Genomic DNA, 72,089 nt, shown 5'->3' on the forward strand with positions numbered 1-72,089 from the left:
CGTGGAGAAGAAGATGACCAACCGTTTGGACACCCAGTCCAACCAGCTGGACCACCTGAACAACACCCTGCAGAACCTCCTCTTCCGCATCTCCCAGGAGGACTCGGAGGGCTCGGTGTACGGCGAGATCACCCTGCTGAAGGTCAACATCAACTCGGTCAACCGCACCCTGAAGGGGCTGAAGGACTCCATCAGCTACATCGCCGGCGAGGTGACCCACGCCAACTCCAGCTGGGAGCAGAGAGAGAACCAGCTCCTCAACCAGGTCCAGGGGATCACCAAAATCGTGGGGCGCCAGTCCTCCCTCCTCGGGGCCGGCGAGCGACGGCTCGCCCAGCTGAAGGGAGAGCTGGTGGCCTTGAAGAAGAGGTTGTCCGGCGAGCTCCAGGGCTGCCGCAGCACGGCCATTGAGGTCCAGAGGGAGGTGAAGGCCGTGGACAGCAGGGTGACCGAGGTCGAAGGTCAGTGCGGCAGCCTGGGCGAGCTGGCGGAGCAGCTGGAGCGAATCCGAGCCGAGCTGGAGAGACACTCCGACTCCTACCTGGCCGAGTCGGAAAAGCTAAAAGGGGAGACGAGGCGGGGCGAGGAAAACCAAAAATGAGACCAGTGGCGAGTGAGCTACGGAATGAAAGAAAAACCTGTGCGTCCAATGACTTGGTGAAGCTACGAAGACTCACACGAGGTTGTATCGTTGGCCAATACTTCCTTTCAAGACGTATTACTATCGGGCATTTGTGTTTTGTTTGTACCGTTTAACTTATATGAAGTGACTGCATTGTAAGGATTCATATTCTGCAGATATTTGTGCACAAAAAATGACAACAGAAAAACAAGGACTTGAGCTGCTGCTACGGGTTACTAAGGACAAGCACGCCCACTTCATCATATCTGTGCTCTCTCTCTGAATACTGTATATCAACTTGGTGCTATTTGTTGTTCATATTCCCTGTGTGAACATGCTCCGGAATGTTTTATATTTCCTGCTTTGGGGACTGTTTCCTGTTACTATTTGCAACATTTTTCAGGTCGAAGAGCAATTCCAAAATGAACCATTGGGGGGCAGTGACGACATGTGAAATGTAGCGGAAGAAGAAATAAAGTCCAAAACAAAGTGTTGTTGTGCCATTAAGGTGACATTTCTAGTTGCTTTTTCTACATCATTGATATGCTTTTCACGGTATGAAGGTTAAATGACGATAGAAGGATTCACCTGAGAAAACTAGGCAGGTAAAGTATATGCAGTGGCGACACATTTGAAGGTAAGTTTCAAAATTATTAGATACGTTTAATTTTATTTTAAAAAAATGTATTAAGGCGTTTGCTTTATTGTCTTCCATGATATACTTTATTAACATTTTTTTTATTATTATTTCTTTCCACGGTAAAATAAAAAATCAAAACAAAAAAAGGTAAAATACATAGCAGAAAAGCAAAATTAACTTTTTTTATACTTAATATTTACGTCCTCTCTTTAAGTCGATTTCCAGCTTCCTGATCAAGGAAGTGGCCTAAAATGGTAAAAAATAAATGTAAATGTTTACCTGAACATAAATACAATTAAAGAAACATATTTTTTGTTAATTATTTATTTATTTTTTAGACCCAAACATGTATTGCACAAAACAGGCTGCAGCATATATAAAGCTTATCAAGGTATTTTATGAAAAACAAAATAAAAATAGATGGAAATGTAAAAATGAATCAAACTTTAATAGTGCTGTTTGTCAAGGATCTAGTTTGAATCTAGTTTGCCAGCTTTTTAAAATTTTCTTTTGAATAAACATGATCGAAACAAGAAGTTTGGTGTTCGAAAGTTAGAGGCTGAAAAAAAAATCTGGTGTGTTTTTTAAATACAAAAACTATCAGACAGTAATCATTTTCTTTGCTTTTGTGTGACTTGGTAACACATCCCTAACAGCTGGTAATGGTGGTTGGGTACCACTGTAGAAAAAACAACTTAAACTGACACTTAAAGAGACAACAAGCTATTTTTTAAATGCTTAAAACAAGGCACTCAGAGAGCAGCAACATGTTGCAACCAATGTTTTTATCCAAAATTATTTTTTAATAGCAATGGCCGTCACATTTAAATCAGTTTGTTAGGACAGCAGATAGCTGTATTGTTCCGAAACAGATTAATAATAATTTTGTGAGAAATTTATGCTATCTGGTTCCTAACATTTTTAATTACTTTAACACATAAATCCACGTTTTATTTGCTGTAATATTGTGGTTTACATTGTAAATTATTATTAATGGTGATGACTTTACTCTGTAAATACACCGTTAGCGGCTTAAGAGGACTCATTTGTGACAGCTGTGGTTCATCTCTCCACATGTGCTGTAATTGTATGATAAAGTCAGGTCATTACGGGAAATGTGCTGCGGATATTACAATAGCGGGGTTGAGTCAGGGGTCAGACGAGACTCATTGATAACCGATTCAACCAGAGGAAGTGAGCCGTAAAAAAAACAGGTTGACTTAGCACCGCCGCTGCATTGTCAGCCAATCTTTGACACCACATCAGCACATAGTTTTTTAAAGACAACATGCCTCCATTTCCAGGAACATAATGAAAAGCAGAGCACAGACATAAAACAAAACTGCAAACTCGGCGAGGATGTCAGGGGTTGAAGGGCACTTGCTTTAGCATTTGATACCTCACGAGGGAAGACATGGAGGGATAAAGAAGAGGGAGTTGTGAAGCAACAAAACTAGATACACAAAATAGGATGGATTTAGGGGGGAAAAAAATGGATTCGACACAGTGGATTCAGAGGGGAAGTGAGCCGGGAGGATGAGCTTGACTCACTGTGTAGGAATTTACAAGCTGATAGACTGAGAAGTGACAAGGGCCGGGGATGACAAGAGAGCAAAGGACAGTCATCAAGATTCAAGTGTCATCTCATGAGATGTGGAAGCAGATGTTTCTAGGCCTTTTTTTCGCGTCAACAAGAACGAGTAATGCAAACCGAATGTGTGCTGAAATGCAAGAGGATGACCACTGTGGGCCTGTGACAGCAGGTGGACTCTTCCTCTGCATCAGGGGAAGACTCGACCAAAATATTATTCATTAAAACCCAATTTCACAGTCCAAAAATGAGCTAATTTTGGTGCCTGGCATAGGAATTGAGGATTTTTCATCAGGATTTAGAATCAGTTCTTCAACTTAGGTGGGTCATCTCTTCGCTCAGGGTTTCTTGGTATGTTAGACAGATGGGTAAATGTTTGCTGAGATAAAAGCCCCTGCAAGTCATTGACCCCGGAGCAGTGGGGCACAAAGAATGAACTAGTTAATAGATAATAGGTAAGTGTATTTGAACACCATTAACAAATTCAATTGACGACTAGAAGAGCTTTGAGGAAAGTACAAAAAATAAATAAATGGAACAACTGCTAGTTACTCTTAAACTTATACTAGAAGAAATGTTACTCAATCTCTTCACCCTGGATTTAAAATGGATAACCAATATTTGAATAGATTTTTACTAAGAAGTATTTTATTATCGGATATTGTATTCTTATTTTAAACCCTTATTCACGACAACCATAAGATTAAACTCAATATTTGACAATGACACAATGGGCCCCGAAATAATACAGACAGAAAATATATATGATATTTATTTATTTTTGCAGTCATTGTCTAACCTACAGGTGTCAAACTGGTCCAGAAAAGGGCCGAGACGGTGCAAGTTTTGGATCCAACCAGTCCATCACATATAGTTCAACCAATCAGGCGCCTGAAGACAGTAATCAATGACACCTGATTTGATAACTTATGTGTGCTTGACTGGCTGGAACAAAAACCTGAACCGTCTCGGCCCTTTTCTTGACCAATTTGACACGCCTGGTCTAACCCTTTTGTTATCTCCTGAAGTCCTGAAAAACAAATGGGTTTGTGGTATCCCTTGTGTTGTCTCTAGGTCAAGGTAAACGACCTTCCTGGCTTCCAGAAATACATATGCAGTGGCTGAGGTTATTCACATTGACCAAGAGAAACACAAGGAATACCACAGACATGTTTGTTTTCTTTCGGGCCTTCGTATTATAATATCTTATATTTTACGACTTATATTCTATGTTACTCTTCTCACGACATGCTGTTTATACATGAAAGGCTCACAGGAAGACACGTAGCCATGAATCTCATCCTTTAAGTAGACTCTAAATTATAGCATCGTTAATGTATCCTGGACTTTCCCCGACCCTGAAGAACAGTCCAACTTTGTTTCTAATCCAGATAACACGAAAAATCCAAGTCAGTTGGAATGTCTCCCTTTTGAGATAACGTGTACCCGGTTACGTTTTCGGTTATGACGTCTTGATTTACTGTTATTTTCACTGGGGATCTGAGACCACCTGTATCTGACCTGACCTTGAAAACAGTATGTAAGGCAACAAGAGAAAGCCCTTTGCAGAACAGAAGAGGTATCGAGGAGTCTTCTTTTCGTAGTTGTGTCCGAAGCTTCGATCGATGAGAGTATTCTTGTAATCTGCGTTTTGATCAATACGCTAATATCTCTGATCTCTTCGTCCAGGACAAATTCCTTCATTCAGACAAAGAACCTGTTCTTACAATTAGAATAGAATAGAAAATCTTTCAGCATGACCCTGAGATAACACCAGGGTTAAGCACCAGCAACGTTTCAAAAGTACCGGTTTGCCACCCTCAAGTGATAGGAATCCCTGATCAGGATCTCACATGACGTCAACATGACTCATGATACCATGATAGCAGTTTTGACACCAAGAAAATGGTGTATGACTAACAAAAGAATCAGAATGATGAACTCACGTGACATTCATGACAGGTATTTGCGGTATTTTTCAAAAACACGTGCGGAGGCACCAGAAGTTGCAGATCTGGATCATTATCTCAATGGATGGTGATGTAAGTAAAAGGACGCCGGGACTCAAGTCGGACGCACTTTAGAAGCAGAAGCAGACGCGTGTGGATGAATTAATAGCGGACGACCGTGTTTGTAGACACATGCCAGGACGACTCTCGAGATCTTAAGAGCGGCCCTCTGTGTTTGTCCGAGTGACAATGTTGTTAGCATACCAAAGGGCTCGAGTTCCACCCGGTCCATTAAGACGAGGCGACTCCGGAGCCCGGGCCTTTTGTCCCGATGCCAACGTCGCCCCTCCTACTCCCTATCACACACTGACATGTTTGTCTAGCAGCGGTCGTCGAGATTGATCTCAAGCAACGGACACAAACGTTTTACGCTATCTCTCCTCCTCAGAAGCCCCTTCTTGCTTTTTTTTTTTTTTTCCAAAAGCCTAATTAAATTATCAGCTGCCACGTCAGTTAAGTCTCTGAGCTTCTTGCCTAATGTGGTGGATGCCACAGGGCTGGAAATGCTCTGATTCAATGAATCCTAAGTGTCCTCCTATCAAAGCATCCCATTATGCTTGGTCTCCTTTTTTTCCACTCTCAGGGTGACAGGCTGGACATTTTCAACAGGCCTTCAAGTTATTTCTGGAAACAGAATGTGCGCATGCACATTAACAGGCACGCACATGGACTGAGCAGCGAGATTAGAGTAAGTGGAACGTGTTATTACTAAGTGAACCTAATCAGAGGAGTTTGGTTTCAAGACTGCTCGCATCTTTGGACCTCAGTAGATCTGGGCCAAGAGGGTCTGAATATCCTATAGACAACTATAGTGTTTTAAAACTTCATGAAGACAACACATTAACTATTAATAAACTAGCTATTTATATGTGTATTAACAATAGTTTAGTCACATATTAACCATCATAACCAACTCACACCTTGTTCATTGTGACTATAATCTACCCTTAACAGCATTAAAACTAGAAGTTCACTTTGAGCAAGACCTTATTGACTGATTATTAACAAGTAATAAAGACGTAAATCAAGATAACTTTGGTAATAAACTAAGTACTCTCTATTTACCCCTTATTATGTGTAGGTATCATTAGAGAAGTTATTTACTTTTAATAATACCATGTATTTTTTAAGGATAGAAAGACAACTATAAAAGTATCAATAGTATCCTAATTAACCCTTGTCTTATCTCAGGGTCAAGGTGACACGAAGGCCCCGAAAACAAATGTTTTTGTGGTATCTCTTGTGTTATCTCAGGGTCAAGGTGACCTGAAGGCCCCAAAAAACAAATTTGTTTGTGGTTTCCCTTGTGTTACGTCAGGGTCAAGGTGACCCGAAGGCCCCGAAAACAAACGTGTTTACCATGTCCCTTGTGTTGTCTCAGGGTCAAGGTTACCCGAAGGCCCTAAACACAAATTTGTTTGTAGTATCCCTTGTGTTATCTCAGGGTCAAGGTTACCCGAAGGCCCTAAACACAAATTTGTTTGTAGTATCCCTTGTGTTATCTCAGGGTCAAGGTGACCCGAAGGCTCCAAAAACAAATGTGTTTGTGGTATCCTTTGTTTTGTCTCAGGGTCAAGGTTACCCGAAGGCCCCAAAAACAAATGTGTTTGTGCTATCCGTTGTATTGTCTCTGGGCCAAGGTGAACGTACAAGGTGAGTAATAACATAAACACGTTTGTTTCGGGGCCCCTAAGGTTGCCTTGACCCAGAGATATCAAAAGGGTTAATCAAAAATACAAATTTCTATTTGTGAATTTGTCCCCTGTTCTAAAGTGACAGCATATTCATATTTAATTCACAAGTATTTGACAGTTATGACTTCAAAAAGTATTAACAGCATCCTAATTACCGTAAATATTCACAAATACTCATTTTTGAGTAATTATGATGCTATACTGCTTTTTTTCCTTTAATGGAGAAGGTAATTATGAAGGAATTATCTCATTGTACTAGAAAGACGTAATTAAGTAATTAAGATATTGTTTGGCGTGAACTCCTCAATGATATTGAGATCATGATATTAATGGAATATAGTCACTATGAACAAGGTGCGGGTAAGTACTTTATAATGGTTAATACATTTGCTGTTAATACACAAGTGTATAGGTAGGTTATAAATAGTTAATATGTTCCCCGTTCTATAATGTTATAGTGGTGCTCAGATTCATAACAATTAAGGACACGACACAGATTTAAACAACAGTAAAACACAAGTCAAAATAGATTATTTTATAACACGGTGAATCACAATGAACAAACAAACTCTTTTTTTTTTTTTCAGGTGTGATTTAAAAGCATTGTGTTTATTATAGTCCCTGAGGCGGCTCAAGGCTCTGGACCCAATAGTGACCAATCGAGCAGGAGGTGATGGAGGGGGTGTTTATCCGTGCGTTAATGGTGTTGTGGTATTCAAGAACATGCGTCCTTGAGATGTGAGGAAATTAGCTCCTTGGTAGAGGTATGCAGTGTCTTACTACTTTTCTGCTTAGAAAATGATTTACACACATTTCACGTAAAAAAAAAGGGTCGATTTAAGAGGAAGAGAAGTGAAGCCTACTTTCTTTAAGGATTCCAGTCACATGGCAAAACCATGTGAAGAAGTAAAGTAAGTAAACTGGAACCTGGAGGAGAGCCATGATGTCAGTAAAGTAAATTGACTCACGGGAGGGTTGAAACAAAAGCTGGATTCTGAAGCTTGTTGAGTAAATATTTCTGCATTGACCTCGGGAACGCCTTGGTATTCCTCCAGAAGACCAGGATGCTCAGGAGAGGAAAGTCTTATGCTGCACACCCACGATAAGACTGGAATGAATGGATTGCTCTATAAAGTTAAACTTAAGACCATTCAGTTTACTTTCAACAGCTGGGATGAGTTGGAGTAAAGGTCAAAGGACCAGATTGAGCCCAGCAACTCATATTCTTGCGAACCACAATATTTGGAGAATGAAATCATCGATTCACAGTATTTTTAGACAATGTTATCTATGAAGCCTTTATGAGAAAAGAAAAGTGACTCTGGTGCTATGAGGTGGAATTTATATATTTTGACACAAACCACAGAGATGCTTTGGGCCAAAATGACTCTTCAGGAATGAATATGGAGACTAAACTTTTTAAATCAATTGCGATTCGTTGCTCTGTAGTTGCTGTCGGGTCGTATTCAGTAGTAGTTCTGTTGTTAATAGGCAACTATATGTTGATTTAAGTGAGAATCATCAGTATGTGTCTGTTTGTACAAAATTCTCTTTTCAATGTAAAATTTACATTAGAAAATGTGCTTAAGCCCCGCCCACTTTTTTGTTTTGGATGAGCATTGAGGTTTGTCACAGCACGTAACCAATTCCTGAAGTCTTCACCCCCAAGGGACTCGTTGTATAAACATAGCAGGGCGTGATAACAGCTGGCTTGAGGAGGGGTGAAGCCCATAATTATGTCATAATGGACTCCGCTCTTGTAACCTCTTGTTCGCAGAGATTTCGGACTTGATAAAGTAATAACATGGTCATGATGAGGGACTTACTGCATCTTGAAGAGGAAGACTTCAACATTTGAAACATGTGAGCGAGTCAGGAGAGTTGGCGTTCGACATCAGTTGACCTTTAATCAGCACAGTCTGGTCCCAAGATGCTGATTTAATTTGTTGATTCTGATTTAATTATTTGATCAAGTTATTGTAGCTGCACAGTTTGTGTCAGGGACAATTCAGTGCTTTATTTAGAAGATCCAACGTGAGGCTCTTGCACGTGCTTCACCCAGGTGTTCCTGCCACATACGCGTTTATAGATAAGCAGAGACCTACGTAATTGAACAAATCATCAGCATGAATCACTTGTAATAGATTTTAATAGATAAAAAAGGTGAAAAAAATGCTAGCTTTGACGTCTGGTTAAATTATCTAACAGTTGGGGCATTTAAACAATGTTCCAAGAAAAAGCTCTAGCTACACCTGTATTTATGTTCTTAATAAATAAGTATTTATACGTCACAAATTCACATTTGGTGCTTTGTTTTTGTTTTTCCTTAGTCTCTGTGCTCCTTTCCATGTCCCTCACAGTTAAAATCTTACCAGAACCTATTACCAATCGACTCCAGCAGCCAATCACATCATCTTCCTTGTTCCACTACGTGGTGTCAGATACTGAACGATAGTAACATGGGCCTCTGTTATTCTTTGATATCCTCATATCGCTCTATGGTTTCTGATCTTTATTTCTAGATATTTTCTTCGTGTGTAATTCTAATTAATTCTTATCGTGTTGAGTTCCATGAATAAAGCACACTCATAGCTATGTTATTCCAGTCTATTTTCTATTTGCATGTTTAATTTTCCATTCGGTTTCAGTTCCTTCTTACTCTTTTTTCTTTTTCCTGCTGCCTGTAGTTCCTTCTTCTGTCCATTTTCTTCCTGTCCTCCACTCACCACACGCTCTTGTGAAGGACAGCAGAGCTACTTGACTTTATTTAGTACATCGTGATAGTGGTCGTTGTGTTAAGTTCCTAACGCTTAAATTGATTCCTAAAAATTGTTGAATTATAGAAAAGGTTACATCATCCAAGAACACACACAGATGCCGTCTCATTACACATTTCTTTTTTTTTTTATTATTGGTGTACTTTGACAGTTACAATGATGGTAAAAAAGAAAAATTTCCATCATACAAATTTCAATAATCAAAAGATAATATGCCAATACACAGACAGATCCACATAAGGCTGACATCAAGTTTAGACAAGTGGCTTTTAATGGCTTCAATTCAAGGAGAATGTCCCTCCTTACAATCAGAGAAGATGTCACTCAATATTCTTTTTTTAATTTATTTGAACTAATTCGCTTTCATACAAAAACAGGGGGGAAAAAAATAGTGAAGGATTTGGAGTAGATTGTGTTGCTGGTTGGGGTGCCTGTGTTTTCACTGCTTCGTGAGCATATGGTGTATTTGGCTGAGATGTCAATGTCCTAGAGCGCTTCCTGCTGGCCAACACCGTACCCCGACTCTTGTCACTATCATAGAGATATCACACGCAGAATTAAGGACAATGAACTCTCTCCACCATCTGCTGATATCAGAGAGAGGTAGGCCAATTTATAAGAGGGCCTCTTCTGTAGTTAGTCGGATTACAATGAGATGCTCTAGCTTTTTTGGAATAAAGGCTGGGAAGAGCCCTAAAAACCTTGATGTCACTGCAGTGTGTGAGCTCTAAAAAGCACTTAAATGGCACCGGTTCATTTTGCAGCCAAAACCTCTCCAAAACCTTCTTCTGGATTCTGAGTTATTTCTTTTTTTTTTTTTTAAAGACCTTATATAATTTCTAAAACACTACACACGACAATATTTACAATGATCATTTTCCTAGATATGCTCTCTTCTTCAATTTAAATATTTTCACTTGTAAAAATAAAAAATAAAAACTTGTGGAAAACAAAAAAACACTGCAATAAATTAAGGCTGCCAGTCGCGTCAGGGGACGACCCGTCATTCAAACTGGCACAAAATGGATGGAAAAGATCATGGGTTTTCGATGAGCAGCAGGGCCTGGTCTTGGTTCAGACACAAAATGAAAACGTGCATGCTTACGTCACCAACAATCCATGTTTGAATTTTTGTTCTTGCGTCGCCCTATTGTGTTCTTTTTTTTTTTTTTTTTTATAACCAAAACCGAAGCCAGGCTTGGTGGTTAAAGCTGCTTGTTTATGTTGAACAACATCGAGGCAAGAGTGATCCGAGGATCCTTTTTTATCGGGAGGCCTGATTGAGGTTAGAACCTGCCACTTTTTATTTTCTTGAAAAAAAAAAGAAGAAAAAAAATGGAATCAGTGCAACATTTTATGAGTAAATGAAGTGGAGGGCAGTCAAACCAGTTTCGGGGGTTCAGCCATTTCAATCAAACACACAAGGAAAAGCAGACCGCAAAGTCAACTGAGCACCGACATGACCGAGAGAGCAAATGGGGTCATCTGCCCGAGGCAATTTATCTTATCTTTGAGCCACAAAAAACATGGTCAATAGAACCTCTTCTTTTTTTTTTAGAGAGATATCAGGTGTATTAGATGGAATAATCAACACAGATATCATTGGATTTTCTTTTTTTCCAAGCCTTTTTTGAAGGCAACAGAGGAAAGCATTCATACACCAAGCTTAGAAATAAATCTTATCTCAGACCAATATTTCTTTCTGCTGAGCTGCCAATAACCACTTCAGTGGTCCACTTATTCCTTAGCCTTAAATTTACTTCAGTATCTTTTCTATATACATTCAAATAATCTGTTATCTGTCTTCATTTTTTTCTCTTTCGCTTTAATTATTCCATTACAGTGTAGAAAAAAGTAGCTTTGAATGTCAAGAATACATATTTTTGGATGGTGCTCAGTGACATCGAGCGTATTTTTTACAATGTAATCCTTGCTCTTCCTGTGGTCGTCACACAAAATGGCGTCCACCACCTCTTCTTGTTCCGATAGATCTGCTCTACATGTTACCTAGGGTTAAGTAAACCTCCTTCAAATACACAAAATTCAGTGCATGTCACACACATTCGGTCATACTTCACCTACTAAATCATCACATCCACTGCAAGTAAAATAAAAACCAGATATCGAATAATCCATCGAAGATTAAATAAATAAAACGAGGTCCAGCCTCGTCGCGTGTGAACAAAAACAATTAGTTAAATCACATTTCCCCAAAAGATACATCTTAAGAAATGTATACAAGGCGATTTCTGTGAAATGAAGTGATGAGGGTCGACAGTGAGGAGAATATTATGGTCTATATATCTATCTTTACAGTACAGGGATGTCGGGATAATAAACACTGTCATATCTTACGGGACAATTACCAGTGGTGACTACCCTTGTCGGAACAGTGTTAGCAAGAATGTAACCTTACTGGCCGGGATACACATTTTTCTCATTACATTTTCACACAACAGTAGACACTCTTAGCAAAAAAAAACAAAAAACAAAACTGCTGTATCGTCACAATCCAGACAGTGATCGAGGCTGAAATCGGTAACGGGAAATGTTTGACTTTGAAATCCTGATTGAATTACATTGATTAAATGGATCCACAATTTTAATTGATTGGATATTTATTCTGTGTGGGGTTTGTATGGTCTCCCAATGTTGCGTGGTTTTACTCCGGGCACTCCTGTTTCCTCCCACAGTCCAAAAACATACAGAGGTTGATTGAGAACTTGGGGAAATCGTCCGTAGGTATGATTGTGTGTGTGAATATTTGTCTGTCTTTGTGTGCCCTGTGACAGACTGACGTCCTGTCCAGGGTGTCCCCCGCCTCTCGCTCAATGAAACTGGGATAGGCTCCAGTCTCCAGGGATAAAGCGGTAGAAAATGAATAAATATGGATATTTACGAACAAAATAAGCACAATACCAAGAATTATATAATTTACATAACAAGTAATCATCTGCAGATATCATAAATTAATTAAATCTATTTAAATATTTTTTCTATTATTTTACTCAGGGGTCCTCAACTTTTTTTTGCACCTGAACCAAGCTTAATTTCTTCATAATTTTTACATATTCTCAGATTTAAAAAAGCAAAAAGGAAAACTATGACTGACAAGAGAATAATAGGTGCATGAAATACATACAATACTTAGGAGCTAGTTTCTCAGCAACAATTTGGTCTCATATAGAATTTTTGTTTTATTAATTTTCACTAGTTTACCAGTTGTTGTTTTTTAGTTATCTTGACGTGAACAAGCATCTTGATGTGTCAAAGCACAGGTAAATGTCACTTTTGTGGACAAAACAAATCTTTTAGACAATTATAATCAATAAAATACAAATAATAAAAAAAATTAAAAAAACATTTTTAATTCTGTTCTTTAACAATAGAAGTCACTATGTATTGCTGTGTTTTCTGTTGATGTATTTTAGGTTATCTGGTTGATGTTCCATGTCAAATTCGAGCAGCTTTCATTCTAAGCATAGATAAATAATGTTCAAGCATGTTTGCAAAGAGGGTGGACAACTTACGGTATCTTAGACAAGTTTGGTATTGTGTACCTTTAAAATGGAAAAGAATGTGGCTGATGTTGATTCAGTTGCAACTAAAAAAAATCCCTTGTTAAAAGGTTTCAATTTCAATATGTGTCAACCATCTGCCGTCATCGTTACAGCCTCGCATAAACCACTTGAAGGTGTGAAAACATCCACCGTTGTACAGTTTCTAAGTAACCTCTCAGAAACCTTGACAGCAGGATGCATCAATGCATTTGCATAGCGCTCCTTCACTTTCACTCGGGGACAGACACACGGGTTCCTGCGATAGGCTGTGCGTTTGTTTAGGCAAACGAGTCGAGTGTGAAGTTTGCATACGCAGTCACTCCATCTCTGCAGTCCAGGATGGAAACGCTAGCACCTGTGCTATTGCATCTGTGTTGTGAGGAGGTTTTTGTTCTGGAATTGTCGTCTAACATTTCAGCTTATTGCCAACAAGGCGAGCGCACTCTCGCGAAAAAAAAACGAAACAAAAAAAAACATCACAAAAATCTACGTCCACGTTGCAACACAAAGTTTGTAAGACAACACACTCTGAAACATCAGATGATTCAAAACACTCGATCTCATGTAGGTATTTTCATCTCTTACGATTTGGCATACCTTCTGCAGGACCAGCTGCAGGTGTTTGTTTGTAACTTATGTGTCTGCATGCAGAGAGTTTTCACACGTGTTTACTGCATTTGTGAAGAGAAATGAAAGCATTAGTAGCCACGTCAGACCGTGTAAGTCAAACACCTCGTCGCAAGCGTGCATGGGTGGCGAGTGTGTGCGATTCCAGTGTTTGTTTTTTTCTGGCCTATTTTCATAAGCAAGCACAAAGATGGAGGGGTGATCTAATAACGAATGATGAATGCTGAAGGCCAAAATGGTGAAAAAGGCATGTGGAGACTAAAGACTATTTTAAGCCCAGACAAAAAAAAAGTAATGGACTGTGGCACAAACAAGTACAGATCCCTACCTTTTTTTTGTGATTTATCAAACACACTGTTGTTGAGTCTCCATTCTTGCACACACACACAGAAACAAAAGGGGATTCATTGTTGTAAGCAGTGCTGCAACTGGTGAGATATGGCTGATGTCCCAGAGGACTCTTGATTCCCAGATGATTTTGGCAGTCTATCTGTACCTAGGTCAGTAGTCGGCCACAGGTGCGAGCATTCTGCTCAGGCTGACTGTGATGTTGGTGTAGAGGGACTTCCGGGATATGACGGGTGAGTAGTTTAAGTTGTTAAGACCGTCCACTTTCTGTCTCTCCTTTGAGTGGCGTAAAAGACTATACCTGTGGAAGGAAACAAGTTTAGTGAGAGGCCTTTACAAGAACATACATGATGGATTCATTGGGAATTATTTTCACCCCCCGAGCGCTTTTGCAAAAGCGTAACCCAAACATAAACTAGTTTCACCAGCCGTGGTGTCTACAGTGTACAGAAAACCAGTGCTTTCCAGTGATATATGGTATATAGTTGTTGGAAAATAAAATTGATTAGTTAAAAAGGTATGTTTTTGTTTTTTTTAAGCTTTAGTGGAAAGACCAGCAGGCTGCTCAGTCCTACACTAAAGAAAATACATGTACAAAATGTAAATGATATATTCGCGAAAACATTGAATAATAAAACCAAGGAACAAAAGTTTGTTACTTTTAAATAAGTAGATCAGTTTTAAGTTTCCTTTTCTCGCCCCAGTATGGTTATTTGGTTATTTATAGGTTTTCTTTTATAGCTTGAGTGGAAAGACCAGCAGACTGCTCACTCCTGACATGAAACTCAAGAAAATACAGAAATGTAACTTACATATTAGCGAAAACATTGAATAATAAATCATTTTAAATAAGCATAAAAGTTTTAGGTTTGCATTTATCGGCCGAGTTTGGTTATTCATGTCATTTAAGGGTTCTTTGCATGATTAAAGTTGAAAATGTACAGTATTCGTTTTATTTAGACACACAAAAAGAGAGCAAGATCTTTTAAATGTAATTGTAATATATATAGATACATATATAGTTGTTGATTGTTTATTAAATAGAAAGCTATTAAAAAATATATATTTTATTTTCGTTAGAAGGTAAGGTTTTCTTTTTTTAGCTTGAGTGGAAAGACCAGCAGGCTGCTCAGTCTTACCACACCAATAAAGAAAATACAGAAATGTAAGCTATATATTAGTGAAAAAATTGAATAATAAAATCCAGGAATGAAAGTTTGTAACTTTTAAATAAGAAGAATAGTTTTAAGTTTGCTTTTATCGCCCCAGTTTGGTTATTCATGGAATTCAAGAGTTTGTAGCACGATTTAAAGTTCAAAATGTGTTCCTTTAAAAATATTTAAATGTTGAGTGTTTATTCAGCTAGAAAGTTATCCAAAAGTGATTTTATTTTAATTAGAAGGTCATGTTTTCTTTTAAGCTTGAAAAAAAACAAAACATACATTTTATTATATATATCTTATAAATTTGCAAAAATAATTGAATAATAAAATCAAAGAATCAAAGTTGATTACTTAAAAAAAAAGTTTGCTTTCATCGCCTCGTTTGGGATGTTATGTCGTTTAGAATGATTAAAGTTGAAAATGCCTACATTTGTTGTCATGTGTTTTTGTATTTAAACATTCAAAAACACAATAATAGCAATGTATATATTGCTGGTTAATTTATAACGTATCGCTGGTTTAAATAAACATAAAACCAAACAGATAACCTATAGACAAATATATTTATAAAAAGGTAAAACCAAGATGAATTTTTTGAAATTTAAATAAATGAAAAAACTAAAATAGAAAAGATGTGAATGTTCTTTCCAATCATGTGAAGAAAGCGTTTCCTCATCTATACTTAGTAATAGTAAAGTCACATGCCACTGATGGTTTTGACGGTGAGTAAGGTGTCAACGCCCGGCAGCACACACTTCGGGGTCAACGACTTCTAAAGGCTTCAATCACAACTAGCAAATAAACTAAATGAAACCGAATAGAAAGAGGAATTCAGGTTATTAAGTAACTTATAAACATGTGACACTTTTTTTTTTTTACTAACAGGAAAGAGCATGACAGGAATTGGGCCCTGAAGCATAGAAGCAAATCACATGCAAAGTCTTTGAAAGAGCTAAAATTCACTCGAAGTCACTGGACTGCCTTTTTCATGTGACTGGCTTACATCACATGAGACCAAGACTCATTGAAACACGAGTGTGTGTTTGCACCGTGACACTGACCTCCCCAGGAACTGGACTTCTCCACGATGGTGGTGTGGAATCGACATGTACCGACCCTGGTCTCCTCGTGGTCTGCTTACTGTGTAATTGGCATACCGCACCCTAAAATAATATTGATACTTGTCAGCCTACAAGCCAGCATAGCAAACAGGAGAGGACGTCACTGGAAACATTATTTCTTTTGTTAAAGATCAAACTATGCCATTACGGAGTAACATGATACAACCTGGAAAAGAAAATCACATGTGAAATACAAACAAATGGGATCATGGAGGGATGGATAATAGATGAGCTTGCACAGCTGTCTTTACCTATAGATACTAAGGGTGTTTAACAGGTGACTAACAAGAGAGCTAAATGTGTGTTCTGCTCACCTATTCCAGAGGTCATCGTCCTCTCCTCCCCATCCCCAGAACGCATTAGGAAAGCCATTAATCTTTTTGAACTGTCTCACTGTCAGACCACTGACACCACCAAAGAACTCATTATACGGAAGCCTGTGGGAGCAAATTTACAAAGCATTAATTTCATAAAGGGAAGGCAAGCAGCCATGCAAGTGCTCACATGTAGGAGTATTTGTCCAGCTTCACGGCAAAGTGCCTGGGCATGTCCGTGCAGCCGTAATAGTTCCTGTCGTTCTCCATGAGGTGGTCCACGTCATGGAAAATCAGACAATCCCAGTCCAGGTCTTTCATAGCTTCTTTGTAGCCCACGTTGAACAACATGGCTCGGTTGAATGGCTCTGTGCCACTCTGGGTAGAAGGTTGGAGGCAGAAAATAACATTAACAGGAGTAATACAAGTAGCTTTATAACCTCCTGCATCACATGATGGATTTGATTATGACTAAGTGAAGAGAATTGCACATCTAGCAGATTAAATTGGAGTTTATTTTAGTCTCTAAAATATGCTCAAATCGAAAATAGAGTGTAGAATATATATTTATCACCTAGCATGCTTAACTTTTGAGAATTCAAATCAAACAGATCATATTGATATTCACAGTTCGAGAATGTTCTAATCTATACACAGTAAACAAATAAATACATGTATTTTAGGTAGAAAAAAAGCATTGTCATCAATGTCATGTTCTGTGATCTCAGCACACGGTTCACTGTCCTAACAAAAAAATCAGTGATGTCATTTGGTTGATGATTGACAGAATACAGGTTCCAGAGTCTTGTGTGATAGAAAATCACAGTTACATCTCATGTCATATAGAGATATAAAAGTTTTTAAAACTTGCCGTTTGTTTATTAGCCCATAGTAAAATAATAAAGATAACTCTTCAGACAGAATAGAATATACTTTTCTGACATTTTACGTGACACGTCGGATGGTTTTTGCAGTTCAATATTCAGGTTGATGTGACATTAAAGGAAGTGTAAAGACATGCTAAGAAACAGATATAATCTATAAATAGACAGTTATTCTAGAGAAAAATTCCAAGGAATCTGATTGAGTTCAAACTCTTGTTGGATCTAGTTCAAAACACCTGGTTCAGATGATGCAGAACTGGTTGTTAAATATTTCTCATTTCCTGCAAGTGTGGAGAGTTGCAAGAACGTACCTGCTCTATGACATAGAAGGCAAACTGGAGTCGTTGTTTTTGAAGCACTGGCACCAGGTGTCTGAGGAGGATGGGTAAGTGCTCGTGTCGGTTCCTAAATGGGACTAATATTGCAACCTAAAGACACAGAAGGGAACACAGACGTTAGAATAACAGCAGTGAAATCCATAGGAGTTATTTCTAGAGTAGCTGCAAAACTGTCTGATGAAATCCTTCTCCAGTTTGAAGCAGATCTACAAAGAGAGCCGACTTAAATCCTGAAGACACAAGTCACTAAAGGTCCTGGAAGGTGTGTCACTTCTCTCTGCCTCTGTTGACTAGAAGCGTTTTAGATCCTCTATTTTTGAATTTCTCTTGATCTGGGAATCTGTCAACGGCAGGCTTAAGAAGAAATGCTGAACACGCCAGTAGATAAGAGAAAGATTGCAGACTCTAAACAATAAAAAAAAATGAAGAATTAGATGATATGTACAGCAGAGTCTGAGGGGGAAAATGGGTCTAAGGCAGATGGCTTGTAGTACTGCATCACTGGAGCGGTACTCGACGAAATGGGGCGGTATAATAAAGTGGAACATTAAAAATCATCTTTTGCAGACAATATGAGATGAGTAACACAATAGTGTCACACATAAGGTTAGTGTTTCCCATCAGTCTCAGACTTTCTTCACCCAAGAGGATTAACAAAGCTTTTCCGAGACAACGGTGGAGTGTTCTCTTTCCCTGGGTTTGCCTCCCAGTTGGACCTTTTTGGAACAGATCAACAGGGAGGAGTCGCAAAGCAATCGGGATCAAGGAACTCAGACTGGCTTTTGAATTTGCTTGTCTCCACAATTTTACTCAACATGACGTGAGGGTAGAAATGTAGATTGAGAGCTGAGGCGTCACCATGACTGACAATTAAAGCGAGGACGCTGCGCTGATCCATCTGTCAATCTCATGCTCCAGATACTTTAACAACTCAGACGTATAAATGACTCCACATGAAGGAGGAACTCATTCCTGATGAAGAAAGAGGAATCCATCCTACCTTCTATAAACAACAACATACACATTTCAATTGACATCCAGAACAGGCCAAGACAGAAAATAAGTATTTTTCCTACTAAAAAAACATCTGTTATATTAAGACCCCCTCAGAATTAATGTAAGAAAATGTCCTGTTATTTATGTTGCCTTTCGTCTCACTTCCTGGTTTTATTGTGAAGCCCTGATCCTTGTTAACTTCCTCTCGTGCTCCGGACCTGATTGATTCTTGTCACCTGTCTCTTCGTCTAACCTGACCCCTGTTCCTGTCGATTGCTGTGTGTTTAAAAACCATCCTTTTGTTTGTCAGTCTCTGTCGCAACGTTAACTTCTACGGTATGTGGTTTGCTCTATTATAGTGCATGTTCCTTTAGGTAGATTCTGTTTCCGTTCGTTTACCATTCCTGTTTCCTGCCTCTGCATTTGGGTTTCCTGCCCTGAGTCCTGACAATAGCTTTGTTTCTAATCCCTAAAATATATATATTTTTAAAACCCGCCAGAAAGATTAAGTCAAAGGGTTTTTGGATGGTTAATAGCCCTTCAAATGTAGCTGTAAATGTAGCTTGCACTATCATTGACTAGCTGAGCTAGCAAGTAAAATACTTGAATTATCTTATCTTTCGATCAAAGTTGGGAAATAAATAACCTGTTCAACAAATTAACCTGCTATGTAAAATAAAGTACACTTGGATCACACTAAAAAAAAGATTACTTTGATACCATAGTTGTCTATACGGCGAGAATCATTTAACTTTTATTGCCATTGTTGGAAACACAACATATTGCTTGTATAGTACTCAATGAATGTTGAATGCAGTGTTGCTGAATACCGACGATGAATACACACCAGAGCTGCGATCAAAGCTAACCCACATGTCCGACATTGCAACACATGTAATCTGCTGCCCTACAGACAACACTCTTGCCTCACACTGGCTAAATCCTGGATTATAAACACTCAACAATAAAGGTGCAGGTGAGTAGGTGGAGACTGGAGGCTGTTTCTTCTTTGGGAACCTGGCTCGGTTCCTGCTCACTGACCATCTTAATTGGTCCTGTCTGTTCGTGACTTGGCCCTGCTAGTTTCACGACCTTGTGCAAACCTGGCGGCGACAACTGTTTGGGGACGTGCGGCGTCTCCGGTTGCAGTCCAGATTGAGCGTGCTTTTACCAAAAACCTCGCGTCACACGAAAAAAACGACTCGACGTAGAGGATGGTCAAACTTACCTTCCACCTCGGTAAACAGTCTTTGGGCCTCCAGTATCCCCCGGAGGTCATCGGAAGATCATTGTCCAGCAGATATTTTTCAACTTCAGCCAATGATATTTCACTCATATTCACCTCTAGTCTACCCGCTGTGTTGGGAGACAAAAAAAAGAAAAGATATTGATTAAAAACCAGACTGCAATCCACTATGTTTACCATAGTATCATGATTTAAGATGGATAAAAGTAGAGGAAAATCTTTTTGTGTACTCAAAATAGACTAATTACAAATGTACAATTAAGCATTATATGTATTCTGATCACATGAAATGGTTTTCCCCAAAGTCTCTCTCTTTGGAAAGATATGCTAGAGTCATAAATCCAACCCTACAATCCAGTCAATACTCATTTTCGGACTATTTATTAGAAAAGCCAATAAAGATCGACTCGCCAGGCCCGTAACCAAGAGAATGTGAGGACCAGCTGCGAGGATTTATGACAGGTCATAACTGAGGCGCACGGCGTGTATGTACTCACTCATAGACGGCAGTCTTTCAGGGCAAACTTGTGAAGAGAGGTATGTGAAGCCCTCCGGGAGGTATGTGGCCGAGGGAACGTCACTCGCGCTCATGTTGTAGTCATAGGCGTAATCTGGAATCGCACATATTCCTCATCAGGCCAGTGGCAGTATTCACAAGTACCGACTGCTCAAATTTGAAATAAGATTATAGCGCGTTGATTTAAGGTTGGTTGATGAAAATATGACCTCATATTTGGCCAAAAAAATAGTCAAACAAAGGTGTAGTGATCAGGTTTTTCAACCAAATAGATGCAGCTCTAGATAGAAGAGTCGTTTCTAACATAATACGTGTTTCCATGACATTGAAAATACAAATACAAAACTTTGAGACAACATTTTTTCCTTTTTTTTTTAATTAAAAAAGACTATTCATTTCATTATAAAAACTTGACACTAATAAATATATGTGTGTGTGTGTGTGTCTGTGTGTGTGTGTGTAATCCTTGTTATGGTAATGATGACGAATGCCCATTATTTCTACACCTGTAATGCCTTTTCATGAGTAATAAGAAAATGTCTCAGCTATTGCAAAATCATTTACCACACAAACAGCAGAAGACTTTACTCAACATTGCATGAGTTAATGTCTCAAGAGTGGAAGTTCTCATTTACTTTGATTCATTTTCTCCTTTTTTCGCAATCGGTTTCCCAAGCTAAACCTCACCCTTTTTTTCCCCCACAAATGTAATATTAAAGAGATAATTCACCCAAAAATTGAATTTCACTCATTTTTAGTCACTCACTCACTCACTCGACTAATGGTTTGGATTATTTAGAGTAATCTGTTCAATTTCAGAGTTGGGCAAAAATGTGACTCAATTTTAAAGTAGCAACTCTGATGTTCTTGTCTTTATCTTTGTTCAGAAAGAACACTTGCAACATCCAAATATCTCAACGGTGCTCGTCTGTAATGTCTAAATTTTGTTGCAACTTAAAAAAACTGAACTAGGTCTGTATATTTCAAGTTTGTGTGAAGCGAAAGATCCCAGTATCTCAGTTCCTGCCTGAAGTCTTTCCTCATTCAACACATTGCAAGTGTCAGTGACAATGCTCATGATTTAGGCTGATTCTGTAGCAGCTTCTGCCACAAACAAGCCTAAAGTATAGATTTATTCAAGTTTTTCTGGAACAATTCCTCATGTCGGGCCTTTAATACAGCATGGATGTTACAGGCGAGTACGGAGATATTTGGATGTTTTTAAGTTTGACTTTTTGGACAGTATGAAGATGAAGACAACTGAGCTCCAGTCGCTACTTTAAAATAAACAAACATTTTTGTCTATAACTCTAAAAAGGAACAGATTACTCCTTAAAATAATGAAAATAATCCCAACCCTTAGTCGACATGAGGCTGATTAGAAAAGGAGGTAATTTAAGAACATTAAGCTAGCTACTTTAGCTACTTGATAAAATAATACTAGCTGCAGTTATTCTAAAAATTATAAAAATCATCACCTTGTAACAATTACTATCTTTGTATATTTGGGTCACAATAAAAAAAAAAGTATGATGTTTTTGCTGGTCAATTATTCAGATTCATTCATTTGCATGTGTTAAAAATAGCCAAGAGATTTTATGAAAAAAAAACATTTGTTCTTGGGAAAAAACTTTATTCAAAGATGAAATTCAAGTAGACGATCTTACCTGTACCATTGATGTTGTAGGCCCCCCTCACCACTTGCTCCAGTACCTGAGCGCCAATGTTTTTCATGTTCTCTCGAATTTGGATCCCTCTGGCTTGAACCATGAAGACATACTCATTCACTGCAGAAAGAAAAAGGAAAAAACATGTAAGAATATTTGTTAAATATAAACAAGGTAGGTAACAGGTTTTTAAACTCTCACTCTTCTTCGGTTTAATCCAATAATTCCATGTTTTGTCCCTAGAGTTATATGACTGGAGTGCTTGTCCTGGATGAGTTATGGCTTTCTATCCAGGGTGTCCCTTTCAATCTATCCAACATAGCTAGGAGTGGCTCATGAATAAAGTCATGAGATGCATTCTACGAACATTGTATTTTACGGTAGAAGGCAAAAAGTGCTACGCATGCCATTTTTATTCGTTTGCTTAAACAGCAATTTTTCATTCCGTCTTTTCTGAAAATGAACTGCATGTGTAGTTCAACCTGTCATGCATGAAACCACGGTGTTGAAAGAAGTAAGTGTTTGGGAAATTCCCCTGCTTGGAGAGAAACTTGGGCCAGTGTTGCCTCAACACCTATATCATTTAATTTGTAACCTCTTGTACATAGTTAAAGCCCTGGCTGGCCATGAAACTTGCTTTTCCTATTTTAAAATGAATGTGAGTCTGCTTAGATGACAATTTCCACCATAACTCATGAATATTTCTTAATCTCGTAATCCTTTCTACACACATGTACATTATTTTAAAACGGGTTCATCACGGAAAAGGGCGTGAATTCTATGACACCGACGTTAAGCAAACCTCAAGTCGATCTCCTCTGTAAGTGCGAGTCCATTTACAAATGTCTACAGGCCGTAATGAGGGGTTTGTGCGAGGGTGTGCGTAATACCGCTGAGCTTGAAATCTACTTGATCCGATTCGCCCGTTAGTAATTGTGTTAGAGTTCCCATCACATTTATCTTGTTTCATAGAAACCGCCTGGCTTGCAAGAATAGAGACCCGGTGGCGAGGCAGAAACGGGTGAAACCCATGAAACATGCCCACGTGTAGTTTAAAAAATATATTATTGCAATAACATGAGGTCATATTAGAAGGAAAAAAAGATTATTGTGAATGTTTTGAACACACTCATGAACAATAGGAGGCAACATATGATGGAAACTGCTTAAAGGGTTCTGGCGTCCTGAAGCGTCCTGCTGGCAGGTTGAGTCTTCTTTCCAAACATATGGTTGCGTATTAACAGCCTATATGTTGGACCACGGATTGACTTGTCTATATTAAAGTTCCATCACATGCCAACTAAACACAGAGCAGATTCACCTGTAGCCTCAAACCAATTGGTTTCTAAAACCATAAAACAAATATATTGCCTAGTGCATGTAGCTGCAACATTGAGTTTAATGAGAGGGGGAAAGATTAAAATGAGGATTGAAAAGTAAAAACAGAAGCTTTTATTTTTTTTACATTTTTCAAGAACAATTATTGTATAGTAGCTTGTGTAAAATTGTTATTCTTTGAACTATTATTTTTTGTAACTAGGTAGCCCTTTCCTGCACTGCCAATTTGTTTTTGTTAGGATTTCTGGAAACTGTGGAAAATAAAAACCTGATCTTAACCATATTTAAGTGCACAGGTTGCACCCAACACTTTGGCTAAAGCTAAAAAGTCAGCTATAAAATAACCACAAATGAAGCTCAGTTTAACCACACCAAGGATGTACAAAGAGAACGCCTGGAATTTACATTGAATAATTAGCAGAAAGTTAAACATTTAATCTGTATTTCATTATTATATAAACATAGTTATGTTCTTTAAATATCTTTAGACGGTGACGATAACAATTAAAAACTCATTTTAATTTTAATATCCGGCAGTAGTTTGTCTTGGAAATATTCCCAAAAACACTAAAAAGGTACTGAGGCGACCTGAATATAACCCAAGATTTAATTTGGAGTTCATTTAAAAGACAAACATCTCAAGAACAACCCATCAAGAGGAACCACTTAAAGAAAATATGTCAGTTAATACAATTTCAATTTAAAAAATACAAAGACTTTCAAATACTTTATAGTCCCTTTAACATGCTTACATGGACTTAAAAGGTGCTAGCATCTTTTTTTTTGGGCGATCGGAAAAATGACACAGAAGCTGCTAACAAAATAAGCATATTCAATATTGTCGCTCTAATAATAAGGGAGTAGTAGACATGGATCACTTAATGGCGGCCATTTTTAAGTCGAAGGACCCATTGGAGGGTAACCAAACTGTCTCCGTTATAGATAAAGATAGATAATTTAATTTATCTTAAATGTTTGATTTCTGGTGCAGATTAGCCTGGGGAACTATTTTAATGAATTAAGATGAAAGCAGGTGATATGATTGTAGGCTTCCACTTACGCTCTTAGAGAAAACGGTAGTCCTGCCAACACTTGCTTTATTGCATTAACCACTGTAACCTATCACGCATGACAGAAGACCTTGAACAACCTTGTCCTCCATATCGCTCACAGAACCAGCCAAGCCCACCTCCTCCTTCTCCTCCTCCTCCTCCTCCTCCCCGATTCCTGTATCGCAATCCCTCCATCTTTCCACTTATCCGTCCCTCCGTCTCTCTCTCTCCTCTTCATGTCTGTGCGCCGGCGTCTCTCTCTCTCTCCATAATGTGGTTTGTATCACTTTCTGTCAAAGTCCGTTTGTTCCCATTGTTTAAGTGAATAATCAAAATGATGGATCGCAGGCACGAGCAGACGCTTCCGGGCCCAAGAGTCACCACCGCACTTTATTATTAACGCCAGGTTAATACGCACCAAAAAAAAAAAGGCAAACGACGCAAAAAAAAATGAAACGCATCCCTTCGTTCTTTGCCTCCAAAAGGCAATTAACTTCACAATGATAGCTCAGCAGTGGGAGGTTATTGGTCCTGTTCTGGGTGCACTCTGATAAGAGCTGAAAGACAAGCCCCCCCCCCCTTCTTTCCCAAGAGCTGATATGTTCTCTCGGGTACACAACGACACCAGCAGACACACTATACATACAGTCGTAGCTTTCAGGGATTAAAGCTGTCGGAGTGAAAAAGGGTCATTTTTTACTGCTGCTGCATATCAGCGGCGCCCACAGACACCGAGGAGGAGCACAATGCAGGGAAAAGAATGCATCATTCCCCCCGTGAACACTAAACGTACACTCGTTCAAAAGCTGACAGTGGCAGTAATTTAGGGCCGAGCATCGGATGCAGCCGCGGCGCATCCACGCAGCAGCTGATTGGAAAGTAAACAGCTGATTAGCAAAAGCATTAGCACTAAAGCTCTCGCGATTAACTGTAAGAACGGCTGTAATTTGAAAGTATCGACCCCGCGGCAACGCGCGCGCCAGATGAAGATGGATTGCTGCTGGTATTTTAAACAAATATTTCTTCTTTTTTTTTTTCCGTCAACCTTTATTGATTCCATTGAAAAGGACAAGCATGTTATTACCTGCATTGACCTGCTGTAAGTGATGCCGAGAAACCCTCCAGGCTGTAGTAGATCAATACAAACATGCAGAGGCAAATAAGAAAAAAAAAAAAGATTCCGATGGTGCAGTGGATTAAAACTAGTATGCGGTGAATGTACATAACACTCTTTTTCATTGTTTCCTTTCTGAAAACATTATCACACTCAACTCAACTGTCGCTCTGTGACGATTCATCTCCTCAAAGACTTCTTTAAAGTCTTCCCCCTATTGTTTAAAATATTCTCTGTATATAAAGTATATTCTATACCTAACGGCATCATCTTCTATTTTTTAATTTAAACTTTAAAGGTGAATGTCGACCAAGGGTTGAGATTGTTTTAATCCGTTCATTTTTAGAGCTATAGACAAACATGTAATTCCATTTTAATGTAGTGACTGTCTTCATCTTCGTCCAAAAAGACACTTAAAAACAACCAAATACCTCCATACTGCACATCCGTAAAACGTCCCTCTTGTATTGAAGCCTCAACAAAAGGAATTGTTCCGAAAATGTCTATAGTCTATATATTAAGTTTGTTTGTTTGTAACAGAACTTACCAGCGCCTTCTGGACGCACTTAAAAACATCTTCCTAGCACCAGTCACTACAATAAAATGAACATACATTTTAGCCTATAACTCTAAAAACGAACGGGTTACTCTGAAAATAATCCCAACCCTTAGTCGACATGAGGTTGAGTAGAAAATGAGTGAACTAACCCTTTAACCAAGTTCAACCAATGGTTTAATTTTGATAAAGAAAGCGGTTAAGGAAGAATAATTCTCACACTCTTATCTGGATACCACATAGTAAAACATAATGTACTTCGACAACCATTTCTCTACACTTGAAGCAACAATCACTCTCAGAACAAACGTTATTTTACGAGCACCGTTTATCTTATCAATCCATCTTCAAGTCATTTATAGATATTCATCCACTTTCTTGCTTTTAGCCACTCTAGTACCAGCTCCCTCTATTGTTGTTGTCATGGGCAACTTAAGGTTATGTAAGCTGAAATGAGCAGCGATGTCCCCCGAGACCATTTGTGCCCATTTCAGGAGGCTCAGGTAAGCACAGGCAGAGAGATAGTCTGTGTTTCTGGGAAAATGAATGTCTTCATCTTTGAAAAAAAAAAAAAAATTCTGTACAGCACTAAGGCATGTAGTGAGAAGAATATGTGCGCATTCCCAGTTACAGTCACATGACAGTCATAAGTGGATCATGCGGCTTCAGACGCAGCTGCACCAAACACACATTTGGCACATTCACACAAAAAACAATCCCACTCATACCACACCCAAACTTCCTGATGAGTACCCAGTAGTAAACAACAGGAAATGCCACGGAGTGCCAAAGAAAATGAATGACGTTTAGCATCACGACAAAAGATGGGATTCAAGAGGGGGAATCATACTCGCACAAAAAAAAAACGTGCAGATTCCACTTAAGCAACACAAAAGTGTTCTTTTGACTGGATATAGAAACAGAAATGGCATCTGCACTTAGCCAGTCTTTGGCATCCTGCCCACTTCCTGAGAGCCTCCGAAACATTTGCTCCCCCCACGAAAACCCACAAACCTTCCATTTCTTCAATGGCAGACTCGTTTCCTTAATTGGTGATATTTGTATTTGTATCATATTGAGTTATTGTGACTAAAAAAGGTAAAACTTAAAAACTACAAGGAGGTGAAATGCATCCATATACATTTATATTCTTTTTTTTTTTTTGGTTGTGGTTTTTATGTGAACTAATCTGAAACATTCCTCCATCATTTGTATGCCATCGACTTGTGTTTCACTCGAGAGGAACTCGCTTTCCCAACACACAGGTGACTTTTAATCACAACCGCTTTTTTTCTCTTGCCTTTTCTGTCCAGATAGGAATGGATTTTTCTTGCATTCACATTTGTCTCAATTGATCTGGCTTAGGGTTACAGTTAGACAGGATAAACCGATATAAAAAAGGACATTTATTCAAACATCTATAACATTAAAAGAGTAAGTAAGTAAGTAATTTATATGTATAGAGCGCTTTTCCAGACCAGGGTCACAAATCCAAACAATACTCAATAAAGTATATACTTAAAAGGTCATGACAACACCAAGAACAACACAGGAGTTCCAGAAAATCAAGGTAAAGCCTGCACAAATAAAAGAATAACAATAAGAGTAAAAGAGTGCTGTTCGAACCTCCCATGTTTCCAGGAAATATGTTTAATGACGGTTTTGAAAGAGATTCGTGACGCACTTTCCGGTGCCTATTTACTGGTTCACTGCTTAAAATGTGGTTAAGCCAAACCATCATCTCAACCCCTTGAGGAAAGACAGAGAAGAATCTCAGTTGAAAAAACAAAGCATCTCAATCTCCATTGGCTTGTGATCTTGTCAACTTTTAGGTCAAATCAAATGTCTTGATGGCTCAGATTTGGCCCTTAAGTATGAGATATCTGATTGATTCAATTGTTGTTTCTTCACCCATTACAGTCAAAAACAGACAAGAAAAAATAAATTCAACGGCAGATTAATAACAACTCAATACTATCGTGAGAGAAATCCTTGGTCAAGACTTGGAACCAACATTTTTTTTCACAGACTATTGATTTTTCCAGTAAGGAATGAGGTGCCGTGTCAGTCTGGTCAAAATGCGAGAAGACGGATTGGAATGCTCCATATAAGCAGGCGTAGGAGTCCCAGAACCAAATCGATAAGTGCAGCACGAGAAACGGCGTACGTGTCAACTGTCACGCGAGATACCGATGCTGCTGGTTACAAATTCGCAAAGAAAATAATATTGTACTCTAACTTGCAAATAACCACAATTCTTTTTGTGTTAAACTGAACCGCACTATTTCTCCGAAACCTTTCCACCGGGGAAGGTCTTCATGAGCCTGTGGTTGTAACACAAAAACGCCTCGTGAGTCTCGGAGTGAGCGTGTGTGTCGCTCAGTAGAAAAAAAAAACGTTACATTGAAACGTCAGCAGACATCAGCAGACATTCCCGTCATCGGTCTATGTTCAATGCAGCAGCAGAGGAAATAAAACAATCAAACAAACAAATGATACAACTAGTATTAAATTAATGTAATCAAAGGAAAGAGGAGTCCAACAAAAAGGGGGAACAATAACGCCAGAAGTTACTTCTTTCCAATATAATTCACATATTTTCAGATAGTTAAAGAGAAATTTTAAATACAGAAAGAGAGTACAACAATAGGCTTCATGAAACGTCAATTGGAATCCTTTAACAGCAGAAATGGAAAAAACACAAATAATTCAATGACTTTCAAGTCGTTCTTATCATAAGGAATTCATTGAGAATCATATTATCATATCATATATTTGGTGCGATTTGGATCTTAAAAATATAGTTAAACGTGTTGCTAGCCTACCTTTAAATATTTTCAAATGACTTAATAAGGGGGAAAAAAAAAGTTGTTTTTGTATTTAAGTCACTCATATTTTAAGCTCTTTTAACATGCTTGCAAAAGTTAGCATCGTGAGTAAGTTTCTCCCAGGATTTCCATTCTTTCCCGTTTCTCATAAATCCTTTAGCAAGTCACAATCGAGAGATCCCGAGACATTCCTAAGTCATTGAAGATGTAATCTCTTAAGCCGCCGAGGCTGCCCCGTGGTCTACTCCCAGCTGGACGTGCCCCCGGAAAAAAAAATCCAAAAGAATTTTAGCCATAGACTTCAGGCAGGATCTGAAGGACTGATAAGGCTGGTGGAGAAAATAGTTCCTGAACTACCACCCAATTTATTAAAATCCATGAAGATCGTATATGACGAACCATAATGAATTCTCGGTTAACACACCGGCGCACGAATCGCAACCTTCGCGTACAATCCCCGGAAGCTATCATGGTTTCCCGACTATGCTGCCGGTGCTGGACCAGGTCGGCGAAAGCGGTGATTCATTCCTGCAGCGTCCCCACGGTTCTCCTCTGCCACTCGGTTCATTTCCGCCTGCGTCGAGTTTTGGCTTCCGTCCAGGACGTGCTCGTGTTACTTCGGTCGTTCAACGGGCCGCGCCAGCACATGGAAGGACGTCCACACGCATGCACACATAATAACAGTTAACCTGTTTGTCCTGCTCATGTCCCACCTTACGAAGCAATAACGTCTCCACGCGGCAGGAAGCTACTTATTATAACCCGGGCTTAGAGGAGACTGCAATGCTACTGAGGCATTACATTCAAATACACTGGACTCGAATACACAAAGATACTTATGCTGGAACCTGAAGCGTCGGTGACAGACTCCAGACGTCGCACAGACTAAATATCCGAGTCAGAAGATGAGCTTCAAGTTATGCAGCCTGCCAGACGTTTGCCAGAGGTGCAGGAAGTTATAAGTGTCACTGTTCAAACATCGCAGGTGCACATAGAAGAAAAAAATAAATCAATTAAACATATCGAAGCAAATGCTACACAACTAAACACTATAAAGTAAGGAAGTATTTTTTATTCTCTTAATAAAAACATGATGCAAAATGCTGAACCCTTGTTATCTTGGGGTCAAGGTCCGAAGGTCCACAAACACATTTGTTTTCGGGCCTTCGGGTCACCTTGACTCTGTGATAACACAAGGTATACCACAAACACATTTTTATTCGGGCCTTTAGGTCACCTTGAGTCTGTGATAACAATAGGGATACCACAAAAACATTTGTTTTCGGGCCTTTAGGTCACCTTGAACCTTAGATAACACAAGGGTTGATTGATTTGTTGTGAATTTTAAAAATACACTTTTTAAGTGTCTTTAAAAATATAAATATAAACTTTTCAGACTTCTTGTTTTTAGTAATTATTATTAATTCAAATTAAATCACAAACAATTGAATGGCAGTAAAATACTGTAAATTTTGACTGTTCAGGTGTTTACAAATAATAATAACTTAACTGCTGTATGAAAAATAGAATGGTGTCCAATATTTATCAATGTTATCTTCACCTTTTAAGTATATATTTTATTGAATATTGTTTTGATTATTTAAGCGCTTTGTGACCCTGGTCTTGAAAGGCGCTATATAAAAACAAATTACTTACTTACAATATATTTACTCATGAGGTAGTGAATATGTGTCTTTCATAATTTAAATGTCTTAAGTAAAGCTTCGTCTATTTACAGAATTCATTTTTTTTTACCATTCTGTAGATGTTTGATATGAATTAATACATAAAAGCATTGCTATGATAGATATTTATTTAGCTATGATAGTATATATTTTTATAAAATCAAAAGCCGTTTGAACCCTAAATGTTAGTGTAAATATTAGTTTAACAAACTCTTGACCTCATGTGTACTTTGTGCCATCAGCATGTAACTCTATTGTTACCCTCTTCTACTGTTCTGGTGTTGTCGCTCTCTGCTTGGATTAGTTACAATTTCGCTCAGGCATGTCACCAAAGGTAACCATGGTAACAGTCTGCATAACAAAACCGGGCCAGGGCCTGGTCAACACAAAAAAAAGAGGGGAGTCGGGGGGGAAAAGGGATGGGTTCTTTTTGGGATGATTGGATTACATAAATGGTTATTCCCTCAACAAACATGCCTTCAGTTCAGTCGGCTTCTTCGTGACTCACAAATTTGTGTGCAAACATTGCTACACCTTCCTGAAACTGTGTAACTATTCTGACTTTTTTATGTGAAGATGGATGTGAATGTCGTCTATAGCTAAATAAGTAACCACTGTGTAAGTTTCAGAGATGACTGTCGGATGATTTTTTTTCTTGTCTGTTTGCGGAAAAAACACTATTTAAACTACATTTTAAGGAATTTGATTCAAAGATTGTTGATGGACTTTCATTAGAAAATATTTTGAGAGGTTACTTGTATGGGTGGCTTCTAGCTACTGTTGCCTAGAACTAAAAGAATACAAAAAAGATGTCTTTAAAAGCACAACATACACTCAAATTACCAAAAATGATGACAGTAGTGACAATATGTGCAGCCATTGTTAATGTTGTGTTGCTAGGTGGGCTAAAGATCGTAGCATAGTATAAGGTGGTTAATTTCATTTATTTTATTACGGTAACCCATATCTCTAACAATTGTTCTATGATTTGATTGCTGTGTATTATAAAAAAACAAGCATTTTGGCAGGGGTATGCGGCGTCTCGGTGCCATTCCAATTCCAAACTGTCCTCCAAATTCCAACTGATTTGAAGCTAAACGATACATAAAAGCAAACATCAGTGGTTTGCATAGACCGACGCAGCCCGGGAGTGCATACAGAACATACTTTTATCATGATGGTCGCGGTCTCGCCCGCACTCACACTCGTGTGTATCACATGGCCGATCAATGCTGTTAGAGAATCTGTGACTCACGGGGTGAAACCTCGAATCTACTGATGATTAACTAGATGCTACATACACACAAAAATAATCTGACTTTGTGAGTCAGGCTGCCATAGTTTCCACCACTCCTCAAGATGAAATGACGGTTTGACAGAATCCGTTTTATACACCTCCAATAAAAGTCGAAGTGGTGCTCCGACATCTCAGCCGATAAACCTGGAGGACGTCTGTATTGCTCTTGGTAATTACTTTAGAGTGCCGTTGAGGACCAGCAGATGTCCCCCGACAAAAGGACAAGGATCTTCTCGTCTTTGTCTCAAATGACTGTAACAACTGTATCCCATGGGGATTTGTTGCCGCTTCGGATCCTCATGGTAACATGGATGCCATGGTTCTGGAGCTGCTGCGACATAAACGACACACACACACACACACACACACACACACACACACACACACACACACATGTTAGCCGGGGAAAGGACAGACTCGGGGGAACCATGGCAACTGCTTTGAAAATGTCAAACATTAGGCCGTAGCCGCTGTGGCTCAAGGGATTTCATTAATTGACCTGCTGTATATCTGTCTTTTTTTCATTTTTTTTCAGCGGTTCTGGAGAAAAATGAATGCACTTTGGTTCTTGGAAATTGCAGTATTTAGCCTTTGGTTAATTTTTTTTTGACTGAGTTGTGGTCACTTAGGCAGGAGGAGAATGTTTAGAGTTGGTTCACCCCAATGGATCTTGAGAACTACAGATGGATTGACGTGGACCACAGTACCAGAGAGTCTACTCTACTTCACCAGCAGCCTGCCCACAACTCATAAATGCGCCATCGACGTATAGAGTATCTATTTTAAAATGTACACATCCGTGCAACTGTTTACTAATGCATTAAGGCTACGACCTTTAGTTGCTGAGCTGGCACATACATCCATGCGCTTTATATATCGGAAATAAACATTAACGTGTCAAGCCAAGAAGTTTTAGAATTCATTTTTGAAAATATAAAAAAATAGTCCTTAATAAAACTTCCATTATGCAAACTTTTTGGTTCAAAGTAATTTGGAAATCGTCTTTTCCGACTTGGGGTCCAATGGAACTCCATCAGTGACATTAGCTCTATTGGATTCAGGAGATGATACTTCTAATGACTTAAACATCTAATGACTTAAACATGATAATAATAATAATAATATAAAGCAAATCTAGCTGTTTTACTGTTTTGATGAATTACTCGTGTGTTTGCATTGAAGTCTACTTTCTAAACGTTGCTGATAAAGTTATTCACAGTAATAATTGGATGTATAATTAATAAGGGAATTGCGATTATTATTGTTTGCGTTGTGTATATTGGTTCCAATTTTACTCTTGAATTAAGTTTTAAGCAATGCAGTCATCTGACTCTGCACTTCTTATGCAGGCCTATTGCTATGTCAGTGAGTTTGATAAAGTTTTTCACTACTTTTTTAGATATGAAGAGCCATATAAGTGAATGAAAAAAACCTTCAAAACTTCCCTGAATCCAGATGGAACAACTTGCTTACTAATAAGTTAAACCATTTGCCATTGTATTGTTAACAGGCAATTACTATGTTAGTTACACAGTCAAAGCTGAATAATCTAAATAATCGTCTAAATAGTCTTGTCAATTTTACACATTTCCATTTCAGATTCACTGTTGTTTGGATAAGTCAGAGATAGGCAATTATAAAAAAAGAATTATAGCACAAAGGCCCTGGGTAAACACACAAAAGTGAGTATTAGGGAAAAGAAAACAAGAACAGGGACTATTAGGACTTGGTGAGCAGTGGGGTGGCTCTGTCAAGAAAGTGATGACTGGGCACAATTCTAAAAACATGGCAAAGTGATTTCCCGACAAAAGTGTGTGTGCTCTGAAAAGAAAAAAATGGTTTGGTGATTTATTAGAAGCAGGTCAGTTAAATAATCATCTTGAGTTTAGCAATATACAGTGTGTCTTGTGTCCTCTCTCTTGATATGATATAGGTTGGCCGTCCAGTTGCTGATCAAGCAAACTGACTCGAAGACTTCACACCTAAAAACCTCTAATTACCCTCTTACTAGAGAGCACAAGGTGTGTTTGCATCACTGCAGCTGAGACGTATACTTAGTCCTGGTCTCCACCCTTGACGGTAAGTAAGTAAGTAATGGTTATTTCTAGAGCGCCTTTTCTAGACCAGGGTCACAAAGCGCTTTGACAATCAAAAACAATACACAGTTAAAATATATACTTTAAAAGGCAGTTCATAGAGAGACTGAGAAGTTTCAGAAAATCATGGAAAAGGCTGCACGACTAAAAATGTCTTGAGATCTTTCTTGAAGGAGTCAGTAGATCCATCAAACACAGAGGGACAGGAAGATCGTTCCAAAGCTTAGGAGCAACAGTCTGGAAGGATTTCTCCCCTCTGGTCCTGAACCGTGTTCAGGAACCATCAAGATATTCTGATCCATAGACATCAGAGCCCGAGCTGGGGTGTAAGGCTGGATCAGATCGCTGATGTAAGGAGGAGCCTGACCATTAATAGCTCTGAAAGTAAGAACTTGAATTTCAAAATTGATCCTGAAAGAAACTGGAAGCCAGTGAATATTTCGAAGGATCTGGGAAATGTGAGTTCTTCTACTAGAGTGGGTCAGAATTCGCGCTGCAGAGTTTTGTATTAACTGCAGGTGAGACAACTCCTTCTTGTTTTGACACAAAAACAAACAGTTACAATAGTCTAAACGAGATGACACAAACGCGTGGATTATAAGATCCATATCATAATTTTCCTAAATGTATAGATTTTTCTCAGTTGAAGGAAACAGTTTCTGGTCAGTTTTCTGCAGTGTTGAACTAGAGACATGTCTTTGTCAAATACAACACCCAGGTTTCTCAGGCTCAGTTTGACGGACTGGCCTAAGTCACCCAAGTTCTGACTCGAACCTGGAACCTTATCTTCAGGTGCAATAACCAGAGTTTCAGTTTTGCCCACGTTTCGCTGAAAAGAGTTTCACTCGGCCACAGCAGGTTGATCAGATGTGTAACAATAAACCGCAGACGAGCTGAAGCTGCAGTAGTCTAACAGCAACAGGATGTCACATCTGAGATAAGTACACAGTTTGGACCGTTACCGTGTCCAAATGTTGAAACAGCAACGTGCAGTTAAGAGAATGGAGAGCCAGAAAGTTGCATGTTAGCTTGAATATATGACAAAAATATTGTGTATTAATTGGAAAAAAAGTTGTTAATAAAACTGTTGAACGAAGAGATTAAAACTACTAACTTGATTCTGAAGTAAATAAGTTTCATTTGATAGTTAGCAAAAACTCTATAACTCAAATACAGATCATTTAAGTTTTAAGAAAATGTTTAAAAATAACAAATTATGGTCGATCAATCTCTTTTTTCGTTCTTGTACGCTGTGTGTTGTGCAACTAATCGCTACCCTCACCTGCTGTCCAATGACTTCTTTAGCATCATTAAAAAATGTAAGGTTAGGTACTAAATAAAATGATAAATACATGTATGATAGGGATCTAGAAAATTGAGGAGCAGCTTTATAGATGGTTAAAGAGGTAAGTTTGCCTTTTTAAACATACATCTCATTAATTTTCTTATCCCAAACTAACTTTTACTTAATATAATAAAATGTTCACTTTCATTTTAAACTTGATTTGTTGAGTTTAAATTATGTAAGCGCAATTAAAAAAAAAAAAAGGGGCTGGGTTTTAAATAAAATATCAGCTTGAGGTCTTGGCACTGAAATCACATTTCAATGGTTTAATTGTCGTCTAATGATGCCGTGAACCTACGATTTTGACAAACTGGTCTGAGACGCTGCTTTAGCCCAGGTCGCGTTTCCTGAGTCAGCAACTGATCTTTTGGAAATCAACCCTGTATTGAAATCTCTACACACAACACACACAAACACACACACTCAGACAGTATTGTGACAGTCATGCATACACACATTCAGCTGCGATGAACCTCCGGAGACAAGAAGAGGCACCTGGTCTCTTGTCTCTGAATATGAAGGTGTGTGCATCTGGGTTCGTTCCTATAAATAGTGTGTGTGTGTGTGTGTTTGTGTGTGTGTGTGTCTTCCCTTGCCCTCGCTCCGGTGGGATTCTCTCATGTTTTAATTAAATAAACTGCTCGCAATTCAGGCCCAGCTGTGCCTCGCATCCCCAGCTTGCATCAGTCAGCATCCATGCTCACGGGCACTACAGGCGCTGGATGTCGGCGTACACCAGGACAGAAAAATGAAGAAGGAGAGCGACAGAGGCAGGAGAGGGGCGGAGGGAAATGAACTAAAGCTGTGAAATTGGGGCATCCTGCACTGGAAGCCTCCTGGGTAACATGAGGGAGCCCTGCTCAGGTGTTCTGGATGGGTTCCCCGATGTGCAAACCAGCAGAAGTCAATGAGACAAAGACTCCATCATCGCTACCTCTTCTTCTTGCCCCTTTTTTTCACTGCACGATTTCAGCAAATCAATTTCTTTTCGTTCATTTGAACTAAAATGCTCCCCAAAAAACAGCTCAACCCTATGTTTATAGACCGACTGACGTAATGAGAAGCCAGCCAGGCGTCATGATGATACATACCTCCCCCAAGGAGCTCAAATGACAGCACCTAATCAAATCAATGAAATAACCTCTATGATACAGTAAGTACGAGCTGATGTAATGCGGAAATTAGCATTCAAAACGTAGCGTTATCTGCAGACGTCGTCACATGACACCTTAACCACGCTGACCATCTGCCACATCGATTTCCGATGATGCCAGGAGCACAAATACATCCAAGCTGCGTAAATGTACGTTAGAAAACTAGCCACTCTTGTATAGAGGCGTTTATTTTTATAATTGCCTCAACCTACAAAAAAAAAACACGGTTCACTTCAGTTATGGAAGTCCAGAGGCGGATTCAAAAGGTCAAGATGCAACTAAAGTTTCCCTTTGGGGATATTGGAATCAAAATAATTTTGTTAACCGCTCAATTAAGCTCTCAAGTACACATAAGCTCGACCACAACTACATCAATACTATCAGTTTAAGCCCCGCTGATGTCCCGGTGACCCCCCCCCCCCCCCCCCCCACTACATCCTGCATTAATATTCCGGCCACTGAGTGTAAAAAAAACCCCTGAACATTACCGTTTAGAAACAGTGGGGGGGAGCAACTCTTCCCCTGGTTACCATATATTATTAATGGACTAGTGCTTCTGGTCTTTGTTCTACTTCTGAACAATCCCCCCGGTTAGCCACGTGGCCATCACCGCTTCATTGTCGTCACGCCTACGAGGTTAAACCTCCATTTTTTTTCCCCAATCGGAGCGATCATTGGTCGCCGTTTCTTTGAGGCTATTCCTGTCGGTAACGTGTCCTCCATATGAGAATTGATTGAGATATTGATTAAGTTGTCCACAGCCGGTTAAAAGCGAGAATGGATCGATAACCATTTGGATGAGTAAGAGGCACCACCTTTTTTTTTTTGTTCTCGGTGGACTTGCAGAACTTAAAAGCTGTTTATAATGCAGTCACTCTTGACTGTGAAATGAGATGAAGCCGAATTATCATGTGGTTGAAGTTGATACCTGAGATAATGACGGGACACCTTCAAAGGTTTTGACGTTTGTTTTTTTCAGATGAGAAAGAAAAGCCGGACCAGAGCCATGAGGAAATACCACACCAGATGTCCAAACTAGTCCCGAATAAACCCCTCAGTCAATGTAAATCAGCTTAAATCGCAATCTTACCGAATACAAAAAATGCAAGGCCACATCTGGCCACTATTTTTTTGGGGCATAATGTTCATTGATATGTATTATTGAAATTTGTTTCCCATTGTAACATTTTCCAGTTAAGTCTGAATGAGTTCCCCCCTCAACGCTTCAAAGCTTACTTCCTACTTCCATATACTGAATTACCTGAATGCTTTATGCTCAAACCGACAAACTCAATGACCTTGAACGATGGTCCTTAGATCTATAAATCCTTCAACTTATATGGTTGCCACCAAGCAAAATGAAAAACTTAAACGAAAAAAAAGAAAATGCTTTTATCAAACCGTTTCCCATTAAGAATTCTAATGGTCCAATTATCTTGACAGGTGTATTTAAAAGCTTTGGGGTGGCATAATTGTTGCCATTACGTTGGCTTTAAAGACCTGCTGGGCGGCTCGGATTGATACCAGGGCTTGTATTAAAGTCAAAAGTTTAGCTATGATTATTTTATACATATTCAATGACTTCAGACGGGTTTCAATCTGGGTTAAAGTTGAGTCCCTAGATTGATAGATGATGGTTAAGAATGTCTTTAGGATAACAGTAATTATTAATCTATTTTTATATATTCTTTAAAAGCTGTGTATTTCTAGCATTTATGGTGCCCAATACACCTGGTAGCACAGATGTTTTGAATGAAATCTACCTGCTCGAATAGATGTGGGTGGCTACTGTAAATAAAATAAAACGGTTGGTAATAATTATTTAAAGAACGTGTGCGATGATGCTACTTAGTTCGCCAGATGTGAGAGATCAGGTCTTGTTTTAAAGCACAGGCCCCAAAAAAAAAGAAGGCAATATTTTTTTGGACTGGAAACTCCTAGGCCTGAGTCCGTTGCGTGAAGCATGATCAGTAGCTTTATAGGCTGTCGAGTCCAGGTTTTATGTTTTATTTTGGGGGTTCGGATTTTTGGTCTCAGCATCTCCAAAGTGTCCCTCATGGATCTGAGGCTGAAGGAAGAGCTGAGCACAGGAGGCGCATGGCCCCCGACGCTCGTCTATCTATACCCTCCCACAACTGTCATGACCCAGCAGCTCATACAAACACATCTTAAAACCGAGATCATCGACACCACAAAAAGAAACCTAAAGGGGGGTCCACTTACCGATGCCAGGGGCGGAGTAGATGAAGTACAGCGCGGAGGTGGACAACGAGAAGAGGAATAAAAGCCCAAGGAATGACCTTCTCCGGAAACGCAAATGTGTCGGCATTATACAGGCGGCGGACGGACCGGTGCCGATTGTTGTCCAGATGCCAGGAGACGTGGGTAAAAATCCGAAGACGTGTTGGTGGTCTTAAGAGAAGGGTCGGTGTGCGCAGCGTCGAGTCATCCAGCGATGAGGGGATCGGGGACGTATTTCCACGGCAGGTCCGCGCACACAGGAGGGGGAGCCCCTGTGGGTTTTTTAATCCACGCGTTCGCAATCCATGCCTGGGGAAAGATGTGCGAAAGGAAGGCGGACGATCCAGATCCACAGTGGTGATCCCTTGATTTTTTTTATTTTTTAATTTTTTTCAATAGAGTCCATCAGTTTCGTCACTGATGGTGCTTCAGTCGCTCCTGCGCGCTCCCCTGCCTGGAAGTCCTGTGATGCCTCGTTCCGTGCGTGAAGCGAGCCGTGAAGTGGGCGTGAACGAGTGCTCGCCCTCCGCGTTCATCGTCGAGCCCAAGAGTGGTCGCGGTCATTCTTTTCTACTGACTCGAATTCCATTGAAGAACTCCTTATTTCCCTTTAAAATCCAGGACGAAAAAAAAAAGAAAAAAAAGATCTATTGAATAAATGAGAACGACACATACATTTTTAAAACGGAATCTTGAATTCACTCGTTCTAAATATGTCTTACACGTCCTATATGTTTTTGTAAACGTGAGGTTTTAGTCCTTTATCTCGTTCGAGTGTCTTTAAGACGAACTACAACTCCCAAGTATCAAAGCCTCACTGCCGTCCCTGCATTACAAAGAATTGTGGGATTTGTAGTCAACACAAAAAAAGCGATACTTACAATTCGCTTTAAAGCTCCCATTCAATATAACAGACGCATAACATGGAACATTTAAATGTGGAATTACGTTTTTTGTTTTTTAAATATCTGCAAATTCTCAACGTTTATAATTAAGTGTCAAACGCAACAACTACAACTCCCATCGATCGTTGAACCCGGAAGTGGTCTGCTGTGTCAACTCAAACAAGAGCAGTCGACATGGACCCCTCCGCTGCTCACACTGCAACAACTCTTTTTGACATGTAAACGAACGTATCCGAGGATGAAACCGTCATGTTGTAATGTGTACATGCTGTACTCGCTTCTGTTTTGGAGCCTCTGTGTGTCAGTAAGCGCGAAAGATGTCGCTGATCCAGGGCTCAGGAAGCAGCCAACATCCTCTGGATCTGAATCTGGACTCGAATCAAACAACCCGCAGAAGGATGGCATGTATGAGACGTTTGTTTTGTATCTATTCATTCTTTGAATATGGGTTAGTTATAGAAATAACCACTGACATGCTACTTGTAGTTTGCTGTAACGTGCAGCAAAGTGACACTCGGATTTCACATGTATTTTGAGGACCTTTATTATAAGATAAATGGCGATTATTTATAGATGTATATTTCTAATATTTAAACTATATATTGTGATATTCAGTTTGCTAAAGGTTTGTAATAGCAGTAAACAAACCCCCCCGGGGGTCAATGAAGTCGTTGTGTTTTCTTTATTTACTTAAGAAATTAAGCCAACTGTCTTGATTGTCTGCTACCCTAAACAACTTACCAGTTTTATCACCTCTTAAATGTCCTTTAAAATGCGACATTGTCAACTGCGAACATACTATTCACGTTGGGTGTTTTAATATGCTTTTTCCCCTCACTGTTTTGTTGTAGTAAGGTCAATGGGACGGAGGGCTACTCCAATGATTCCAGTCATTCTATCATACCCACGACCAAACCGACGACCGCTGTTCCCCCGACGCCCAAGCCGATCCTGCCCGTGCACACCGGGGTCAAAGCCCAAGAAGAAGAGCAGTCCAGCGGGTTGACTATATTTTTTAGTCTGCTCGTAATTGGTAGGTATTGCTTTGGACCATTTACATGAAACATAAATGCACATCAAAGACGACCATTTGTCAGGATCTACTGGCCTATGAGTAGATAGAACCATATTAAATGGTGACTTGGCAGCATTTTGACCAGCTAATATGTAAAAAAGAAAACTTTTTATTAATGTATAACATATATAAACTTATACATTTGTATCCCTAAAGAGCAATAACATAATGTTATATAAAATAATATCAATCTTTAAATATATAAATATAACCACAATTCTTAAATTCCGTTGAATTGTCCACCCGCCCTCTTATTTCTCATGTAGGTGCTAAAACAAGCTTTTTGTTGAAACATGTTTGAGCAGAATAACATGCCACTGTTGACTACAATTGGTCAGTTAGAAAAGTATTTGTTTATAGAAACTTGTGTTGCATCGCTTATTCAGTTTGTTTCCTTCCTATTTCTTAATTTAGATTTTAGTTTCACAAGCTACAGGCCAAGTAAAATATCCTTAAAAGTGTTATTATATTGGATCGGAGTCATTGACAGTTTCTTTAGTCCAGGGTTAATTCATTTTGAGAACCCTGTCTAATTATTATGCCTTGTAAGTCACACAGTGTAATTAACTCTGACAAAACATTTGCTTTTGGTTTCAAATCACACCTGACCTCTGTTCTATTTCATGAGATGAGACCTACTATTTATGTTTGATGTTTGCGTGGCTTGTATATTATAAATACATTTTTTTTCAATTTCTGTTTTCCTCTTTTAGGAATCTGCATCATCTTGGTACATTTGCTCATTAAGTACAAACTGCATTTTCTCCCAGAGAGTGTTGCTATCGTGTCACTTGGTGAGTTCAATTGGTTGGGATTTAAACTTTTTTATGTTTCCTTTTTAATTGTTTGTGATCAGATCTTACTATTGCCCATATAAATGACGGTTCTCTCACAGCTGTCTTGGTGAAGATGGACATCTTTAAAATAACTTTTCTATGACTAGAATTTCCACCTTATTTATTAATATTTCAAACTTTTTCCTGACTGACTGAATATATATATTTTTTAAATCATTCATTCCCCTAAGTAGCTGTCTATCAAAAAATGGTTGTGATATTTCACTTTAATCTGCAGCTGGCTTTAATTTTGGTTTAATCATTTGACCAATGAGCTGGTAAAACTGCCTATATTCGGCCCTATGCCCTATACTGGATGACATAAACCTTGCTTTTAACTGGTAAACACTTCAAGGGGGGCCAAATCTTGCCAAACATACTGCTATATTTGACGAGTTGTAAAGTATTCAGTAAGTCTGAAAGCTCCTTATTCCCATGAGTTTGTACTGAAAAAAAAAAACTGCTCTATTATTGTACAGACACCACTTCGACGTTCACTCGCGAACAAATCAGAAAAGTACAATATCTAAACCAATATAACATTTAATGAAATGAATCAATTAAAATAAATAATTAAATATATATTTATTTATTTAATTTTGGGACGCAACACAGAAGCAGGGAACCGAGAAAACATGCTGGCATGTGAGTGCTTTAACATAAATGATTAATCTCTGCGACGTTCTTCAACTCTCCCAATAGTATTGAGGCTGTTTGACATGGATCCCATTTTATTTATTTTTGTCTTCACTTGAATCATGGTTGTGAAATCTGGTTTTAGTTCTGCTTTTTGTGAATTCACATATATTCAAATCCTTCAACAAAAATGCATTTTAAATGGTTGAAGGCAAGGGTTCTATCATACATTCATTTAGATATAAAAATGGTTTAATTAAAGAAGTGTCTCTATACTGGCAGCAGGTTTTGCTTCCTGAAATTTGATGACAACGAGGGCGGCTCAGTTCCTCTTAAGCCTCCTAGTGTCGTTCTTAAACAATAGGATGTTACATTACCTCAGACAGTGACTCTTAACTGCCTTGACCCTGTAGAACTGGCTCTCTCTGTGTCTCTAAATTGCAACATGAATGGTCCGTGTGTGTGTGTGTGTGTGTGTGTGTGTGTACGGGACATGCTGCAAGCCGGAGATAACACTCGGCTTACAAATCAGGAAGACACTGCTTTTCCTTCCTCACCACTTCTTATCGCTGTCCGCTCCGTGTTCCTTCTCATGATTCCTCATCCAGCTTTAGATTCATTTGTCAGTCAGTCTTTTTTTTTTTCCATCTGATCTCTTTCAATTACGTCTATGTATTACACATCTCTATATTCATCAATTAACCTAGCTTTTTATCTCATGAATATTTACTTTCTGGCACCAAAAACTGGTCTTAACTACAAGAATTCTCAAGCGTAATTGATGAATTTACTTTAGTGGATAGTTCATATTAAGCAAGTATTGCACTTGATTTACTGTATATGCACTGTTTAAACATTTCTAAAAATGTATGAAACCTTTAAACTGTTTAATGTATCTTGTCTCATTCTAGGAATTCTAATGGGAGGATTTATAAAGCTCATCGAGTTCCAGAAACTGGCCAACTGGAAGGTACTGTCTTACTTCTTTTAATACCTAAGATTCTGTTGCTAGTTCATCTTCAGTCTGTTTTTTTTATAAAGTATAAAGAATTGCAACCATGTTATAAGTGTTCATAAGGGCCAATTCTTGATCAAATTAAAATATTACAAATGCGTGTTTTTATTGAGTAATTTGGGAACATCTCCTACATCAATATGAGCTGACTGAAGAGAGAGAAGAAGTTGAACAAGCTGAAAGCTTTGTGGTCCTGTGGCATATAAGCCTTTGAAAATGGGAAATATAATGGGTACTGAACAGCAATAAGCAGTAGTGGGCTGCTTCCTGCAACAGGAACTAAGATCCGAATACGTTTACTCAATGATCAGATGGAGCTTATATGCGGCCTGGATGTGCAGTCTGCACATTCCGATCCCTGGTATGGATCTTTTTAAGTCATCCCTGCAACCCTAAAGTCTCTGTTTACCATTCCTTTAGTCAGTTTTTTTTAATACAGTAAATAGTTTCAATGATTACCATCAAGTAGAGGCAGATAAATACAGCAAAAATAAATAAGTCTTCACTAGTTTGCTGGCTTACATGACTGAGAGATTCATCTGAAAATTGATAAACATTGCCGGAAATAGTAGATAATTAATTCTTTCTGTGTTGCCCGGTAACTAATGTCTCACAGACCCTTCATGACCAATAAAGGGCGCGGACACATCTGTGTTGAATTGGGAACAATATGGATTACACACCCAAAACAAGTGGGAAGATTTTCAGTGATTCATCTGTCAACCATTACGTTCGGTCAGACCCCTAATATCTCGCCTCGATGCACGATATACCTGGAATGGCCTTCCCTAAGCCTTCCTCTGTTGCCTGGTATTTTGCGTCTGGTTCACACAGCCTTTAATTAACATTCCTTGTTCTCTGCCAGGGAGCGAGGGAACAAATGAACAAGAGAGGTGGAGAGAGGGGCAGAGTTAGGGGGTGGGGATGAGAAAAGAGAGACAGGTTCTGTCAATATTCAATGCACACAGGGGCCTATTGTTTTTTATCTGCTCGGTGGCCCCTGGGTGTTGCTGAGTCATCGACCCCAGTAACCAGAGCCCCCGGAGCCCCTTTTTTCCTCCGGTTGCCACTTTGTTGTAAGTCGGAACAGAGCTAGGCCTGTCTGAACTCCAGTCGGTGCATGCAAGCTTCTCTCCTATACCTTCACAGCTTGATCGCGCATGTATTTGTGTAGCGACCCTGTGATTCTAATCTGTTGTGTCTGACCCATTTGTTTTTGAGAGCGCCCCGAGAACTTCATGTATAAATATAACCTGCAGAGTGAGTAACGGAGAAAAGTGGCAAATTCTGTTTGTCAAATCCCTTTTTACCCCGTGAGAGATTTTAAACTATCTCTGCACTTGGTGTGCGTCTGTTCCGATGAGTGGCAGCGCTCGACTCCAGTGCATGACGATCTAATAGAATGCATGTTTAATTCATGATATCGGAACAAGTCTTACACATGAACACTTCCTGAAATGTTTTTTCATGTCTTAACGCATACATAAAAATAGAACAAATGAATATTTATCATTAAGAGTTTTTTTTAAATCTTGATTTGCATTATGCAGTTGAAATATACAGACGTATATCATGCCTCCGTTTTATCTAAGAAGTTATACTTGATACGTATTGAATATTATGACGGGTAATAATGAAATAAACCTAATGTTTTAAAAGTATACATATATAAATAGTTGTTAAATATTTGAACAACTTTCCAGGTATGGGGAAAGCTTCCATGTTCTTAGTAACAATGACTTAAAATTGTACATTTTTACTTTCAGATCACAATTAAAACTGTTCAGATTCTTTTAAATAAACCTTCAAATGACTAGTAGCCAATGGAATTTCATCAGACAAAAGGCATCAATTTATTTGAGATTGAACCATGGATGTAATTATTGACAAATGGAACATCCTAAACTTGGTCTTTCTCTTGTGTGTAGTCATTTGGTTACACCCATAAAACGTCTTTTTTATCTGCTGACAATAATTACCGCTATCGGAGCATAAGCAGCATAACAGATTGAAACCATGGAAACCATGAATAGGAATATTTCCAAAAAACCCTTAGAGTGATAGTTAACGCAAAATTCGAAATTCACTATTTCTACTCACCCTCATGTCAACTACGGGTTGTAATTATTTTGAGAGTAACTCGTTTGTTTTAAAATTTGTAGACAAAAATGCATTTTCATTTTACTGTGGCGACCGGAGCTCAATTGTCTTCGTCTTTGTCCAAAAATACATTTAAACTATGTATTAATGTGAATAATTGACCAGCAAACACAGATTTCTTCCTTTTTTTTATTGTGACCCAAGTGTTATTTATTATGTATTTGAAACTATTAGATATAGTCAAAAATGAATGTTAATTTTAATACAGCGACTGGAGCTCAGTTGTCTTCGTCCAAAAAGACACTCAAAAACATCTAAATACCTCCATAACGTCCATCTTGTATTGAAGCTTCAAAATGAGAAATTAAATTTAACAAGAATTGAAACAAGTCTGTATATTTTAACTTGTTTTAGTGGAAGATACCAGCGTACCAACATAAATCTAACAAGTATATTCAGTCACCTGATAATGTCCTTTAAATTAAGTTATTTTTCTAAATAAAAAAACCTGTAAAAGATCATGAATCGTTTTTTTCCTGCCTGGTATCAAATGACTCATGGACCGGTAGGCAAGGTGGTTGGAAAAAACAGGTTTTAACTGAATGAGTTTTGTATGCGTGGTAGACTATGTCGTGCATTTGAAGATGTAGTTTGTCAAAGAGTGCAGAACCTTTTTCCAATGCCCCCTCTTTCACCTTCTATTCAAATGTACCTATCCAAATGTAATCATTAGGTGGTTTTCTTTTTCCAAACTGGACAATGTGTCACCTCGACTATATTGCTGTTCCCTCCTTTGTCCATATCATTTACCTTAATAGATCCGGTTTTGCAAACCAAAATTAAAATTCTGCTTAATAACCCTTCCCTCCTTGACTTGTTTGCATTTATACAAACAGGTTTGGTTTTCTCACAGGATAGCGATTCCACTATTTAAGGTGTCAACTGCTTCAGTTACTATGAGTCACGTAAAAAAATAGTTTTTGTTCACGCTTATGGGAATTGAGGCTTCATTTAAAGTGACATTGTTTTTTGAATACACTTTTTTTGTACTCAAACAATAAATGTATTCACAAATGAGGATGTTGTTTAACCCTTATTATAGTTGATTGTTGTATTGTTAGGAACCGGAATTTCAACTCTTGTTGATCACTGTTATTTCTGAAAACATCTCAACCTTGGCGCACTGATCCGTCAGCGAAAAGTGTTATGCCTGTCAAACAACGTTTATTCTGAGCGGTTTGTTGAACGGAAAAGTGTCGGCGCCGGGACCGTGCAGTCGGATTTCCTCTCGGGCATCACCAGCCCCTCGTGTTCCACTAGTGAATATTCATGAGTGACCTTTTTATTTCTCCTTCTGTGTAAAGTTCATTTCACCGTAAATGTTGGGGCAGATTTGTCACCTTGAGGTTTCCGACGTGCTTGCTCTGGAGATCAGTGGGTTGCTGATAAACACCACACAGTTCACACAAGAACATGTGGTTGGTGATGAAAATGACCTCATTTTTTTTTGTACACCAGAGAAGATTTATGTCTTTCATTTTGAGATTTCAAATCCGATTGGATCCATTTCTTCCATAATTTTCCTGCTAGTGCATTCCTTTTAGTTCTGGACATTTATGTTAAAAAGTCATTGCAATATTTACTCCAATTGTGGATTTACTTAGATGTTGAGGCGGTTTTAAAGTCGATTTAATGACGCCATGTTTAAGCTTCGTTGCTCATGTTTCTCGTGTCTCATCTGGCTGCTGATCACGTGCTTCGTCATTCATAACGACACAGTGGCAGCCAGACTGTAACACACGGTCACATGGTTTACCCTACGCCTGATCTAAGAAGCCGATTTGGAGAGGAAGCAACAATGATTTCATTATCTCGCTGAAATAATCTGAGCGGGTCAGTCGTTGGCGCGGTCGCGTCTGAATCAGCCGACAAGCAGCAGCCTTCCCTTTCCCCCCCGATCACCCGATGCGTGAAAGTTTGTCAACGTCAGGACAAGGTTTAACATTGTATCTATTAATCTAATCGCATCAAAGGAGTGAAACGAAAACACATATTTGGTCCGATGATAATGAAAAACAAAAAGGACTTATAATTCAGGCATTTTTTAAATTTTAATGTCGAAATTGAAACTGAAATATACAAAATTCAGAAGTGAAAGTTTGAGCCACAAACATGGGCGTGGTCTTTCTCTCTCTACCCATATAAGGTGATTTTTATTGTCGCCTTCTAACACATTTTTAATAATCTAATATGCGTTTATTTCCTACATCATCTGATCTGGACTTCCTCTTTTTGCTCAACAGGAGGAGGAAATGTTCCGGCCCAACATGTTTTTTCTTCTACTCCTGCCACCAATCATCTTTGAGTCTGGATACTCTCTGCACAAGGTAGAGGATCATGGACTTCCCATTGGAAATAATCACAGATGCTGCGATCAAGGCCATATAGTCGCATACCAAAGCAAATATTTGTTATTGTCAACACTGATTTAATCCAGGATGTTGACAGATTATCTTCTGCACACACACACACATACGGATATCTTATCTACACAAAATCCTGCCGTACTCCGATACACGTTCCAATTCCATTTAGAAAATGGTTTTATTCCTCTCGATTTCTAGGGCAACTTCTTCCAGAATATCGGCTCCATCACCCTCTTTGCAGTTATTGGCACCGTCATCTCGGCCTTTATCGTTGGCGGAGGCATATATTTCCTTGGACAGGTGAGTCATGGCCATCAATCTCTTTCTGCAACTGGAGTTCTCAGACCTCACGTGTGGTTTTGTGGTTTTCTCGCTCTCTACAGGTGGACCTTATCTACAAGATGACAATGACGGATAGGTATGCATTTCTGCCTTCCATTGTGTTAAAGTTTCAGTTCACCTCTGGGTTAAATTGAGGCAGCAACTTTCATGCAACCTCAACTTTATTCAATGTTAAGTTAATTATATATGGGAAACATACAAAAAAAATTGTAATTAAAAATAGGAACTGAAGGAAATTAATTTATTGCCAGTGTTGTAAAAAACACTTTATTCAAACACACTTTTCTGATCACATTCTTTTGAAATTCTAAAGTTAATTCATAAATTGTATTTATGCTGTATGTCTTGACAAATGTATATTTGACAAATAAAGAACTTGAACTTTAAATAAAAGTTGTATGATTTCCTAACTAATCCACTTATAAAGAAGCTTGAATATAAAGAAAATAATACAAAATTAAACAGATAAAAATTAAGAATAAAGTACTACAAATAAACAACTGGTAATTAAATATCCTCAAAGTACAGTGGAATATTGAAGCAGATGTAAAAGAAGACATCTTTCTGCTTATTTTTAACTTCCTTATTAACAGTGAAAGATGAGGAAACCAAATGACTAAAGATGGAAGTAAAGTTGCAAAATTATCTGGGAAGTTGCCAAAATAAAGCAAAAAAGGGAAAAAATTTGAGGAAGACCAAAATTATTGAACCTGAAATCTATTTTTATTATTATTCTAATCTTTGGCTCTTCAGACATTAAAGGTTTCAACTCTCACAGTGCATTGTGGGAGTCGCAGTACTTCAGATGATTAATGTGTTTATATCTCTATTATTTTTTTTTTCCCCATTGACTTTACGAGGAAAAAGCTGTTAACCTTCTCTCACTCTCCTCTCTGTGCTCGTCTAGCTTTGCCTTCGGTTCGCTCATCTCCGCCGTGGACCCCGTGGCGACCATCGCCATCTTCAATGCGCTCAACGTGGACCCGGTCCTGAACATGCTGGTGTTTGGTGAGAGCATCCTCAACGACGCCGTCTCCATCGTCCTCACCAAGTAAGTGCCGCTGCCCCCTCGTGCCTCGTTTCCTCCCCCGGGGAGAGCGCGACAAACGCATGACTTGCCTAAACATGATGCTAACAAGGCTTGTCAGCGAATGAGCTGAGGAGAGGATGTGCGTCTGCTGATGATGTTATGACAGTCCTTGGAGTACGACCCCGCCGCTGTCCAAATATCGGATACGTTTTTATTAAGCAATGACTTTGAAATACAAATAGATTATTTCTTATTAATTTATCTATATCCAGATTGCAGAAGCAGTTAGCATTTCGGGAGGTTCGTGCACTCTTCCTCTTTTTGTCAGTCAAGATACAATTATAAAAAATAGCTGATATGAAAATGGAAAATCATTTAAATTCTTCCCTATAGTTGTTAAACAAGAGTCTACTGCTTGATTATTCTGAGGTTATTATTAAAGTCAGAGAAATTCACCCCAGGATTCACCTGAGCCTAAATTACTCAGCCAAAACACATGTTTTGTTGTACTTGCCAAACCAGTTTCTCCGCTCTTGAAAAGCACCGTCGATAGGCCTGTGTGCAGATAAAAGTTGTGAGGAAACTGGATCAAGTATCACCCGCTGAGAGGCGTGATCAGCCCAGACAGACGGCCTCTCGCTGAAACAAGACCTGACCGACGAGTTTGACAGAAACGGACACGGGGCGGGATCTCCCTGTTCTGTCCATCTCCCATTGCCGCCGCTGACTCATTTAACTGTCTCTTTTCTTATGCGTGTACAAGAGGCTAAACGCAGAGGGATCTCCAGTGTCGCCGTGTCCTTGTATAGTAAATGAAGGCATGAATAATGGAGCTCCTCAACTGCTCTGTCGGTTTATTTGGTGTTGGCGCTTTAGCACTTTCTTGGAAGACTCAATTTGAATCTGTTTAAATCATTTAAAATATTTTTTCCTGGATTGTGGCTAAAATTTGTAACATTTATAAATATTTATATACATACATATGGTTGTACAAATAGGGGCAGAAGACCCCAATTTAATTTAAACTAATAACATGTTTAGTACAAAATAAAATCCTGTTTTTATAATTTCATCTCCTTTCAACAGTTTTCTCTACTCCCCCTCTCTTCACTTTTTTTTGGGGTATATCGGTTTTCAAATTATTATTATTTTTATAATCGTTTGTCATATATCTGTTTTCCATTCCAATTAAAGTTCAAGGTTTTAAATTTCCCCTTCATACTCTGACTTAAGCAAACTTACGGACATGATTTGCCCAGAAACCGCCGGGTAATTCAGCTAGTAATTACTAAAGCAGTTCATATCACAGATGGCCTGATCAATATTCCCATCGCTATAAAAGGCGAGCCATTGCCGCAGCCTCAGCTCTCCGACTGCTTAGATCGGGTCGCCTTGCAGGTTCATCACTCATCTTTTTTCTTAACGTGTAAAGAGAAACTACTTAATCTTGGGCTCCGTGCCAAAGCTGTGAAATCATTTGATGAAAAGTTGGTTGTTATTTTCTGTATTTACCTTTACATTTAGCAAAATTCAAATGACATAAAAACCACCATGTTGTTAATAAAGTCCAATTTTATCTTATGCTTTTTAATTTATTTTTAAATTAATTAAAAATGATTTATTAAGTGAGTAATTCAAAGTAATTGAAACGTGAGCTTTATTTCAGCAACTGTCATTTGCTTTGTCCCTCAAAAATAATCTTACCTTTACATTATTGCACCTGCTGACACCATAATAAACCCTATTTATGGGATTTAATCTTGTTTTCTATTTCCTCTGTTTTGTCCATTTAGCTTTTTCTTTTTCTTTTGACTTGTCATCTCGCTATGGAAATATTTGTTCTTTGACCTTTGTGATCACGTGTAATGTAGTCCTTTTCCTCCTTTTCCCTGGGGGGAAAAACAACTTATTGAGTGACACTGCCATCTAGTGGTTCAACCTTTAAAACGTTCGGCTTTTTTCTCCCCCTCAGTACAGCGGAGGGCTTCTCTCAATCGGATTCCATGACATCAGGCTGGGAGACCTTCATGCAGGCGTTAAGCTACTTCCTGCAAATGTTTTTCGGCTCCTCTGCCCTGGGAACTGTCACAGGACTCATCTCCGCTCTGGTATCCACCAATTTCAAAAGATGTTTGTTTACTTTCCACCATTTGAACCAACTACCTTAACACGATGAAATAGTTTCTCAAGCACTTTGACCTGAGGAAGACGCCTTCGCTGGAGTTCGGTATGATGATCATCTTCGCCTACCTGCCGTACGGGCTGGCTGAGGGATTAAAACTGTCTGGTAGGTTCACATTTCTGCGTAATTATGCGTAATAATGTCGGTCGTTCCTCATTGTTCCGTCTCCTCACATCAGGAATTATGTCGATCCTGTTTGCCGCCATCGTCATGTCGCACTACACGCATCACAACTTGTCCCCCGTCACCCAAATCCTCATGCAGCAGACCCTGAGGACGGTGGCCTTTATGTGTGGTTAGTGTCCTGCAATTTATTTTTCCTTTTTGTTCTTTATTGATTTTTTTTTTCTTTTCCTCCTCCAGAGACCTGCGTGTTCGCCTTCCTCGGACTCTCCATCTTCAGCTTCCCTCATAAATTGGAAATATCTTTTGTCCTGTGGTGTATTGTGAGTCCGAAGCTTGTGTCGACATTTGTTCTCAATCATTCGTGTCCTCGCCTCATCGTTCCCCGTCTCCCCGCAGTTCCTGGTTCTTCTGGGGCGTGCCGTGAATATCTTCCCGCTGTCCTTCCTGCTCAACTTCTTCAGGGACCACAAGATCACACCCAAGATGATGTTCATCATGTGGTTCAGCGGTGAGAAGGAGGGAAATATTGGAGATACACAAACGGGAAAAAGTTTATTTAAGAAGCAGGATGTTTAATGTGCAACACATTTTTCATTTTTTTTCATTTTTTAATGTTGCATTTATTTTAATATAATGTCTTCATCACATATCTCAGCCTTGAAGACCTGCCCTGAGAGTCAGTCTCATGTAATCACCACTTTACAACAGTGGGCCAAACGTTACTGAGACATTTTCTTAAATAAAGATACAACCAAAAAAAGCTGATGCAACAAAACCATTAATTACCTTTGTATAGACAAATGAACACGTAAAAATATTAATAGGAGAATTTCATGACATTGCAGTTGCACAATTTCGACACTAGGGTGAGCCAGAAACACCTTTTTAAAAAATCCATTTTTACGTTATGACCCTTTAGTGTTTTTTTCACTGATGTCCTGGGCATGTATTTTAAATATTCTCAGGTCATTTTGACACTATTTAAAAGATCACAGACTTTTTCCCTAATTTAAATCAGTTTTATCTTGATCTTTAAAATATATACATTATTGAATATTGTTTTGATTGTTTAAGTGCTTTGTGACCCTGGTCTGGAAAAGCGCTATAATATATAAAAATTACTAACTTACTTACTTACTTACCTTTTACTTTTTTTTTTTCTTTTTTTTTAACAGAATTGCCACTTGGTTATACCCATGTAAAATATTTTAAACTTGACATGCCTCCAATTATACTCTAAAGAGTGCAGGCAAGATGTGGAATAGTGATGTGCAGTGTTTGGCCTCTAGGAGCCGCCATTGTGCTTCTTTTTTTTTTCAACGGTATGATTAGACATGGTTGTGAATAAATGCTGATGTCGTCACAATAACTCGATTTTTTTTTTGCTCCAAAGGGCTAAGAGGTGCTATCGCCTACGCCTTGAGCCTTCATCTTGGACTGGAGCCCATCGAGAAGCGTCAACTCATTGGGACCACCACCATCATCATCGTCCTCTTCACCACCATGCTGTTCGGCGGGGGCACCATGCCGCTCATCCGCCTCATGGACATCGAGGAGAGCCAGTTGCGGCGGAAAAGCAAAAAAGACATCAATCTTAGCAAGACACAGAAAATGGTTGGTGATGAAATCACAAAGGCTTTTAGTAATTGTTTTCGTGGGCGTTTAGTTAAACCCCCCACACATATCATTCTTTAGTTTTAATCTGGTGACGGGAAATTGATTTAAAAAAATAATGACTCACCTTTAGACTGTCAATAAACCAGCATGTTTACCTCAATCCATCAGATAGGACACACGATATTTGACCTTTACCCTCTCGTATTTCCCCTCCCCCTTTTTAATTTGTTTATTTTTTATTTATCTATGCTATTTGTCATACCAAGGGCAACACCATCGAGTCGGAGCACCTGTCGGAGATAACGGAGGAGGAGTATGAAGCTCAAATATACCAGCGCCAGGATCTGAAAGGGTTTCTGTGGCTTGACGCGAAATATCTGAATCCATTCTTCACTCGCAGGCTCACACAGGAGGTAAGACCAAATCATCTGAACCATGAGTTTAACTTAAGACGTTTGACATGCTAGTGGGAAAAGTGCAATAAGGAAGTTGCAACATTCTGAAAGTCTGGAGGGAAAGGGGGAAGTAGGACACAAATGAACTCTTCTAAAAAAAGATCGGAGATGACACAAGTATTTGACTTGACGTATGAAATGCCTCCCCAGGACCTTCTCCACGGACGGATCCAGATGAAAACTCTCACCAACAAGTGGTACGAGGAAGTTCGCCAGGGACCCTCCGGCTCTGAAGACGAGGACGACGAGACCGGACTTCTGTGAACTGCAAGCTTCCCTGTGAGCCGCCATGACACAATGTGCACTATTGTTGAAGTCACTGCAAATTTATTTGACACGCCAATGCTGATATAGTTTATATATATATATATATGTATATGTATATGTATATGTATATGTATATGTATATGTATATGTATATATATATATGTATATGTATATATGTATATGTATATGTATATATATATATGTATATGTATATATATATATATGTATATGTTTGTATATATGTATATGTATGTATATATATATATGTATATATATATATATATATGTATATGTATGTATATATATATACAAACATAACGTATTTTCTGCACTACTAGGCGCACCGGATTATAAGGCGCACCTTGAATAAATGGCCTATTTTAGAACTGTTTTAATAAATGGGGTCCATTGGATTATAAGGCGCATAGAATAAGGGATACAGTCAAATGTTTGACTGGGGTTGCGTTATACATCCACTAGATAAAGCTGTGATAAAGGGAATGTCAAAAAAACATTCGGATAAAGTGAAACTTTATTAAGCGTTCTGACAACTCCGTTCACTCCCATGCTAAGGATGTTCAAATGATGTTTAAAAGGCTTCAAGCAGCATCCCGTGAGACTGGTGTTGTGAGCAGACAAATGTTGCGCGAGCAGCAGTGAAGTTGAACGTGTGTACGACAGCTAGCGCACACATTTATGACATGTTGAATGCACAGGTATGACTGGTTGAGCGCGCAGCAGAATGATTTTGAGTGTACAACAACCAAGACACACCTGCTCAAACCGGTGGCAGTAATCTCACTCCATAGATGTACGCCATGATGTGATGTGGGTTGTAAATCCCACCCCGTGATGACGACATGACGTAATCTTGCCCATGGCGTGTCGGCTCAGTCGGCGCAGAATCATAAAAGTGTTTGTAAACAAGTCACCTACCAGGTAATGTTCATATATAAGGCGCTCTGGATTATAAGGCGTTTTTTGAGAAAATTAAAGGCTTTTGTGCGTCTTATAGTGCGGAAAATACGGTACATACATGTAATTCACTGGTTTTAAGTCTTTATTTTAAACGGGAATTTTCTGTGTTCATTTTATATAGTTTTCTCCGTCAGGTATGTATTTATGTCTGTGACAACATGTAAACATTGTTTATTGTCAAATCTATATGATAAATAATATTAAATATATATATATATATATATATATATATATAAAAAATCCTAAATGTGAAATGATCTACATGCACAAAATTACACTGAAGGTTTATTTTCCAGTTTTTGTAATTCGGGTTTTATAACTTTTATCACTCTCATGTTAAAGCTAAAATTGAAGCATCTTTTCTGTTATTAAACTGTTTCTTTGACTCTCAAAAGGGAAGATGACCACTGTCGAATGTGAAGGGAAGCGGGAGATCTGTTTGTAAATGAAATGAAATGTATATATTTATTTGTAAACTATTTATGTCACTTGATAAAAAAAATCTTTTTAATGCGAGCTCTGTGAGCAAAAAAAATAAAAGACTTATACAAACACAAGATGTTGAGGGGGTTTTGTATCAAGTGTCATGTGAGTGACCCCCCCCCCCCTGACCTTCACTGGCTTCATGTTAAATTGCCATAACTGTGACTCGGGGTGACCCTGACTCAGCATCCAGAATCACAGATTGCGCTCATTAGCCGTTAATGTTACAAGGAGGGCGCGTCATTGTTAAAGGGGTGAATAACATGTCACATGTCCTGTTGACCTATAGATGGAGCTCATCTGTCCGAGCACCCATCAAACACTTCAGAACTCAATAGAACAAAAGAAATGAAATCCAATTTTGAGCGACTTCATTCATAATTATATGAAACCTAATTCCTTCACTAGTCTCCAGCGAAAGTACACGGATTATAAAGTTACACCTCATTTTATTGCGTCATCAGAAGCCAAGAAGTCCTTCAGCCTCTGTGTTCCAGCGCGCCATTGTCTATTTTTAAATTATTTTTCATTAAAGAACTATCATCTGGAGGAAGGGATGTGTGAATGGAAGGCGTCTGAATGGTGGATTGGATCACAAATGATGGCCTCGGTGAGGAAAGACGTAAATAATAAGGAATGCATGAATTTTCTTTCAGCAATACACTCAATATATGTATACACTTCCGCATTTGTCCGCTAGATGTCGTGTTGGACCCCAGCAAGAAAATGGAAAAAAAGAAAAGTCTGAAAACATGTTTTTCCCGCTTTAGAAAAGCAATTCTGGGAACGAGATGGGTGGTATTGAGCAGTGTCATCAGCCCTTGCAGTGCAGTTAAGAGAATTCCTGCAGTTGTTCCTAATGTTCGACGAAACGTTCCCCATGACGTTGTCTTTTATTGATCAGCTCTCAAATAACAATATTTCTGAGCTTAATCACCGATTGTTGCCGGGTTGACACCCGCAAGATAACAAGATTTCATGATATGATACCAAGACCACTTGGCAAAAAGCTGTCTCAGAGGAAATCACAGGATTAAAGTGCCTTCACAGATTGAATTGATAAATAATTCTTCGTCGTGTGTGTGCTCTGAGAGGAGAATTTAACTACAAGTTACTACCGGAAAGAACTGCAGCGCAAAAAAACACATTCAAGCTGTCGGCTAAGAACGCTAGGGTCAAGACAAGCCTCTGGGTCGGTTTTAATCAGGGTGTTCTCGCGTGGCGTCGAAAACTCGAGGCTTGTGGGCTAAATCCTGCCCCACGGGCGGATTTATGAGCTTGAAGGAAGATTCTATACCGAGTTTATAATGACCAAAATCTCCACGCTGAGCATGGACATCAGACAACCAGAAAAAAACAAGAATTAAAAACTATATTCCACTCTCTTCGTCGCTTAATCTTGTTTACCTAGCAGCTAACGTACAACTGAGGTTTGGATTTTAGCTTCTACGATTTAATTTTATTCAAAGCGGTTCACAAATAAACTGTATTGAATGATGCAGCGGCTTTGATGTGGATTAATGAGGGAGTAAATGCAACGCAATAAATAATACATTTCAAATAAAATCTGAAGTTTATGTTTGTGTTTTTAATTATTTCTGCTCAAGAGAGGTGAAGAAGAAAGTGCAGCTAGGGCGGAATGATGGCTTGAGGTCCAGTCTTAACAAGAACTGGGGCAAATCAATCATGTCAAGGGAAAAGGGGGGAAAAAAGGAACCCCTTGAAATTTCAAATGTAAGTAAGTAATTTTTATTTATATAGCGCTTTTCCAGACCAGGGTCACAAAGCGCTTAAACAATCAAAACAATATTCAATAAAGTATATACTTTAAAGGTCAAGATAAAACTGATAACACAACAGGAGTTCCAGAAAATCAAAGAAAAGCCTGAACAAATAGAAACGTCTTAAGATGTTAAAATGTCCAATTTATAAATAAATAAAATGTTTTACATACCAAGTAAACAAAATGCTAGAGTTTCAAATATGTTCAATTTCAACACCATATTATTTGTGTTTCTTAAATTTGGTTTTCACCAGTGGAATTTGGGACCCCTGGTATGGAGTAATGGGAAGATGAAGAGTTCCATTGGGAGTGATTTGGAAAGAAAATTCAGATATTTTAAATAAATATATTCGAGTGCCCTTAATCCTAGTGTTATCTCGGGGTCAAGGTGACCCTAAAGCCAGAAAATGAATGCGTTTGTGGTATCCCTTGTGTTATCTCGGGGTCAAGGTGACCCGAAGGCCTGGAAACGAACGTATGTGTTATCTTGACCAAGAGAAAAAAATAAGTTTTTTTATTTTCAGTATTGATTGATTTTTAACATTTATTATTAACGTGGTAGAACTTTCTGTCTTACATTTCATGTTCTTCACTATTTTACTTTGGATACAGGAGAAATCCAAAGTAAGTAGAAATCTTTACAGCAGTGAGTCAGAGACACTGTTTCTTTTACTGAGAGACTTTCGGAAGTTACGAGGTAGATACAAATGAGAAACCAAGAAAAAAAAAGGCTTTATCTTAATTGCAGTTTTGAGATTCCAACACTAGAGGGTGCAAAAACCCTTTTTAAAAACCATAGAGAGGCCCTTTAACGATTTTGTATGTTTTAAAAAAACAGTTTAAAGTTTTATAGATCACTGTCATCACATATGTGTAGAAGTAAATTGTCTCTAAAATGTGAGTTCTTGGTAAAACACTTCGCTTCAACACTAGTCACGTCCGTGTCTAATCCGTCAGATGTCAGCGTTACGCTGAGTCTTCTTCACTAGAAACACTTGCTGAGGATGAAACTGAGAAGACATGTCTTTGGAAGGGACATGGTTGTTGGTGCCGGATGAATCGGTTCTGATCCGCACACGCACAACCTTTTAGCCGGATGACGGGAATCTACAAAAACAATGCTGTAGTAAGAAAACAGTAAGAGATTCATGCTCTTTGTTTTAAGAACAGTGTGTAATTTAAGGAGGATCAGAGCTTCAGAATTTAATTGAAATGCATTATAAAGACCTGTGAATATGTTCTCGATTCAGGTGGCACAATGGGATTTGATTCTACTAGGTCTGTTGATTTTTGGATGTAGGCCCATGCTGTACATTGTATTGATGAATTCATCCGTCATTTTGTGCTTATTTGGATTAAGTAGATCAATATTTAAGTCACCACAAATGAAAACAACTTTTTCAGTCCTTGAATGCTTCTATACTAGAGCCTGCTGCTCTGTATATACATATAATAACATGTTTTCTTTTTTTTCTATATTTTTCTATGGAATAGTTATACATTCCAATAAGTTATCAAGTATCGCAGTTGTCATATTTTCAACTACTTGATAATTCAAGTGTTCATCCACATACACAGCCACTCTTTCTTCACTTCTTTTTCTTTCGGTTTACACAGTTTAATTCATATCCATCAAATTTAAAATCCATTAATTTGTCTGCATTGATCCATGTTTCTGAGATAGCAATTATTTTAAATGTTTTATTTAAATTGACTTAAATATTCCTTGATGTTGCCAAAGTTTGCATACAGACTTCTGCTATTGAAATGGATTATTGATCATTTGCTGTCCGTTTTGATGATCTGGTTGTACTGTTCCTCTGTGTAATAGTAGCAATAGTTGTTGATGTTGAAGAAGAAATGAGTGTCTGGGTCTATATCAGGCTCCAAGTCTATTGAATTATGGTCCCTGTATAGAAATGTTCTCAGTTCCAGTTTTTCCATTATCAGCGACCCTTTGAATGATTTCCCTATTGTCTCCAGGTCAAGCACGGCGAAACTTTTCTTCCAAAAAATAAAAAACTTTTAATGTATTTTAATGTTGTAAATAATTATTTAAAAATCGATTAAAAGCTGGTCACGTTGAAGTTCAGAAGACAGTTAAGTGAACGTGTCTTTTCCAGTGTCAACCGGATTAAAAGCCCAAATAGGAGCACCATGCTTACTTTCTTGCCGTATGTCCCTGTCTGTTGACATTTGAGAGCGAGCTCACAGTAACTCTCGACTTCGATGAAATCAGTGACATTTGCAAGAGCAAGCCCCGTCGACTACTCCTGTGATTTCGGAGAGATAGGTAGGCCCTAGAATGCATTTCCCTACACTTCTGTAAGACTTATTGAATGAATGGATAGTCCTTTTCTGCTCTGTCTTCTCCCCATGCCTATATTTTCACGTGTTTGTTTCCGGTAATATCAACAAAAGTAAACAAAACTATATATATTTATGAAAATGCATTAGGCCTACAATGATGGATATAGCGTTTTGGAAAAGAGCTTTTCAATCTTCTCTACCCAGTTTGTTTTAGCCTGATAAGTTAGCCATAGTGACTCCTGAAATGCTTCTTGTTTTTGCAATGCAGCAAAGCAAACATTTTTAATGTTGTGCTTGATCCAATATGTGTTTTTGGCAGTTATCTTCCGATGACCGTGAATTAGCGGTAGCCTATTGTAGGCCTAGTTATTATCTCGTAGTAGCCTACAGGGTACAATTGAATGTATCTTCTCACTGTAAGCCGAAATCAGAAATTAATATTTTATAAAATCGATTGATCTTCATGAGTTTTTTTGGAGCAAGTCGTATGACGGATGACGTTGGCCAAGTTCTGTGTGGATTGAACTGTCGGGCAGTGTTGATGATCTGGTGATCGCGTGTACTTTGATGAAAACTTTACAGCCTGATGTCCATGTTGGATTTTTTTCTTGTTTTTTTTAATAAGCGTGCTATTCTGGCAATATCTGTGTTTTGTTTGGCCAGATGTTCATTTATGAATATGTTTTATCCTTTATCGTTTCCTTCCTTTTTTTTAACAGTGCGGTTTTGTGTTTTCTGTTGATGAATCTCATGATGACGGCACGTTTGTCCAGAGACCTCTTCGGTCGCAGTTGCTAGCTCACACTTCCGACTATTGCAAGTCACAAATCCCAGAAAAGTTTCTCCGAAGTGTCCTGGAATTTGCCTTCCGTGCCCCGACTACTTCTGTAGTCACGCAGTAATCCAAACGAAGCTCGCAAAGTTGTCATGAGACGATGATGAAAAACCCTTAAACCACAGACGCCTCTGTCTGTTCCATTTGTTAATGGATCTTTGCTCCATTAGCCTTGAGAGTCACCTTCTGATACGTTACTGATGATGTTATTGTTGTGATATCTCAACTTTAAATCTATTGTTTAGCTTTTAAAACCTTTACATACTCACATTTGTTTTTTAATTGAGTTGCCTTTGGAGCATTTTCTCCATCCCTAGAGGACTGAACTTAACAATACAATAAACACTTGTTTTTTCTTCTCTAAGCAATGTTTGTCTAAGCAAGTGTTCTGTTTATATTCTGTTCATTTTAACTTTCCAATACATAATTATTGAGTTTGAATCATTCTCTTCAGGCCTTCGAAAAGAAACGTCTGCTTTGTACCAAATCACCAGAATAGTCGGTGTCAACCACTTTAAGCACAAGTGGTTAAATCCAGGAAATCCATTCTGTATCTCAAGCAGACATAACCAGGACCGTTTTCACTCTCACTTGCTCAATAAAAAGATAGAAAAAATGATTACCATTTGACCTTCGACCGCCCCCATGGCTTGAACTCTGTGCTATTCAACAAGCATCTCGGAGTCTTCAGTTCTCTGCTCTCTTCCTTCGATAACCCATCAGAGTTTCAATCTTTATTTTTTTTCCAAATGAACCCATTTACTACAAGCGTCTTTACACACTTCAGTTACGGGTCGGATTGTCGGCTCATAATTGAGTCGATATTTGTTCTCAGTTCAAACCAATACCGTGGACTTGTTGGGGTGTTACCATTCTTGCCCAGTTTAATCAATAAAACAAATTGGACACATAAAGGAGTTTAAAAATAATCACCATTGACGTGAAGTCGCAGTGCTGGATTCTCTGTGTTCCAAATGATGGCTTGGCGGAAGAAAAACAAGGTTTTAATGGAGTCCTCGCATTCAATCATTAGTATAACCTATGTTTGTCTGGTCGTTGCTCCATCTCTGTGCTGAAGATGGCGAGGTTGCTAACTTGAAAACGAAGAAGAATTAGACGTCAAGTTTTTCTATTTAATCGCGAGCAATCTATAATCTAAGTTGACAGGCTGGTTAGGTACAAATAAGATGATGGAGCTCTAGCATCGACATTTCTTTTGCCAATAGGTGAACAAATGACCTATTTAGAGCACATTAAATATCACCCCATACAATCAAGTCAACTAAAAGGAACACATTGAGTTAGTTCAAATGAAACATGCGATTATTTGTACATACGTTGTGCAATACAAATTTAGGTTTAGGGTTCAAATTCTGTACCTTTTTTTTTTAATCATTCCTCAGTTTGTGTCAAATATTTCTGTAAAGATATAAATACATAATACATAAACACTCTATACATAACATACATGTCATTAATATCTGTATATACGCAAAGCATAGAAATAAAAATGCTAAATACCTTTATTAAAAAAACAACATTACACAGCATAGCATGATACAGTATAGTATTAGCATAACCAAGTAAATAATATATACGCATACATACTATAATATTATCATTATAGCGTTAAATATAAACCATATAATAAATGCATTTTAATATAACCTTCAACATTATTGTTGAAGATTATATGCATCATCTTCAATTACTTCCTCCTCCATATACTTACTTATACTTTATTTTTATTTAGTAACTCATCTATTTCAAACTTGCTCTTGATCTGAAAACCATTAACTGGGCGTGTATCTGAATCTAAATTTGTATTAAATCGATAGAAATGGCACAAAATAATGATTGATGACAAATTAAAAACAAACATTTTAAACGGTTGAGAGGATATCCTTCATAATAAGGATTACAAGGCAGGCGAAGTGTTGCTCTGATGCACTGCTCTTCATTTTAAAGCCAAAAGTGTATTTGATTATTTCAACTAAGGTTGCAGGAGTTTAAGTGCAGAGAAGTAACCACTATACCACTAGTGCTTTGAGCAATCTGGCAACCTTATGGACCCTTAAGCCGTAACAATTTCAAATTAAAGTCAGGACATATATCTGAACAGCAACAGTTACTATGGCAACACATTTAAAGTCGTATTCTTTAATTTAAAATTGTAGAAAATAAAATATATATTTGGACCATATTCCATTCTTTGACCACTGTTTCTGTTACTACCATTTAAGCATTGGTACCATTTAAAATGTTCATCTACATGTAAGTAGATTTACTTATGTAACTTTTTGTTCAATTTCTGAATAGGGATGGCCTTACACAATGTATGTGCGAAACCATTAGACTTTACTTTACTTTACTAATCCTCTGTCAAGTCTCTCCCTTATTCTTCAGGACCCTGACATACTTAAACTTTCTTAACCTTCATCACTCCATCAATGTTCAACCGTTCTCTTGGACACTTGACTATGCAACATGTATTGGTTCTGAACTTCACTGGAACACCTTGAAACACCGTGCTCTTTGGAAAAGCACTTGGATTTGAGAGGTTCTTTATGCGTAGATTCATAACACATGGCCGCCTTGCTGACACATTTGCACACATTCTAATCTTCTTACGTGGCTTATCACACAATGAACACATGGATTAAGCTCACATTGACCCGGGGTCAATATGAGTTATTGACTTGAAATGTCACCATGAAACATGAATACATTAGCATATCCTTGATTCAGTTTATTTGATGTTGACGATGAGGCGCTTCTGGTTTACCTTGGATTTTTCTTTTATTATTATTACGCAACGGTGATCATTTAAATGATCAGAACAACAAGGAGTCCCTATATGGTCATAAACACAACTGACATGTTCGGCGTCACCTGGGGATGTTAACACCAGTCATAACTCACAATCCCATTACAGAGGATCGGAAAACAATTCGGCACAATGTGAGATAAGGCATCATCCTTCCTTTCAGTTTGTCGTTTCAAGGTGTCCGTCCAGAGAAACGGCGTTCATCTATATCACACTTTTTAAAACGGAAAACCCTCGCTCACTCCACACTGAGAGCCAGTTAAGGTTGACCCTGCTGGTCGGATCGTGTCCCCCTGTTCTAGTCATGGTTCGGACTTTGAAGGTCCAAATCATGGCCTCTCTGATAGCAAAATGTTATATTCAGCCTGAAGTGGATTCCACTCGTTTCTTGGTCTCAGCTGCCAGTCAATGTTTTTTTTTCCAGGGTGGTGATGTAAGTCTCTTGGCATTTGCTGAGATGTTTCACGTCTCAGATATTCAGCCTTGGTCAGAGTTAAACTATTAGATCAGGTTAAAATCCATCTGTTCATCCATTCATCCATTCATCCATCCCTCAAACCAACCTTTCATCCATCCATCTTTATACCGTGTCCTTCCATCCATCATTCATATATCTATTCATCCATCCATTGATCTGTCCATCTGTTCATCCATCCATCCATCCCTCATCCAACTTTACATCCATCATCCATATATACAGTATATATTCATCCATCTAACTATATACTGTATCCTTCCATCCATCCATCCATATATCCATCCATTGATCTGTCCATCTGTTTATCCATCCATCCATCCATCCATCCATCCATCCATCCATCCATCCATCCATCCATCCATCCCTCATCCAGCTTTACATCCATCATCTGTATATACAGTATAAATTCATCCATCTAACTATATACTGTATCCTTCCATCCATCCATCCATCCATCCATCCATCCATCCATCCATCCATCCATCCATCCATCCATCCATCCATCCATCCATCCATCCATCCATCCATCCATCCATCCATCCATCCATCCATCCATCCATCCATCCATATATCCATCCATTGATCTGTCCATCTGTTTATCCATCCATCCATATATCCATCCATTGATCTGTCCATCTGTTTAAGGTAAGGTAAGGTAAGGTAAAACTTTATTGATCCCTCAGGAGGTCTCCTTTGGGAAATTGTTTATCCATCCATCCATCCATCCATCCATCCATCCATCCATCCATCCATCCATCCATCCATCCATCCATCCATCCATCCATCCATCCATCCATCCATCCATCCATCCATCCATCCATCCATCCATCCATCCATCCATCCATCCATCCATCCATCCATCCATCCATCCATCCATCCATCCCTCATCCAGCTTTACATCCATCATCTATATATACAGTATATATTCATCCATCTAACTATATACTGTATCCTTCCATCCATCCATCCATCCATCCATATATCCATCCATTGATCTGTCCATCTGTTTATCCATCCATCCATCCCTCATCCAGCTTTACATCCATCATCTGTATATACAGTATATATTCATCCATCTCACTATATACTGATCCTTCCATCCATCTATTCATAAATACATCCATATATCCATCCATTGATCTGTCCATCTGTTCATCCATCCATCCATCCCTCATCCAACTTTTCATCCATAATCTATATATACAGTATAGTTTCATCCATCTCACTATATACTGTATCCTTCCATCCATCCATTCATAAATCCATCCATATATCCATCCATTGATCTGTCCATCTGTTCATCCATCCATCCATCCCTCATCCAACTTTTCATCCATAATCTATATATACACTATAGTTTCATCCATCTCACTATATACTGTATCCTTCCATCCATCCATTCATAAATCCATCCATATATCATCCATTGATCTGTCCATCTCTTTATCCATCCATCCATCCATCCCTCATCCAGCTTTACATCCATCATCTATATATACAGTATATATTCATCCATCTAACTATATACTGTATCCTTCCATCCATCCATTCATGAATCCATCCATATATCCATCCATTGATCTGTCCATCTGTTTATCCATCTCTCCACCCCTCATCCAACTTTTCATCCATCATCTATATATACAGTATATATTCATCCATCTAACTATATACTGTATCCTTCCATCCATCCATTCATAAATCCATCCATTGATCTGTCCATCTGTTTATCCATCTCTCCATCCCTCATCAAACTTTACATCCATCATCTATATAATCAGTATATATTCATCCATCTAACTATATACTGTATCCTCCCATCCATCCATCCATATATCCATCCATTGATCTGTTTATCCATCCCTCCATCCCTCATCCAACTTTACATCCATCCATCTAATCATCCATATCTGTCTGTGAAGGTTCTCATTCATCCAGGTCATGGTTTATCCAAGTGGTTCGAAAGCAAGTCAACTGGAATGTGTTCTAGGAAGACGTTGGCCTCTAATCCGAGAGGCTTTTTCAATTCCAACTGAGCTGTGTTTTTAGGAGCCAGTATATATCCTGCTAAGGGAAGGAGCAGAGGGCAGAGGGGTGTGGAACAATGCATGGGCTGAAACCCACCAGGGTGATTGGCCTGGTGAGGTTAGTAGAAACCCATCAGTCACTTTCCAGGTCTGACCATCACATTGTTCATTAGATTGACTCAACAAAGGAGAACCACCTCCTCAGGCCAGTATTTGGCTGTCCATCTGCAATTAAAGGCTGGAAAACCCTTCTCTCAACAGAGGTGGAGGCTTAAGGCATAAACTTTCAGCTACTTACAATGCAGTTCTGAGCTCTCTCCGCAGGAAAGTTTCCAAGGCATGCATGTATCCGTCCGTCCATCCACACACTCGTCCATCCGTCCGCCCTCCGTCCGTCCGTCCACCCACTCATCCGTCCACCCACACACTCATCGTCCGTCCGTCCATCCATCCATCCATCCATCCATCCATCCATCCATCCATCCATCCATCCATCCATCCATCCATCCATCCATCCATCCATCCATCCATCCATCCATCCATCCATCCATCCATCCATCCATCCATCCATCCATCCATCCATCCATCCATCCATCCATCCATCCATCCATCCATCCATCCATCCATCCATCCATCCATCCATCCATCCATCCATCCATCCAAAAAAAAGATTAAGTTAAGAAAAAAAAAACGTTTATAAACCTCTTGAAATAAAGATTTTTGTTTTTGAAAAGTAAATATTTAAATATCATTAGAGTATGCGCACTGCCTTAACAAATGTATTTTCCACTTTAAAAGTGTTTGAAAAAAAATTAGTAGCAGAAAAAAAGACTGTCACATCAGATCAGCATGGACGAGTGTTCCACACTTTGGACCGGTCGGAAACAGGTTTATTTTTTATCTTCTTGACAGCTGACTGTGGAGGTCCGGCCTTCACAGTGACAGTCTTTGACTTGCAGTTCTGCGTCCCCGGATGCGCCTGTGGCTGATTTCAGTGGCGCGGTCTGTGATGCTTCAGCGGAAACAAATGATCTGCTTCCCTAGAATGAAATATCTGGATTGTTTGTGTCACACTCGCTTCCACCCCCCCTTTTTATTTCACGAAAGGTAAAAGTTTCAGTTCAGTCAACTGTTTCTTAACCTGATTCCAACTTCACAAAGTGTCAGACTTACTTTAAAAAAACTTCAACATGCACTACGCAGGGAATTGGTGGTTTTGCTTCGACGGATCTTCTGACTCTTCAATCAATCTTATGTTTCATTCACTTCAGAAACCAGACCTTGAGAGTTGAACAAGATGGAGAATTAGGAGCTCCGCCGTAGCTTTCAACATCTTCAATTCTCTCAGGGTGGGTTTTCTGAAATTATATGATGGTTGCCTCAAATAAAAAGATATTAATTTCAAAAGGGTAACATCTGGGTTTGAAAAATAAAACCAACGTTAAGATAAAAAAGTAGTAGTCTAAACCCAAAACAACCCAGACTTTTAAAGCAGTAAAAACATGTTTATAAAATCAGCTTAGGTCTAATCTCACACACAGTATGGGGTCCAATTTATTTCATTTAATGTGGCCCGACAGATCAAAATAAAAAAATATCTGTTTTTATGTTGGTGATTAGAAAGATTAGATAAGTAACTATATTATATGCCAGAAATTATATGTAGTCTTTGGATAAAGTGAAACTGATGATGAAAGAAAGGAGTTCCATCGGACTTTTTAGACACAGATATGAGCCTCTTAAAATGATTAGGATGTTCTCTTTTCATTCTAACTGTTTGTTAAATATACATTTTGTTTAAGTGAATGAAGGAAAAAAAATAAAATCAACACATTATTGTCGCCTTTCACACTTTATGATTCTTTCCATTATAGAGTTAAAGATCAGAGATAAAAGTTTAATGCAACTTTTATTTAATAGAAGCTTCATCGATCTGGAAAATATTGAATTCACTAATTCATTTTCTACCTTGCCGAGGCCTCAGGGGTCTGGAGTCTATCCCATCTTTTCAGGGCGAGACGCAGAGGACACCCTAAACAGATCGCCACACAAGACGTATAGAGAAAAAAAATAGCTCACACCTACATTAAGTGTAATAAATAAACCTTTGTATTTTCTTCTTTGGACTTCGGCAGGAAACTTGAGTACCCAAAGAAAATCCACACAAGCATGGGAACGACACAGGAGAAACAAAGGTACATTTATGGCTGTTGTAAAAGCTACCAAGCAATGTAAGAATGAAAAGATTGTCAAGGTTTCTTCAGCATCGACTTGTCCTTGAACATAAACACGCGCCGCATCTCTGGCAAACAACAGCCCTTCGACAAACTGGCGAGTGTAATTGATCATGAGTGCAGGTTGCTGGCTAAAGTACCCAGAAGCGTGATGTGACTTCAAATGAGCTTGAAGTCACGTTCATGTCAGATGGTTTGATTTATCACCGATGGAGGGTGAAATGAGCAGGTGATTTTCATATACGCGCACATGTCAGCGCATCTTGATCTCTGGAGATTTTTTTTTTCTTGATTTGTTGCACGGTTGGTTCCCCTTGTAAATGTATGAGGCTGATATACATTCTTGTGTTTTTTACCCCCCCAGCACATCCTACATGAGTCTCAATTTGAATTTCATATTTCAAAGAACTTAAAGGTCAATCACTCTTGTCACCAGCAAGTTAAATACAGTCTAAAGTGGGCCCTTTGTATTCATGTTTTACCCTGTTATACTATACTTGGTTTGAAAAACAAATCATGCCGAATGGCCTTGGTTTCCATGACTTCCACTTAACATTCTTCAGTAAAAAAAGTGATTAAATTTTAATGTTTATTAACAATACAAGAGGGTTGAGTGGACACGGAAACAGGTCTTTACAATTTGAAGCATTTATTTAGTTTCGACTCGTTGATCTCGGACATGAGAATTTATGTTTTTATTCACCGTAGAGTAACAGAAGGTTAGACGGAGTCTAGTCACCGCTCTGACTGAGCATGTGTGTGATTGAACCAGCAACTGTGTCTTTTCTTCTCCCTCAACACCAAGTGACATCGACAGCTGTTTGACCCTCGCGGAGAAGCAGCTGTGAACGCACAGCTGGAGTGAGGTTGCATTTATGCGCTGAACCTTGTTATTTTTCTGATGGATCATAAGAAATATATCTCTATCTAAAAAAAGTTATATTAAAATAAAATAATAAAAAAAAAACTTTTTAACATGACACAAAAATCTATAACCTCATCAAACGCTTTCTATATTGTAGTTCAAGTTGTAGTTCATCAATTGTCCACTTGAGGCTGGCTGCAGGTAGACCAGAACACTTGTACACGCACATCAAAAAAAATACTTTTGCGGCATTAAAAACATCAAAACAACCTTTCAAAAAACAGCTTTACTCTAATCCCACACAATATGGAGTCGGATTTATTTCCCTTTTGCTCATCAGAAAAATGACGTGTGTTAGCCAGCATAGCCTTTAGTTAAATGCCTGTTACTTAAGCCTTGTTGTCTCTGGGTCAAGGTGACCCAGTGGCGCTGAAACACCTTGACCCAGAGGCAACACATGGGTTAATCACTCAGTCATCATTTAACCTGACCAACCTCTGCCTCCTGACCTGAGTCTGGCCCAAAAAAAAAGAAAAAAAAGGGGGTCATTAACCCTTGGGCTATCTCTAGGTCCAGGTGAACAACCTCTCTGGCTGTCAGAAATGCATATGCCGTGGTGGAGGTCGTTCACCTTGAGCCAGAGACAACACAAGGGATACCACAAACACATTTATTTTCGGCCACCAGGTCACCTTGACCCAGAGATAACTTTAGGGTTAAAAAAAATCGATGTACAACTGAAAATCCGACCCAACCAATTCCTTCAGTGTCAGAAAGTGGTAGCGTGACACATGATTGGTCCAGAGAAAGACATTTCTGCAGTCAAACTCATCAAATCACTTCCATGTGTTCTGGCACGAATCCCCCGCATGAACCTGACATCTTGGAAGAGGCGGTTAAAAAAAAAAGACAGCTCTCAAATTGAATTAGCAAACTCAGACTTACCCAAATATGGGCTCTGAACACTTGTTGGCTTGTCGGACTTGTCGGCCAATTCGATGTCTATCCTTGTATCGTGCTCCACTAGCCTCTGGTATCCGAGAAGTCGTCACACCAAGCGCTTGCGTGGCAACTTAATCATGTCATTTTCACCAGTGGTCGCGAGGGCTTCCTCTCTGACACGCCCTCTTGACATCATGCCTCAAAGCGGGCTGGATGTTATCTGTCCTTAAGGACCCCACAGCACTCTTGCATAGATGGCACCCACACATATTCGCCTCTAGTTCGGACGGAAATAGTCCCTTCAAATGAACCGTGAATATCGTGTAGTTGACCTGAACGTCCGCCATAAGGCGCCCTAATGATGCCGCGACTATTTGTGTGCTCGTATTATGAAGGCCATGTCATGTGACCTTGTTGAAGAAAAAAAAAAACACACAAGCTGACGTTGAAAACCTCCATGGGAAATGGCTGCACAGGGAGAGGGTCCAATGTCAAATAAATCCACGGGAACACTGTTGTCCTCACACACATCATGAGGGATTATGGTGTGTGTGTGTCGAGGGGTAACAAAGGCTGATACGAGTAGCTCAGACGTGTCCTCTGGATGTCACAATACCCTCGGGAAGAAGGTGTCACAGAGGAGGTTATCAGTGGAAGCTGCTCTGCTCTCTGATTTCTCTCACGCCTCCGTGGCTTCCCCCCTTTTCCTCTGCGAAAAAACCCATGACCCCGGTCGTGACACACAACACGCTTTAATCACCTCCTACACGACGCGTCTCACATTTGCATTCAATTGACAACTACGCAATCGCTCCGCTGACCTCCCACTGATGATTTCCGTACCACTTGTGCCGTTGACTCTACGATGACGTTTACAAGTTGTAATTGTCCTTGAAGGTCTCACCTTTTTTGCATGTTCTTTCGTTCGTTTCCTTCTTTCCCTTTTATATTGCGGACGGTTTGATAATGCATTTCTGCGACCTATTTATGGAACTATATCATTGCCAGGACAATGTTGGATGGTTGAATATAACATTTAAAATGTTGATATTTTTCATATTTTTAATAAAATGTTTTTTTGTTTTTTTTAAGCATAACATTATTTTTTATAATTGAATTTTATCATTTATATATTGAAAGGTTGAATTTTTTTTTAAAATAATTTAATAAATAAAAAATGTTTTTTCTTACGGCTAGAGTTTGATATTCTTATTAATTCCAAATTAAAAAAAACAACTAATTTCTTGTTCTGATTCAATAAATTATAATTCCTGGCCTTTAAAATTCAATATAAAAAAAGGGAATTTTTGTGCTTCAAGAGAAGGAGTTCCTAAGGGGACATGGAAGAGGAAGAAAAAATATGTTAAATAAGTCACAAGATAAAGAAGATTTTTAAAAGGTTCAAAACAATTTTTTAGAATATTGAATTAAAAAATGTAGGTATAAAATAAAGAATTTCTAAGCTGTATTTTTGAGAGGAATCAATCTTGAGTTGGAAAAAAAAAGTACATTCATTTAGTTGAATCAATAATTAATAAAAATATAAAACTTAATAATTGAATTAAAAAATGTTTTTTAATTTGTTTTTGTTTTGTTATTGGAATTATTGTAAATAAAATATTAATCCTATTCCAAAAAAGACATCTACCTTTTAACCTAGAAATGAGCAAATTCGTTTTTAAAAATAAATAATTAAATGCTTAAAAAAAAAAAATGTAATCTTAAAAAATCAAAATGTTCAACATTTGAATGGTTAAATTAAACTATTCAATATTCTGACAGCACCAATATACTTCCATACGTGTTGCGACACAAGCATAAAACAATGCGCAGACGTTTGCGGCAGCCGACTGGTTTCTCTCGCTCATTCTATTAACAACCTATTCCTAAATATCTCTTACATTTTAATAGCTTAAGTCAAGGGTATTTCAGGGGGCTTATATTCATTTCCATTTTAATTACAGCATGCAGTGAATTTGACAGTTGATGTGGCTCACATCGTTGTACGACCTACACTCGTACGTCACGAGGATATCGACTTATCGCAGTCAGGAGTTCGGAAACGTCAGTCAAGATACAGTCGCAAGATACCGCCTGTCTGTCAGGAGACGCACAAGGCTTCCAAACCCGGGGAGGTTGCTGCAGATAGAGTTCGCGGCAAAGTTGATAAACCATGTTGTGGGAATAGCAACGCAGCGGTGTGTGGAAGAGTTTATAAATCATGTGGCGGCAGCTGGTCGGGCAGCAGGTGAATCGAGGTGAAACTTTGGTGAGAATGTGATGCTCTAAAAAGCAGCTTTCAACGTTGAAAATCCAACAGTAAAGATTCTAATTGCCTCATGCTATTGGATTTAGCTTATATGTAAAAAAAAAAAAGTAACGCCAAGCGTGTTTTTATATTAATCAATTTAAAAATGTTATGTAAAAAATTCATTTTGATAGGAAAAATATTAGAATTAATACTTGTTCTCCCTTCTCTTGGAGCATTTATTTAA

At 38.6% G+C, this 72,089-nt stretch overlaps 3 protein-coding genes and 1 pseudogene across 3 annotated transcripts in view; 2 read left to right on the forward strand and 2 right to left on the reverse strand.

Moving 5' to 3' along the window:
• Positions 1–1,112, forward strand: part of emilin3b (elastin microfibril interfacer 3b) — a 4,831-nt gene extending 3,719 nt beyond the window's left edge. The window contains exon 5 of the mRNA XM_087781264.1: positions 1–1,112. This exon is cut by the window's left edge and continues 485 nt beyond it. Coding sequence (XP_087637390.1) covers positions 1–601 — 601 coding nt within the window. The 3' untranslated portion in view covers positions 602–1,112.
• Positions 1,113–9,769: 8,657 nt separating this feature from the next.
• On the reverse strand, positions 9,770–39,634 carry b4galt5 (beta-1,4-galactosyltransferase 5). The gene is made up of 9 exons (XM_087780798.1): positions 38,803–39,634; positions 22,115–22,234; positions 20,428–20,541; positions 19,913–20,040; positions 17,662–17,778; positions 16,657–16,844; positions 16,467–16,589; positions 16,093–16,194; positions 9,770–14,169 (listed from the first exon to the last, which is right to left on the reverse strand). The coding sequence occupies exons 1-9, from the start codon at positions 38,906–38,908 to the stop codon at positions 14,022–14,024; spliced, it is 1,146 nt and encodes a 381-aa protein (XP_087636924.1). The 5' UTR covers positions 38,909–39,634; the 3' UTR covers positions 9,770–14,021.
• Positions 39,635–39,742: 108 nt separating this feature from the next.
• slc9a8 (solute carrier family 9 member 8) lies at positions 39,743–53,934 on the forward strand. Its single transcript, XM_087780784.1, has 16 exons — positions 39,743–40,130; positions 40,577–40,758; positions 41,514–41,594; positions 43,184–43,242; positions 47,691–47,774; positions 48,012–48,113; positions 48,197–48,231; positions 49,063–49,206; positions 51,158–51,293; positions 51,367–51,472; positions 51,546–51,662; positions 51,731–51,813; positions 51,890–52,001; positions 52,887–53,107; positions 53,377–53,523; positions 53,716–53,934. The coding sequence occupies exons 1-16, from the start codon at positions 39,757–39,759 to the stop codon at positions 53,827–53,829; spliced, it is 2,097 nt and encodes a 698-aa protein (XP_087636910.1). The 5' UTR covers positions 39,743–39,756; the 3' UTR covers positions 53,830–53,934.
• Positions 53,935–58,029: 4,095 nt separating this feature from the next.
• Positions 58,030–59,020, reverse strand: LOC148059736 (uncharacterized; annotated as a pseudogene).
• Between the last annotated feature and the right edge of the window lie 13,069 nt (positions 59,021–72,089).

Source organism: Callionymus lyra, chromosome 19 (genome assembly GCF_982586985.1).
Source record: "Callionymus lyra chromosome 19, fCalLyr1.hap1.1, whole genome shotgun sequence".
Taxonomy (NCBI): domain Eukaryota; kingdom Metazoa; phylum Chordata; class Actinopteri; order Syngnathiformes; family Callionymidae; genus Callionymus; species Callionymus lyra.

What these genes read in the sequence shown, in the direction of transcription:
- b4galt5 (XM_087780798.1), bottom strand. Translation starts at nt 38,908, where the DNA reads ATGCCGACACATTTGCGTTTCCGGAGAAGGTCATTCCTTGGGCTTTTA. An exon ending in ACTGTTTACCGAGGTGGAAG is followed by an intron (nt 17,779 to 19,912) that starts GTAAGTTTGACC and finishes CTGTGTCTTTAG; the next exon opens with GTTGCAATATTAGTCCCATT. An exon ending in CCTTCTATGTCATAGAGCAG is followed by an intron (nt 16,845 to 17,661) that starts GTACGTTCTTGC and finishes CCTTCTACCCAG; the next exon opens with AGTGGCACAGAGCCATTCAA.
- slc9a8 (XM_087780784.1), top strand. Translation starts at nt 39,757, where the DNA reads ATGTGGAATTACGTTTTTTGTTTTTTAAATATCTGCAAATTCTCAACG. An exon ending in GTCTCCATCGTCCTCACCAA is followed by an intron (nt 49,207 to 51,157) that starts GTAAGTGCCGCT and finishes TCTCCCCCTCAG; the next exon opens with TACAGCGGAGGGCTTCTCTC. An exon ending in CAGGACTCATCTCCGCTCTG is followed by an intron (nt 51,294 to 51,366) that starts GTATCCACCAAT and finishes ACGATGAAATAG; the next exon opens with TTTCTCAAGCACTTTGACCT.